Source organism: Moschus berezovskii, chromosome 22 (genome assembly GCF_049115385.1).
Source record: "Moschus berezovskii isolate FMDL1 chromosome 22, NW_MosBer_1.0, whole genome shotgun sequence".
NCBI lineage: Eukaryota > Metazoa > Chordata > Mammalia > Artiodactyla > Moschidae > Moschus > Moschus berezovskii.
The window spans coordinates 6,020,676-6,092,764 of record NC_142481.1 but is presented as its reverse complement, the minus strand read 5'-3'; the positions used below and the strand labels follow the sequence as shown (position 1 = coordinate 6,092,764).

The window sequence follows — 72,089 nt, the reverse complement described above, 5'->3', positions numbered from 1 at the left end:
GAAAGAGTACCCCCGCTGCTAGTCTTCAGCTGGATGTTATATAGTCACTCAGTTCAGTTCAGTTCACTTCAGTCGCTCAGTCGTGTCTGACTCTTTGCAACCCCATGAATCACAGCATGCCAGGCCTCCCTGTCCATCACCAACTCCCAGAGTTCACTCAAACTCACCTCTATCGAGTCGGTGATGACCTCCAGCCATCTCATTCTCTGTCGTCCCGTTCTCCTCCTGCCTCCAATCCTTTCCAGCGTCAGAGTCTTTTCCAGTGAGTCAGCTCGTCGCATGAGGTGGTCAAAGTATTGGAGCTTCAGCTTTAGCATCAGTCCTTCCAATGAACACCCAGGACTGATCTCCTTTAGAACGGACTGGTTGGATCTCCTTGCAGTCCAAGGGACTCTCAAGAGTATTCTCCAACACCACAGTTCAAAGGCATCAATTCTTCGGTGATCAGCTTTCTTCACAGTCCAACTCTCACATCCATACATGACCACGGGAAAAACCATAGCCTTGACTAGACGTACCTTGTTGACAAAGTAATATCTCTGCTTTTTAATATGCTATTGTCAGGCTAGTGTATGTTCCTCGGTTCTTTGTCTCATCACAACAAAGATTTGGAGTGACAGACATTAAAGCTCCCTTGGTGTGTCACAGCTCTCGGGTCTTGGACAGACCGTGTTATAGCTCTTAGGTCTCGAATGGACCATGTTATAGTCTTAGACAAATCAGTGTTACATCTCAGTGTTTCAGCTCTATTTTATTTACAAGATAGCAGGAAAATCCATCTTCAAGGCGTGAGGGCACGTCGACCCAAAGACGCAAAGAGAAGAGTGCCCCAGGACATGGGAGAGAGCGAGCGAGCTAGCTTTGGCTCCTCTTTTTTATATGCTTTTTCCCCCCTGGGCCTGCCCTATTCTAAAGGAGATCAATCCTGTATGTTCATTGGAAGGACTGATGCTAAAGTTGAAACTGCTATACTTTGGCCACCTCATGCGACGAGTTGACTCACTGGAAAAGACTCTGATGCTGGGAAAGGTTGGGGGCGGGAGGAGAAGGGGACGACAGAGAATGAGATGGCTGGATGGCATCACTGACTCTATGGACATGAGTTTGCGTGAACTCCGGGAGTTGGTGATGGACAGGGAGGCCTGGCGTGCTGTGATTCATGGGGCCGCAGAGAGTAGGACACGACTGAGCGACTGAACTCTACTGAACTGAACACTATCTCGGTTGGTCATAGCTTTCCTCCCAAGGAGTAAGCGTCTTAATTTCATGGCTGCAATCAGCATCCGCAGTGATTTTGGAGCCCCCCAAAATAAAGTCTGACACTCTTTTCACTGTTTCCCCATCTATTTCCCATGAAGTGATGGGACCAGATGCCATGATCTTAGTTTTCTGAATGTTGAGCTTCAAGCCAACTTTTTCACTCTCCTCTTTCACTTTTATCAAGTGGCTTTTTAGTTCCTCTTCACTTTCTTCCATAAGGGTGGTGTCATCTGCATATCTGAGGTTATTGATATTTCTCCTGGCAATCTTGATTCCAGCCTGTGCTTCTTCCAGCCCAGCGCTCCTCATGATGTACTCTGCATTTAAGTTAAATAAGCAGGGTGACAATATACAACCTTGATGTACTCCTTTTCCTATTTGGATCCAGTCTGTTTTTCCATGTCCAGTTCTGACTGTTGCTTCCTGACCTGCATACAGGTTTCTCAAGAGGCAGGTCAGGGGGTGTGGTAGTCCCATCTCTTTCAGAATTTCCCACGGTTTGTTGTGATCCATACAGTCCAAGGCTTTGGCATAGTCAATGAAGCAGACATAGATGTTTTTCTGGAACTCTCTTGCTTTTTCCATGATTCAGTCACTAGTCATCTGTTAATAAAAAAAGTAATGTCTTAAAACTTAGAATGGAACCAGGCCCCTCACCCATAAGATGCATTTTGGGATAATCCTGACTCCAGAAGATTCATCCTGGGTCATAAAATGATTAACTTGAATCTTGTAGAAGGGCAGATTGCCATACAAGTAGTTTTATTTTACATAGATTAAGGGAACAATGCATAATGTTTTGTCAAGTAGGTTCTCAGCCATTTGGTGGAACAGACTTGAAGATAGAGTCTGGGGTAGTACATTAACATAGCTTAAGGCCGGCATTTCCATAAGAAAAATGCATTGGTTAACTCAAGGTTTGAGAATAGTTAACTTCAGGTGAAACCAGGTGTCATTATGGCAACACAGTATTTTAAGAGAAACTTCCTTTTAGATTTGTATCGAGAAGAAAAAATATCGCTAGTTTGTTTCCTCCTGCCGCTTAACAGAGAGAAAAATGTCTGGCACTTGCTGGCGATTTCCTCCGTTTGGAGACCCCTGGCCTTCCTGCCTGTTACCCTCTCAATTGGAGGCTAATTACTTTATATTATTTTACTGGTTTTGCCATTCATTGACATGAATCTGCCCCGGGTGTACATGTGTTCCCCATCTTGAACCCACCTCCCTCCAGGAAACTGCAGCCTGTTCTTGATATGGCTGAACCAATTTACTTTCCCACCAACAATGAAGGATTCCCTTTTCTCCACACCCTCTCCAGCATTTATAATCTGTAGACATTTTGATGATGGCCATTCTGACCAGTGTAAGGTGATATCTCACTAGATTTGATTTGCATTTCTCTAAAAATTAGTGATATTGAGCATTTTTTCATGAGCCTGTTGGCCACATGTATATTTGGAAGAAATATGTCTTTGGATGTTTCCCCACTTTTTGATTGAGTTTTAAATTTCTGACATTGAGTTGTATGAGTTGTTTCTATATTTTGGAGATTAATCCTCTGTCAGTTGCATCATTTGCAAATATTTTTTCCCATTCTGTAGATTGCCTTTCTGATGAAACACCGCCCCCCCCCCCCCCCCCCCCCCGTGTAAACGTCAATCCAACATTTGCTCACACTTTCACAAGTTCCTGGGACTTGGGCAATCCAACATTTGCTCACACTTTCACAAGTTCCTTGGACTTGTGTAATCCAACATTTGCTCACACTTTCACAAGTTCCTGGGACTTGAGCAACCAAAAGGGCCTTGCGGAAGGAAAAAGAAAAAAAAAAAAAAAAACGGCCCCTCCCTGGAGGCTCACTTTTCGCAAGGAAAGTCCCTGAGCTGTATACCCGTGTGATGTGCTAATTATGTAGATTTTGGGCTTTAAAACCGGTCTGTAACTGTTGTTAGGGGTCCTCGGCTCGCTTTTGATGCAGAGGGCCCGTTTGTGCAAACGTTCAATAAAATCCTCTTGCTGATTGCATCTGTCGGCGTGGTGCTTGGGTCCCAGGGTCGCCCACCCAGACGTTGGTTTGGGCAAAGGCTGGCCCAACATTTTGGGGGCTGGTCCGGGATCGGACGACCCACGGGCTCAATCACAAGACCGGCAGGAGGTAAGCCTTGGCTCCTTTACGTTTTTTTGTCTGTGTCGTAAGTTGTGTGTTTAACTGAATCTGAATTGTGCCTGCAGGACCTTAATCTGTATTGTGCCTGCAGGACCTGAATCTGTATTGCGCCTGCAGGACCTGAATCTGTATTGCGCCTGCAGGACCTGAATCTGTATTGCGCCTGCAGGACCTGAATCTGAATTGTGTCTGCAGGACCTGAATCTGTATTGTGCCTGCAGGACCTGAATCTGTATTGCGCCTGCAGGACCTGAATCTGTATCTGTTCGGGCCGGTGGGGGAGGCAGACGTGCCCTGAGACCCGCGGTCCCACTCTGGAGGCTAACTCTCGAGTGATCTGGGAGAGGAAGGGAGACCAGGTCACCCTCCTCTCCAGGGACGGCCCGTGGCCGCTCCCATCTGATATTGCGTTCTCATTTTGGTACCAATTTTCCGGTGCGTGCCCGGTATTGTCATTTGTGTTTGTTTGTGTGATCTGTATTGTCTTCTTCGTTCTCCTTTTTCGGTGCACCAACCCCCTGCCCCCATGGGACAAACTATAACTACCTCTCTCAGCCTCACTTTAGGACACTGGAAAAGAGTCATCAGCCGAGCTCACAACCTCTGTCTTAATATGTCTTGGTATGTCTTTGTCTCTGAGTAATATTTTTAAATTTAATTTGTAAATGAGCTCTATTTAATTGGCTTAAAGGGTAAGCGCTTACGAATCAGATAATTCTAAATTAATAAATTCCAGGTTCAAGTAAAGTGGAAAATATTCAGTATTAAATACCTGATATTAACGTTTGTTGATCTATATAATATAGACATGTCTTAGAGTAATTAACATTAAGTAGAATATTTTCATTGTACCTAGGTTCAGTATAAATTAAATATATCTGTTACAAGTTTGTCGACAAAGAAATTACCTTGAGTGAAAAAAAAAAAGACACAAAAACTTCTAAAAAAAGTAAATAAGACATGAGCTTTTAGATAAACTCTATTAAGATTAAAAATATCTGTCTAAAACAGTTTCTCTAGATTTTGATAACCTGAATTTCTAAGGTTGTGCTAAATTAAGTAACAAAAGTTTATTGAATAGCTAGGTCATTTCCAAATAAAATAAGGTTCTGAAACATTCACTACTGAATACTAACTTACAGAAAAACTAAAGATTTTAGACTATTAACAAATAATGTTTGATGCCATCCTGAGATGTTTGCTAAAATTTTTTTTAAGTTATCACTGGTATATATGTTCACCAATCTATAGAATGCTAATATAAAGGTCAATTCTTGGTTGCTTAAGGGAAGTAAGATGTGTGTGTTCAGTAAAGAAGGTATGAAGAATGAAGTTGCATTTTATGAAGGAAAAAGGTAGTAGGTCTGACTTACAGTTGGCTGTTCCAGGATGGGAGAACAAATGGGTACAGAAAGTGATAAAATGGTTTTGTGGAAAGTGGACCACAAGGAAAGAGTTTTGTGTATAAACAAAGGTTTTTTTTTTGAGATGTTAAACCACATTTGACAATAGATTTAAGTTTATTTGTCTCTTAAGTGGTCTGTTCTATATTTGCCTCTAAAATCCTATATTGTTACTATGGCTGAGTGAATAGCTATTTTTTCACAGTGACCTATAATCCCATCTGACTGAGTGCTCTAAACCTTTCTGATATTTGTTGACAAAACTTCCTAAATCAATCTGATGAAGCACTTTTGGCTTCTAGCTGACTTTGGGATGCTTCAGAGGGCCCCTGAAACATCCCAAAGGGAGATATTACACTAATTGGGTTCAACTTCCATGTTAAATTACATGGGAAGTACTGTCAAGTGAATAATAAGTCTCGGGTATATTGTATGGTAAATGTTAATAATGCAGATATCCTAGAAACAATTTATATATAAATTCTGATATATTCAGGTAAAATGTTGCCATAATTCTGATTACTATCTTAAAGTGTTGTCACAGCACTAACCAAGTTTCTTGTGAAAATGCTTCCTCTTCCAGAAGATTTATAAAAAAGACTTTTGGATAAATACAAGTTTCTGAACTGGGTAAAAAATTTAAAGATTCTAGTGAGAAACCTGATGACTGTACAAAGGTTAACAAAAGGACCGAATGAACTGGCAAATATGCTTATAACTTTTATGATTTCTGAAAAATTACTGGTTTGAATCTGTGTTTTCCAGATTTTAGGAAACCTCCTCAAATCAATTATGACTTAACAGTAATTTGGTAAAATGGCATTTAATAGACAAACTGAAGCATTTAACATTTTTCTCTGTCTGACCCCTTCAGAGACTGGAAACTCTTAGGCTTCCAGTAACTTTATCAGATAAACTAAGAAGGTTATCTCACTAACAGGTACAGAAATCTCAGTTTGGGAGACCTTAAGAAAGGGAGGAATTCACTCACATCTGTTAGGCAAAATCTGTGATAAGCCTTTGAGATGACTTTCTCTAACTCTGAAAGGTCTTAAAGTTTCAGCAAAAAAAAAAAAAAAAAAAAAAAGATGTTTCAATGAGTGTTAAATCCCAGTTTGTTAATGGAAGTCTGTATCTACTAAGACTCATTTCTTGAATGGATCTTTGCTGTTATGTGATATTAATATAAGATTTGGTTGAGTTCTTGAAGAGCACCCTAGGTTTGTTTCTGAAGCTTGTCTCAGTGATCTATCTTTGGATGAAGATCAAATGCCTCATGACCTGCAACCAGGACTAAAAAAGGACATAATTTAAGGGACTGTCTCCAACCTGGATGGAAGGACTTTTTTCAGAAGAAACTACACTACACCAGGATGAGAAGATGATGACATCAGAGGTAGACAGCTTGCCCAAGATGCTGGATCTGATTCGTATGATTATTTATAATGTTTTCTTGACTTCTTAGACCTCTGCATATAAATCAAATGCTTTTCTACCATAGGCCTGATCCTATGCTAGTTTTAGAAATTAATCCAAGTGTCGGGTTTGTAGACATGTAAAAGCTCATTCTGCTTATACAAAAACTCTGTTAGACTTGTGCCATCCTAATGTCCTTAAACCATGGCAAAAGTCTGCTTCTAAATTAAAAAATGAAAAACAATAGCTGGAAATCAGAGTCAGGGCTATGGGAAATCCAAGATGGCTGCTTGGCTTTTCTCAGCTCCCTGACAAACCTCATTTTTTATTTGATGGGTTAAAGCCTTCCTGGCTACAGGGTTAATGCCTCCATAATGAAAAATCATAAAATATTAAGTTTGTAAATTGTTAAATTAAGTTTCTAGTTTTGTTAATGTCTAGTGTTTACTAAGACTCACTGCTGAAACTGTTACGTGATACTGCTAAAAGATTTCATTAAGTTATTAAAAAGGACACTCTAGGTTAGTTTCTAAGGCTTATCTCAGTAACCAATCTTCAGATAAAGGTCAGATGGTCCATAATGTACAATCAGGAGATTAACACCAGGCTATAGTCATTAAACAAATGAAGTCAGGTGACTTGGGGTATACCAGGTTTTATCTAAGAAAAGTTCTTGACTTATAATTCTTATTTTACTAATAACTGCTAGCTATGGCTATATTATTTTCTATGCCACTTGTTTCACTGAGCCTGTGATATAAAGCTGATATGCAGTTCCATATGAGATCAATAATTGTAATAATGTGACTCTGGGTATGAGAAAAATCAACAAGAGGAAATATTTTCCTGGACCAGGAGGCTAGTAAGTCAGTGGTCCAGAGACTTTTGCTACTTGCAAGGCCTGGTACAATTTTAGCACACTGAGTGGCCCATCGCTTCCCTAGACCTGGGAATGAGCCTTCCCAGCAACGCGAGACACAATGGCCATGAAATGGTGTCACATGGTCAGATATGTGGCTATGAAGGGACCCTGCTGACTGGAAGTTGGTACTTGCCAGCTGCCTCTACAAAGATTACGTCATGACCATTGCAAGCTGCTGCAACACCCCCTGAAAGAAGTTCAGGGTGAAAATCAGGAATAAGGCACTCTGTGCTCTGAAAAAAAAAAACTGGCAGAACAGGCCTTCAGATAGTCAGATCTTTTCAAAAAAAGGTTTTATGAGTTCCAATTCTTGCATCTTCTCATACCTAGAAAAACACTGACGTCATTAGTGGTGACATCTGCTTTGGCTATTTAAAAAAAATTTTTTTTTTTACTATTAAAAGTCAAAATAGAGTAGCTATGGTTCAGACATCCTGGGAAGTAACTATTTCCCAGATACCCTGAAAAATGATATTATGGGTGTGATTTCAGATTAGACGCTGTAACCTAATGTAAAACTTAATGCTTCTGTGGTGCATTTTTGCTTCTGTACTTTGCTTGCTGCTCGTAAAACCAGTTACTCCATTTTAGATAAGGTTGTTTTTAAGTAAAAATTCCTAAAATTGTTTTAAATAAGGCTGTATAAAGATCCCTGGATCAAACTCTACCCACGGAAAAAGATTCCTCCGTTTCAACAACAGAAAAGGGGGGAGATGTTAAAAGCCCTAGCTCGAGCTAGAAAAGGGTCCCATTCTTGCTTTTGCATGGCTGCGGGTGTCTTGTTCTACCAGTGTGGGGGGACCGGACTCAAGGCTAACCCAGCAATACCAAGCCTTAAAAGCCACAGAATCAGAAGTTCTCTGAGATTTTAGGGTTAAAATCTGTCCACACCAAGAGAAGGGAATGAACCCCCCCCCCCCCCCCGCCGTGTAAACGTCAATCCAACATTTGCTCACACTTTCACAAGTTCCTGGGACTTGGGCAATCGAACATTTGCTCACACTTTCACAAGTTCCTTGGACTTGGGCAATCCAACATTTGCTCACACTTTCACAAGTACCTGGGACTTGAGCAACCAAAAGGGCCTTGCGGAAGGAAAAAGAAAAAAAAAACGGCCCCTCCCTGGAGGTTCACTTTTCGCAAGGAAAGTCCCTGAGCTGTATACCCGTGTGATGTGCTAATTATGTAGATTTTGGGCTTTAAAACCGGTCTGTAACTGTTGTTAGGGGTCCTCGGCTCGCTTTTGATGCAGAGGGCCCTTTTGTGCAAACGTTCAATAAAATCCTCTTGCTGATTGCATCTGTCGGTGTGGTGCTTGGGTCTCAGGGTCGCCCACCCAGACTTTGGTTTGGGCAAAGGCTGGCCCAACACTGATAGTAGGAGTTTTTTTGTTTGTTTCATGGGGTGGGCACCAGCCTCTCTCACATTATAAGTCAGCTGGGGTTTTAGGCTGTGTAGTATCAGGCTTCCTCAGTGATCAATGCAAAGAAATAGAGGAAAACAACAGAATAGGAAAGACAAGAGATTTCTTCAAGAAAATTAGAGAAACCAAGGGAACATTTCATGCAAAGATGGGCTCAATAAAGTACATAAATGGTGTGGGCCTAACAGAAGCAGAAGATATTAGGAAGAGGTGGCAAGAATACACAGAAGAACTGTACAAAAAAGATCTTCACGACCAAGATAATCACGAAAGTGTGATCACTGACCTAGAGCCAGACATCTTGGAATGTGAAGTCAAGTGGGCCTTAGAAAGCATCACTATGAACAAAGCTAGTGGAGGTGATGGAATTCCAGTGGAGCTATTTCAAATCCTGAAAGATGATGCTGTGAAAGTGCTCCACTCAATATGCCAGCAAATTTGGAAAACTCAGCAGTGGCCACAGGACAGGAAAAGGTCAGTCTTCATTCCAATCCCAAAGAAAGGCAATGCCAAAGAATGCTCAAACTACCGCACAATTGCACTCATCTCACACACTACTAAAGTCATGCTCAAAATTCCCCAAGCCAGGCTTCAGCAATACATGAACCGTGAACTTCCAGATGTTCAAGCTGGTTTTAGAAAAGGAACCAGAGATCAAATTGCCAACATCCGCTGGATCATGGAGAAAGCAAGAGAGTTCCAGAAAAACATCTATTTCTGCTTCATTGACTATGCCAAGGCCTTTGTGTGGATCACAACAAACTGTGGAAAATTCTGAAAGAAATGGGAATACCAGACCACCTGACCTGCCTCTTGAGAAACCTGTATGCAGGTCAGGAAGCAACGGTTATAACTGGACATGGAACAACGGACTGGTTTCAAACAGGAAAAGGAGTACGTCAAGGTTATTTATTGTCACTCTACTTGATTAACTTATATGCAGAGTACATCATGAGGAACGCTGGGCTGGAAGAAGCACAGGCTGGAATCAAGATTGCCAGGAGAAATATCAGTAACCTCAGATATGCAGATGACACCACCCTTATGGCAGAAAGTGAAGAGGAACTCAAAAGCTTCTTCATGAAAGTGAAAGAGGAGAGTGAAAAAGTTGGCTTGAAGCTCAACAATCAGAAAACGAAGATCATGGCATCTGGTCCCATCACTTCATGGGAAATAGATGGAAAAATAGTGGAAACCGTGTAAGACTTTATTTTTTTGGGCTGCAAAATCACTGCAGATGCTGATTGCAGCCATAAAATTAAAACATGCTTACTCCTTGGAAGGAAAGTTATGACCAACCTTGATAGTATATTAAAAAGCAGAGACATTATTTTGCCAACCAAGGTCTGTCTAGTCAAGACTATGGTTTTTCCCGTGGTCATGTATGGATGTGAGAGTTGGACTGTGAAGTAAGCTGATTGCCGAAGAATTGATGCTCTTGAACTGTGGTGTTGGAGAAGACTCTTGAGAGTCCCTTGGACTGCAAGGAGATCCAACCAGTCCATTCTAAAAGAGATCAATCCTGGGTGTTCTTTGGAAGGACTGATGCTAAAGCTGAAGCTCCAATACTTTGACCACCTCATGCAAAGAGTTGACTCACTGGAAAAGACTCTGATGCTGGAAGGGATTGGAGGCAGGAAGAGAATGGGACGACAGAGAATGAGATGGCTGGATGGCATCACCGACTCGATAGAGGTGAGTTTGAGTGAACTCCGGGAGTTGGTGATGAACAGGGAGGCCTAGCATGCTGTGATTCAAGGGGTCGCAAAGAGTCAGACACGACTGAGCGACTAAACTGAACTGAACTGACTGAAAGAAGGAAAATCTCAAATAATATTCTAGCCATACCCCTAAAGAAACTAAAAAAAGAGGAACAAACAAAGCCCAAAGTCAGGAGAAAGAAGGAAATGATAAAATTAGTGTGGAAATAAATAAAACAGAGACTAAAAAGACAGTAGAAAAGATCAATCATGGACTTCCCTGGTGTTCCAGTAGCTAAGACTCCTTGCTCCCAATGCAGGTGCCTGGGTTTGATCCGTGATCGGGATCTCGATAGTTCATGCAACAACTAAGACTTCACTTGCTGAAACTAGATGCCAAGGGCCACAACTAAGACACGGTGCACCCAGATACAGAAATAGATATTTTTTAAAAGCCCAATCAAACTAAGAACTGGTTCTCTGAAAAGGTAAACAAAATTGAGAAGCCTTTAATTAGACTCACTTTAAAAAAATGAGAGAGAGAGAAGGCTCTGATCAATAAATTATGAAACAAGAAGAAGAAGAGCAATAATTACACAACAATACAAAGAATTATGACAATATTGTGAACATCTATCTATGTCAACACACTTGGACAGACCAGAGAAATGGGCCAATGTTTAGAATCATACAACCTTCCAAGACTGAGTCATGAAGTAGAAACCCTGACTAGACTGATCACTCGTCCAGTGCTTGAAACAGTAATAGGAAACTTCCCCAAACAAAAGTTCAGGACCAGATGGCTTCACAGGTGAATTCTACCGAACATTCAAAGAGTTAATACCTATGCTTCCCAAGCACTTTCCAAAAAAGTGGAGTAGAGAATGCTTCTTACCTCATTTTATGAGGCCAACATCACTCTGATACCAAAAGCACAAAATGGCAATATATATAAAGAAAATTATAGGCCAGAACCTCTCATAAACATAGGTGCAAAAACCCTCCACAAAATATGAGAAAATTGCATGCAACAATACATTGAAAGACTCCTATGGACCGAAATTCAGCTTGGTAACATCTACTTGTAGGAAGGAGGATTTGGAAATGAAGGACGTGGCAGAGGACCTATTCATTAATTCCACACTTTGTCATCTAATCATAGCTTCCCTGGTAGCTCAGCTGGTAAAGAATCCACCAGTTCAGTCAGTTCAGTTCAGTTCAGTCGCTCAGTCGTGTCCGACTCTCCGCGACCCCATGAATCACAGCACGCCAGGCCTCCCTGTCCATCACCAACCCCCGGAGTACACTCAAACTCATGTCCACAGAGTCGGTGATGCCATCCAGCCATCTCATTCTCCGTCGTCCCCGTCTCCTCCCGCCCCCAACCTTTCCCAGCATCACAGTCTTTTCCAGTGAGTCAACTCGTCGCATGAGGTGGCCAAAGTATTGCAGTTTCAGCTTTAGCATCAGTCCCTCCAATGAACATCCAGGGTTGATCTCCTTTAGAATGGACTGGTTGGATCTCCTTGCAGTATAAGGGACTCTCAAGAGTCTTCTCCAACACCACAGTTCAAAAGCATCGATTCTTCGGCGATCAGCCTTCTTCACAGTCCAACTCTCACATCCATACATGACCACGGGAAAAACCATTGCCTTGACTAGACGGACCTTGGTTGGCAAAGTAATGTCTCTGCTTTTTAATATACTATCAAGGTTGGTCATAACTTTCCTTCCAAGGAGCAAGCGTCTTTTAATTTCATGGCTGCAATCAGCATCTGCAGTGTTTGTGGAGCCCCAAAAAATAAAGTCTGACACTGTTTCCACTGTTTTTCCATCTATTTCCCATGAAGTGATGGGACCAGATGCCATGATCTTTGTTTTCTGAATGTTGAGCTTCAAGCCAACCTTTTCACTCTCCTCTTTCACTTTCATCAAGAGGCTTTTGAGTTCCTCTACACTTTCTGCCATAAGGGTAGTGTCATCTGCATATCTGAGGTTATTGATATTTCTCCCGGCAATCTTGATTCCAGTTTGTGCTTCTTCCAGCCCAGCGTTCCTCATGATGTACTCTGCATATAAGTTAAATAAGCAAGGTGACAATATACAACCTTGACGTACACCTTTTCCTATTTGGAACCAGTCTGTTGTTCCATGTACAGTTCTAACAGTTTCTTCCTGACCTGCATACAGGTTTCTCAAGAGGCAGGTGAGGTGGTCTGGGATTCCCATCTCTTTCAGAATGTTCCACAGTTTATTGTGATCGACACAGTCAAAGGCTTTTGCATAGTCAATGAAGCAGAAATAGATGTTTTTCTGAAACTCTCTTGCTTTCTCCATGATCCAGCGGATGTTGGCAATTTGATCTCTGGTGCCTCTGCCTTTTCTAAAACCTGCTTGAACATGTGGGAGTTCACGGCTCACATATTGCTGAAGCCTGGCTTGGAGAATTTTGAGCATGACTTTACTAGCGTGTGAGATGAGTGCAATTGTGCGGTACTTTGAGCATTCTTTGGCATTGCCTTTCTTAGGGATTGGAATGAAGACTGACCTCTTCCAGTCCTGTGGCCACTGCTGAGTTTTCCAAATCTGCTGGCATATTGAGTGCAGCACTTTCACAGCATCATCTTTCAAGACTTGAAATAGCTCAACTGGAATTCCATCACCTCCACTAGCTTTGTTAGTAGTGATGCTTTCTAAGGCACACCTGACTTCACATTCCAAGATGTCTGGCTCTAGGTCAGTGATCACATTATCGTGACTATCTTGGTCGTGAAGATCTTTTTTGTACAATTCTTCTGTGTATTCCTGCTACCTCTTCTTAATATCTTCTGCTTCTGTTAGGTCCATACCATTTCTGTCCTTTATCGAGCCCATCTTTGCATGAAATGTTCCCTTGGAATCTCTAATTTTCTTGAAGAGGTCTCTTGTTTTTCCTATTCTGTTGTTTTCCTCTATTTCTTTGCATTGATCACTGAGGAAGTCTTTCTTATCTCTCCTTGCTATTCTTTGGAACTCTGCATTCTGATGCTTATATCTTTCCTTTTCTCCTTTGCTTTTCGCCTCTCTTCTTTTCACAGCTATTTGTAAGGCCTCCTCAGACAGCCATTTCGCTCTTTTGCATTTCTTTTCCATGGGGATGGTCTTGGTCCCTGTCTCCTGTACAATGTCACGAACCTCCGTCCAGAGTTCATCAGGCACTCTATCAATCAGATCTAGTCCCTTAAATCTATTTCTCACTTCCACTGTATAATCATAAGGGATTTGATTGAGGTCATATCTGAATGGTCTAGTGGTTTTCCCTACTTTCTTCAATTGAAGTCTGAACTTCGCAATAAGGAGTTCAGGATCTGAGCCACAGTCAGCTCCTGGTCTTGTTTTCGCTAACTGTATACAGCTTCTCCATCTTTGGTTGCAAAGAATTTAATCAATCTGATTTCGGTGTTGACCATCTGGTGATGTCCATGTGTAGAGTCTTCTCTTGTGTTGTTGGAAGAGGGTGTTTGCTATGACCAGTGCGTTCTCTTGACAAAACTCTATTAACCTTTGCCCTGCTTCATTCCGTGCTCCAAGACCAAATTTGCCTGTTACTCCAGGTGTTTCTTGACTTCCTACTTTTGCATTCCAGTCCCCTATAATGAAAAGGACATCTTTTTTGGGTGTTAGTTCTAAAAGGTCTTGTAGGTCTTCATAGAACCGATTAACTTCGGCTTCTTCGGCATTACTGGTTGGGGCATAGGCCTGGATTACTGTAATATTGAATGGTTTGCCTTGGAAACGAACAGAAATCATCCTGTCATTTTTAAGATTGCATCCAAGTACTGCATTTCGGACTCTTTTGTTGACCATGATGGCTACTCCATTTCTTCTAAGGGATTCCTGCCCACAGTAGTAGATATAATGGTCATCCGAGTTAAATTCACCCATTCCAGTCCATTTTAATTCACTGATTCCTAGAATGTCTATGTTCACTCTTGCCATCTCCTGTTTGACCACTTCCAATTTGCCTTGATTCATGGACCTAACATTCCAGGTTCCTATGCAATACTGCTCTTTACAGCACCGGACCTTGCTTCTATCACTGGTCACATCCACAACTGGGTATTGGTTTTGCTTTTGCTCCATCCCTTTATTCCTTCTATAGTTATTTCTCCACTGAGCTCCAGTAGCATACTGGGCACCTACTGACCTGGGGAATTCCTCATTCAGTATCCTATCATTTTGCCCTTTGTTACTGTTCATGGGGTTCTCAAGGCAAGTATACTGAAGTGGTTTGCCATTCCCTTCTCCAGTGGACCACATTCGGCTGTGGTCCATGTGATCAGATCGGCTAGTTTCCTATGATTATGATTTCAGTTTGTCTGCCCTCTGATGCCCCCTAGCAATACCTACCGTCTTATTTGGGTTTCTCTTACCTTGGTCGTGGAAAATCTCTTCACAGCCGCTCCAGCAAAGTGCAGCCGCTGTACCTTACCTTGGACGAGGGGGTATCTCCTCAAGGCCGCCCCTCCTGACCTTGAACGCGGAGTAACTCCTCTCGGCCCTCCTGCGCCCGTGCAGCCACCGCCTGTTGGACGTGGGGTAGCTCCTCTCGGCCGCCGGCCCTGGCCTCAGGCGTGGGGTAGCTCCTCACGGCCGCACCTCTTTGCGTGGTTCGTTGCTCTGGGGCCTGCGTCTCTCGCATCGCGTGTGCGCCGCCGGGGCCGGCGTCTCTCGCGTCGCGTCTGCGCCGCCGGGGCCGGCGTCTCTCGCGTCGCGTCTGCATCTCCACCTGCAATGCAGGAAACCCCAGTATAATTCCTGGGTCAGGAAGATCAGCTGGACATACCGACTCCAGTATTCTTGGGCTTCCCTGGTGACTCAGAGGGTAAAGAATCTGCCTGCAATGCAAGAGTCCTGTATTCGATCCCTGGGTTGGGGAGATCCCCTGGAGAAGGGAACGCCTACCCAATCCAGTATTCTGGCCTGGAGAATTCCATGGAGAGAGGAGCCTGACAGTCTACATTCCTTGGGTCCCAAAGAGTTGGTTACCACTGGGCAACTTTCACTTCACTTCATATCTGACACATTCAGTTTTTTAAAATTTATTTTACTGATCTATAGTGTTGATTTACAGTATGGTATTTTTTTTTGTAATGGATTTTTTTTTAATTGGAGGCTAATTATTTTACAATACTATATTGGTTGGTTTTGCCATCCATTGACATGAATCCTCCCTGGGTGTACATGAGTTCCCCTTCCTGAACCCCCCTCCCACCTACCTCCTCCCTTTATCCTCCCTCTGGGTCATCCCCGCACACCAGTCCCGAGCATCCTGTCACATGCATCGTATGGTACTAATGTCTGCTGTACTGCATAGTGATTTAGTGACATTCTTTTTCATATTCTTTCCCATCATGGATTATCACAAGATATTAACTATAGTTCCATGTGCTATGCAGTAGGACATTGTTCTTGATACATTCTGTATTGAAAATTTTTCATCTACTCATCTCAAACTCCCAATCCATCCTTCCCCCACCTTCCCCCTTGGGAACCACAATTCTGTTTTCTATGTCTGTGAGTCTGTTTTTTTTTCATAGATAAGTTCATTTGTGTCATATTTTCGCTCACTCAGTTTCTTCAGTCATGTTCAACCCTTCAGACTGCAGCCTACCGGATTTCTCTGTCCATGAGGATTCTCCAGGCAAGAATACTGGAGTGGGTTGCCATGCACTACTCAGGGAATCTTCCTGACCCCAGTAGTGGCTCAAACTTGGATGGAACCCACGTGTCTTCCTGTCTCCTTCATTGGAAGGAGGGTTCTTTACCACTAGTACCACCTGGGAAGCCCCGATATTTTAGTTTCCATACATAAATGATATCACATGGCATTTGTTGTTCTCTTTCTGGCTTACTCACCTTAGTATGATCATCTCTAACTCTGTCCATGTTGCTGCAAAAGGTAATATTTCATTCTTTTTATGAGTGAGATGTATTTCATTGTATACATACACCACACAGTATTTAATTAGTCAGGGTACTTTCTACTTTCAGCTTACAGGAAAAATATCTTTCTTACTTAAAATACCCTCTAAGCTGTTTGAAAAGCACATACAGTAAAGGAGGAAAGCTAAAATTTTGAGGAAACAACACTCAACAGCATTCTCCCTCTTCCTTCACAATATCAGTCTTAGGATGGAACTCACAGGGTCAGGAAGGAGAGGCTGTTTACTGGTGTCCAGTGAAGCAGGTGTTGGGGAGTGATGTCAGCTCATCGTGATCAAAGTCCTCTGTGTTATTTAATATTTGCTATGCCTCACACATTGGAGAAGGAAATGGCAACCCACTCCAGTGTTCTTGCCTGGAGAATCCCAGGGAAGGGGGAGCCTGGTGGGCTTCCGTCTATGGGGTCACACAGAGTCAGACATGACTGAAGTGACTTAGCAGCAGCAGTAGCAGATACCTCAAAGAAATTCTATGCCTCTCTATTGATATGATGAAAACAGCTTTAAGTGTTCTGGTATTTCTGAAACATACCATTTTAAATGCAGATATATGAGTCTTTATACCCTTTAAGCTTTACTGTATCCAATTCAACAGTATGTGAACCGTGAACTTCTAGACGTTCAAACTGGATTTAGAAAAGACAGAGGAAGCAGAGATCAAATTGCCAGCATCCATTGGATCATCGAGAAAGCAAGAGAGTTCTAGAAAAACATCCACTTCTGCTTTATTGACTATGTCAAAACCTTTGACTGTGTGGATCACAGCAAACTGTGGCAAATTCTTAAAGAATGGGAATACCAGACCACCTGACCTGCCTCCTGAGAAATCTGTATGCAGGTCAAGAAGCAACAGTGAGAACTGGACATGGAACAACAGACTGGTTCCAAATCAAGAAAGGAGTATGTCAAGGTTGTTGACAGGAGGAGAAGGGGACGAAAGAGGATGGGATGGTTGGATGGCATCACCAACTCTATGGACATGAGTTTCAGTAAGTTCCAGGAGTTGGTGATGGACAGGAAAGTCTGCCATGGTGCAATCCATGGGGTCGCAAAGAGTCAGACAAAAGATAAGACCACTAAAAGTTGTGAGGGCATATCCCCTTATACTAGCTTCTTCCTCGTAAGAAACCATCACAGGAGGTAAAGACTGCTCATAGTGTTGAAAATATATTGATTATTATATAAATAATAATTCTCCTCCTATGTATGTGACATCATCTGGGTAGTCATGTTATATTACGTGGCAAGTGGATTTTTCAGGTCCATTAAGTTTTCTAATGAGTTGATTCAAGGTAGGGAATTTCCCCCAATTATCTGTGGGCCCAGTGTCATTAGTTCAGTTCAGTTGCTCAGTCACGTCCAAGTCTTTGTGACCCCACGGATTGCAGCATGCCAGGCTTCCCTGTCCAGCACCAACTGCTGGAGCTTGCTCAAACTCATGTCCGTCTAGTTGGTGATGCCATCCAAGCATCTCATCCTGTCGTCCCCTTCTCCTGCCTTCAATCCTTTGCAGCATCAGGGTTTTTTCCAATGAGTCCATTCTTTGCATCAGGTGGCCAAAGTATTGGTGCTTCAGCTTCAGCATCAGTCCTTCCAGTGAATATTCAGGACTGACTTCATTAGGACTGACTGGTCAGATCTCCGTGCAGTTCAAGGAATTCTCAAGAGTCTTCTCCAACACCCCAGTTCAAAAGCACCAATTCTTCTGTGCTCTGCTTTCTTTATGGTCCAACTCTCACATCCATACATCACTACAGGAAAAATCATAGCTTTGACTAGATTGACGTTTGTCAGCAAAGTAATGTTTCTGCTTTTTAATATGCTATCTAAGTGGATCATAACTTTTCTTCAAAGGAGCAAGCATCTTTTAATTTCATGGCTGCATGACCATCTGCAGCGATTTTGGAGTCCAAGGAAATAAATTCTGTCACTGTTTCTGTTGTTTCCCCGTCTATTTGACATGCAGTAGTGGGACCAGATGCCATGACCTTTGTGTTTTGAATCTTGAGTTTTAAGCCAGTTTTTTCACTCTCCTCTTTCACATTCATCCAGAGGTTCTATAGTTACTCTTCACTTTCTGGCATAAGGTGGGTGTCATCTGAGTATCTGAAGTGATTGGCATTTCTCCTGGCAATCTTGATACCAGCTGGTGCTTCATCCAGCCTGGCATTTCGCATGATGTACTCTGCATATAAGTTGAATAAGCAGGGTGACAATATACGACCTTGACGTACTCCTTTCCCAGTTTGGAACCAGTCCATGGTTCCATGTCAGATCTAACAGTTGGTTCTTGACCTGCATGCAGATTTCACAGAAGACAAGTCAGGTTGTCTGGTACTCTCATTTCTTGAAGAATTTTCTACAGTTTATTGTGATCCACACTGTCAAAGGCTTTGTTGTATCCAGTAAAGCGGAAGTGGATGTTTTTCTGGAACTCTCCTGCTTTTTCGATGATCCAGTGGATGTTTGTAATTTGATCTCTGGTTCCTCTGCTTTTTCTAAATCCAGCTTGTATATCTGGAATTTCTTGGTTTACATACAGTTGAAGTGTGGCTTGGAGAATTTTGATCATTAATTTGCTAGCGTGTGAGATATGTGCAATTGTGTGGCAGTTTTAACACTTTGGCATTGCCTTTCTTTGGGATTGGAATGAAAACAGACCTTTTCCAGTCCTGTGGCCACTGCTGAGTTTTCCGAATTTGCAGGTGTATTTAGTGCAGCACATTCACAGCTTCATCTTTCAGGACTTGAAATAGCTCATCTGGAATTCTATCACCTCCACTAGCTTTGTTTGTCATGATGCTTCCTAAGGCACATTGGACTTCAGAATCCAGGATGTCTGGCCCTAGGTGAGTGATCACAACATCGTGCTTTTCTGGGTCATTAAGGTCCTTTTTGTACAGTTCTTCTGTGTATTCTTGCCACCATTTCTTAATATCTTCTCCTTCTGTTAGGTCCATAGCATTTCTGTCCTTTATTGTGCCCATCTCTGCATGAAATGTTCCATTGATATCTTCCAATTTTCTTGAAGAGATCTCTAGTCTTTCTGTTTCTATTGGTTTCCTCTATTTCTTTGCATTGATCACTGAGGAAGGCTTTCTTATCTCTCCTTGTTTTTCCCTGAAAGTCTGCATTCAGATGGGTTTATCTTTCCTTTTTTCCTTTTCCTTTATCGTCTCTTTTTTTCTCAGTCTGACCTCCTCAGACTACTATTTTGCCTTTTTGCATTTCTTTTTCTTGGGGGTGGTCTTGAACACTGCCTCCTGTCCAATGTCACCAACCTCCGTCCAGAGTTCTTCAGGCACTCTATCATATCTAATCACTTGAATCTGTTCGTCACTTCCACTGTATAATTGTAAGGGATTTGATTTAGTTCATACCTGCATGGTCTGGTGGTTTTCCCTACTTTCTTCAATTTCAGTCTGAATTTGGCAAAAAGGCGTTCATGATCTGACCCACAGTCAGCTCCTGGTCTTGTTTCTGCTCACTGTATAGAGCTTATCCATCTTTGGCTGCAAAGAATATAATCAATCTGATTTTGCTGTTGACCTTCTGGTGATGTCCCTCTGGTGTAGAGTTGTCTCCTGTGTTGTTGAAAGAGGGTGTTTTCTATGACCAGTGTGTTGTCTTGGCAAAACTCTGTTAGCCTTAGCCCTGCTTCATTTTGTAGTCCAAGGCCAAACTTGCCTCTTACTCCAGCTATCTCTTGATTTCCTACTTTTGTATTCCAGTCCCCTATGATAAAAAGGACATCTTTTTTTGGTGTTAGTTCTAGAAGGTCATGTAGGTCTTCATAGAACAGTGCAGCTTCAGCTTCTTCAGCACTGCTGGTTGGGGCATGGATCTGGATTACTGTGATATTTAATGCTCTACCTTGGAAACGAACAGAGATCATTCTGTCATTTTTGCAATTACACCCAAATATTGCATTTTGGACTCTTTTGTTAGCTATGAGGGTTACTCCATTTCTTCTAAGGGATTCTTGCACATCAGTTCAGTTCAGTTCAGTTCATTTCGGTCGCTCAGTCGTGTCCGACTCTCCATGACCCCATGAATCACAGCACGCCAGGCCTCCCTATCCATCACCAACTCCCGGAGTACACTCAAACTCATGTCCACAGAGTCGGTGATGCCATCCAGCCATCTCATTCTCTGTCGTCCCCTTCTCCTCCCGCCCCCAACCTTTCCCAGCATCAGAGTCTTTTCCAGTGAGTCAACTCGTCGCATGAGGTGGCCAAAGTATTGCAGTTTCAGCTTTAGCATCAGTCCCTCCAATGAACATCCAGGATTGATCTCCTCTAGAATGGACTGGTTGGATCTCCTTGCAGTATAAGGGACTCTCAAGAGTCTTCTCCAGCACCACAGTTCAAAAGCATCGATTCTTCGGCGATCAGCCTTCTTCACAGTCCAACTCTCACATCCATACATGACCACGGGAAAAACCATTGCCTTGACTAGACGGACCTTGGTAGGAGTACATATAATGGTCATGTGAATTAAATTCTCCTGTTGCCGCCCATTTTAGTTCACTGAATCCTAAAATGCCGACGTTCACTCCTCCCATCTCCCATTTGACCACTTCCAATGTACCCTGATTTGTGGACCTAACATTCCAGGTTCCTGTGCAATATTGTTCTTTGCAGCATCGGACTATACTTCCATCACCAGTCACACTCAAAACTGGGCATTGTTTTCGATTTGGCTCCTTTTGTTCATTCTTTCTCGAGTTATTTCTCCACTCTTCTCTGGTAGCTGGACAGCCTCATGTAAATCAGTGAAGTCAAATCACACCCTCAAACCATACACAAAAATAAACTCAACATGGCTCCAAGAGTTAAATAGAAGACATGACACCATAAAACTGCTAGCAGAGAACATAGGCAAAACTTTCTCTGACATAAATTGCAGGCTCACCCTTGGATGCCCCAGGATCAAACAGACAGACTCTTGCAGTTTGTATGATATTTTAAGTCTGCCTTAATAAAATACAACAGCCTGGGAGGTTTAAACATAGATAGTTCTCTTTTCACAGTTCTGGAGGCTAGAAGTACATGATCAAGTTGTCAGCGTTCTTGCTTTTTGTGAAGCCTCCTACTTGCATTTCAGATTTTCTTTTAATTTTGCACGGATGCACTGGTTTTTACTGGCATATTTTTTCGTTGCCAGGATGCTCTTGTATTAAGTATTTGATAAAATCATCGAGGCATCAGATCTAGGTGCTTTTATTTTATAAGTATTTTCAAACCCTCTCTCTTTTTTCTATTTATTTGTTCTGCAACCAATTCTTATCACAGGGTTCAGTAATAATAAATTATATTTTCCTACAAAATTTCCATAATAATTGGCATTGGATTATGAAAATGAGTCTAAATTGATATAAGTTGTGCTGGTGGTTCCTATCGTGAGTTCTTGATGATGTTCCTCCTTTTCCTTTTGACTCTTTGAGTATACTTCCCAGGTATTTTGTCTCATTCCATTTCTTTACAAATACTTTCACTGACGGTTCCATTCAGTGGCTGAAGGAGAGGAAAGTCCTAGTATGAGGGCAGAGAGGCATCTCAGGGAAGTGAAGAATCCAGAGGGATGCACATGGTTTGTGTCAGTCCCCAATGTGTGTGATTTCAGCATTTCTTCCTCGTGAGACCATCACCTTCAGGGATCATGGAAAAGAAAATGCCTCTCAGGTACAGCCATTTGTCTCCAAAGGGTGCTAACTAGAAACTTGTCACTGTTTCCAGTAATTAACAACCGAGAGAAAAGTTCTCAGAAATGGTCTCAGATCCCAGGCCTGCACTCCCATCGCTGCTGCAGGTGAGATGATAATTGCAGCTCTGACAGGAGGGGAGGGGAGGACAGCATCTCACACCCATTTATCAGGATCTGGCTGCCTCCCTCGCACACACATACTGGGTATAATGACCATCCCACCGAGCCCTTGTCCTGCCAGCTGGAAGGTATGTTCATTGCACTTTCGTCTGAGCAGCAGAGTCTATGAGAGAAAGGCAGATCAAGATTCTGGGTAAGTGATCGCATCAGGAACAGAGACACCAACACCAATTTGTTGACATTCTAAGAAATCTAGTCTGTCAGTTTATGTAAGAGACAGGAATACCTGCTTCGTAAGTGCTAAATTTTGCCTCTGTGTTTTGTTTTTTAATGTCAATTGCAAATATTAATTCATTGCTAATATAGTCACTGGGCTCAGACAATAGCATACTGGTTCAGTGTATGGTTAGACAATAATAATTTTCTTTTGTCTTAAACTCTTTTATCACATGCTAGTGTTTTATGCCCTAAGGTTTATTGCCTACATACGATTGTTCAAACATTTCTATAATATACGTTATTTTAGTTGTGTTTCTGAAATAGGAACAAAAGAGTCTTTCTGTTGCCATGCTCACAGCGAAGCATTCTTGTCTTCATGACATTGCCTTGTCCTGAGGCAGGTTCCTGCTGTATTCTACTGCCAGCAGTGATGTTCATGTATTAAGATGCTAAGACTTTATTCCTAATACGTGGCACCATAGAATAAAGCTTTACAAATAAATGGAATCATGTTATATGAAAATGACAAAATACCACAGGTCTACAATCCAAAAAGTTGTGAAATCAAAATCAAATATAGATCTGGTTTATTATATGCTTGCAACTACCTAGCTGTTTGGCATGGCTGGTGATCAGTACACTCTCTTTACTTGTTTTTGGCCGTGCATCAAAGTTCCTGGGATCTTCGATCCTGGACCAGGGATTGAACCTGGACTCTCTGTGGTGGAAGGCAGAGTCTTAATCATTTAAGCACCTGGGAAGTTCCTCAAACCACTGTCTTGAGTAGCCCAATGGGATTCAGTCCTCACTCTGCATTAAGAAGCAGATTTGACAAATACTTAACCTGTCTGGGTGTAGGTTACATTCCTCTGTACACCTAAGGTCCCTTCAAATCCTGCCTAATAAATTTGTGAAGAATGAAGAAGTGATCACATGAGTATCTTCAGTGATTAATTTTACATGTTAGTTCTCTTTAAATGTTATACGTGCACCCCTTTAAACGCTGCTGGTAACAGAAACACAAGAAGCAAATATTTCCAAGTGGGAACTATTGTTAAGTGGACAATACTGGATTTCAGTTGACACGATGCATGTAGCCCATGCCTCATATTCCCCACAGGACATTCTAACTCACAAGTACCAGTGACTGTGAACTGAGAGGATGGCCAGCAGCTTTTTCATAATGGACATGATCATCTTAACACAGACGGTGGTTGGAACCCTGGGGAATTTCTCACTCCTTTGCCGTTATATCGTCCTTCACTTCATGGGTTACAGGATAAGGTCCACAGATTTGATCCTTAAGCACCTGATTGTGGCCAACTCCCTGGTCCTCCTTTGTAAAGGGGTCCCCCAGACAATGGCAGTCCTTGGGTGGAAGCATATCCGCAGTGATTTTGGCTGCAAACTTCTCTTCTTTCTGCACAGAGTGGGGAGGGGAGTGTCCATCGGTAGCATCTGCCTCTTGAGTGTCTTTCAGGTGATCACGATCAGTCCCTGGAACTCCAGGTGGGCAGCGCTGAAAGTCACAGCTCCTAAGTACATCGTTCCCTCTCTTTTCCTGTGTTGGATCCTGCAAATGCCGGTAAATGTCATTTTTCCTTTCCATATAACTGGCAAATGGAGTGACAAAAACATCACAGAGGAAAGAGATTTTGGCTACTGTTCTTCTACTCTTACTGACAAAACTGAAGATGCCTTGTATTCAGCATTGTTATTGTTCCCTGATGTTTTATGTTTGGGGCTCACGCTCTGGGCCGGCGGCTCCATGGTTCTCATCCTGTACAGACATAAGCAGCAGGTCCAGCACATTCGTAAGCCCGATGCCTCCTCCAGGTCCTCCCCCGAGTCCAGAGCTACCAAAACCATCCTTCTCCTGGGGAGCACCTTTGTCTACTTTTATATTCTCTCCTCCATCTTCCAAGTGCTCCTGGCTCTTTTGGATCAGCCCAGCCAGGTGCTTGTGGACGTCACTGTAGTCACTGCAGCGTGCTTCCCTACTGTCAGCCCCTTTCTGCTCATGAGCCGTAACTCCAGCGTGCACAGGCTCTACTTTGCCTGGATGAGAAATGCAAAGTCCTCGACTATTATGAGAAAACTGTGAATTTTATTTATTTCTATAAAGAGCCATTGCCAGTTCACTTATTCACTCTCAGAATCCTAATTTAAATTTTGAATCTCAATATTATACCAGACATGCCAAGCATCTTCTTCAACATAAAGACCAATTGAGATATATTGCCAGAAAGATGACTATATGCATGAAGTTTTCTTGTGGAAAAGGAGTTCAGATTTATGCAATAAACAGCAGGCCTTGAAATAATGTACACAATATAAAGTGTTCAAATGTGTTATTTCCAGTCTACCAAAACGAATTTCCCAGAAATGAAGTAGATATGGATTTATAGGTAAAAGTATACTTGATAATGGGTCAGTGTGTACAGTAGTCAGAAATAAAACTGAAGAAATTAATGTCCTCAGGGTGTAAGGAATACCCTGCTTAGCACTCGAAGGTAAAGTCAGGTAAGAATTTGGGAGCCAGTTACAAGTTTATAGTTAACATTGTTAAGAGTGATGGCAGTGTTTATTAGAAAGAGTCTTGCAGGGAGATTAGCACATTAAAATATTTTCATGTAGAAATGAGCAGTTTGAAGTGAAGTACAATAAAAAGCACACCGGAAAAAAATATATTTTAGCAGATTTTTTAGACTGAAATACACTTGGCATATAACATTGTATAAATTTAAAGTATAAGATTTGGTAGTTTGTTACAGATAAATATTGTAATGTGACTGCCATTACAACCACATATCGCAATGCATAAGTTTTCTTTTACGTTAAGTGTCTCATTGAATTATAGTTGATTTACAGTGTTATAGTAGTGGCAGAGGTACAACATTGTGATTCAATGTATAGGTTATACTTTGCTTAAAGTTATTATGAACTATTGGCTATATCCCCTGTGCTGTAAAGTATGTCCTTGTAGTTTCTTCATGTTATACATACTAGTGTGTACTTCTAAATCTTTGCTCTGTCTTGCCCCTTCCCACTTTCTCTCCCCACTGTAAACACTAGTTTCTTCTCTGTAGGCGAGTCTTTTTCTATATCATCATTTTCATTCATTTGTACTAGTTTTAGATGCTGTAAGTCAAGTGATAGTATACAGTGTTTTTCTTTCTCTGCCTTAATTCACTAAACCTAATGATTTCCAGGTCCATCTATGTTAGAGGCAGCAAAATTTTATTCTTAAGGGGTGAAGAATATTCCCCATTGTGTGTGTACTGAATTCATCAGTTAGTTTTCTGGTGGCGACATTATGGTTTTCTACACAAAGGATCATTTCTCTGCAGAAGTGGCAGGGTTGCCTCTTCTCTTATGAGTTCAATACCTGTTATTACTGTTTTGTCCAATTCTGTGGCTAGGACTCCCAACGCTGTGTTAAGCCAGAGTGGCTAGGGTGAGTGTTCTTCTCTTCTTCCTGATTTTAAAGGAAAAGGCATCCAGCTCTGACTGTGATGTTAGCTGTGGGTTTGTCATAAATGGGCTTTATTATGCGGAGATGTATTATCTCTACCTATATGTCTGAGAGTTTTTAGGGTGAAAGGATGTTAGACTTTGTCAGTGCTTTTTCTACATCTATTGACATAATCATGTGTTAATCGTTCCTTTTTGAAAATGTGATATATCCCATGGATTGATTTGTGGATTTTTAATCTTCCTTGCACCTCTGGAAAAATGCTACTTGATAATCATTTATGACAGTTTTTATAAATTGTTGAATTTTGTCTGCTAATATTTTGTTGAAAAATTTTCAACCATATTCAAAGAAAATGCACTGTAATTTTCTTTTCTGTAATTCTGTTTCCTTTTCTGTCTTTTTCTGGTACTGATATCAGTGTAAAGGTAACTTGATAGAACAAATTTAGGAGTGTCCCCTCCTTTTCAATTTTTTGGAATAGTTTAAGAACGATAGATGTTATTTTTTTAAATGTTTTACAGGATCCCATGTGACGCCATCAGGTCCTGGACATTGTTTGCTGGGAGGTTGTGATTACTGACTGGTTTCACAACTCGTTATCAGCCTGTTCAGACTGTCTATTTCTTCCTGATTCAGTCCTAGAGATTGTTTCTAGAAATTTGGTCAGTTAACTGGGTTTGGGTTTCTTCTTTAGATTTTTCTCAGATATTTGAAGTAGGCCTGCATTGATACAAAGTTTTCCCTTACAACTGTGTTCACTGTGTTCCATCGATTTTGGCATGTTGTGCTTTTATTCTCATTTGTCTTCTGGTAATTTCTGATTTACTCTTTGATATCTTTTTTGAATCTATCATTGTTTAGTAGTGTGTTTCATTTCTATGTGTTTGTTCTTTTCCTATTTTTCTTTCTGTACTTGATATCCAGTTTCAAGAAATGCTTCAGATGATTTCTGTTCAATAAAATTTGTTAAGACTTGTTTCGTGGCTTAGCACATGATGTATCCTGGAGGACATTTCACTTTAAAAGAAAGTGTATTCTATTGTTTTTTGATGTAAAATCCTAGAGATATCTACTAAATTCAGCTAGTCTGTTGCACCACATAGGATCTCTGTTGCCTTACCAATTTTCTGTCTGGATGATGTTTCCATTAATGAAACTGGGGTGTTAACATCCCCTACCATTTTTGTATTATTGTCAGTTTCTACCATGATGAGTGTGGGTATTTGCTGTATAGTTTTGGTTACTCCTTGTGTTGGGTTCAGCACGGCAAACAGTGGAAACAGTGGCTGGCTTTATTTTTCTGGGCTCCAAAATCACTGTAGATGGTGATTGCAGCTGTGAAATTAAAAGACGATTATTCCTTGGAAGGAAAGTTATGACCAAGTTAGACAGCGTATCGAAAAGCAGAGACATTTCTTTGTCCCTAAAGGTCTGTCTAGTCAAGGCTAGACATGTTCATGGGGTTGCAAAGAATCGGACACAACTGAGCAAATGAACTGAACTGAACTATATTGGGTTCAGATGTGAATGACCGTAACATTCTCTTCTTGTATTGATCCCTTTGTTATTGTAAGTATTCTTTGTCTTTTGGTATAGGCTTAGTTTTCAAATCTATTTGTCTGACATGAGTGTTGCTACCCCTGAGTTCTTATAATTTGTTTGCATGAAATATCTTTTCCATTCCTCCCACTTTCAGGCTCTTGCAGATTTAAAACTGAGGTAAGTCTCTTGCACACTGCCCTGGTGGTCAGATGGTAAAGAATCTGCCTGCAATGAGGGAGACCTGGGATCAGTCCCTGGATTGAGAAGATCCCCTGGAGAAGGATACAGCTACCCACTCCAGTATTCTGGCCTGGAGAACTCCATAGACAGAGGAGCCTGGGGGCTACAGTCCTTGGGGTCGCAAAGTTTTGGACACACTGAGCATTTCCCTTTCAAGTCTCTTGCAGACAGCATACTGAAAGAGTTTGGTTTTTGGTTTTAATCCAGTCAGCCCTGTGTCTCTTGGTTGGAGCGTTTTGTCCGCTTTCACTTAACGTCATTACTGACAGGTCTGGACTTAGGGCGTTTTATCACTTGTCTGTCAGCTGTGCTTGTAGCTCTTCAGTCACTGCTTTTTGTTTCCCCCCTTGCGGTTTGAGGGTTTTCTTCAGTGGCATGCTTGTATTGCTTTCTTTTAGTTTATCTGTGTCTGTTGTAGAGTGTTGAGTTTTGGTTTCCAGGGGGTTCAATATATATTGACCTATCGTTACAGCTCCTTGGTTTAACCTGATCATCATTTAAATTCAGATTCCTTCTAACACTTTTACACTCTCTCCTCCTTTTACCCACATTTCATGTTTTTGATGTCATAATTTACATCTTGCTTATCCGTTAACTGCTGTAGTTGTAGTTGCTTTTATCATTACTTTGTCTTTTCATCTATATATTGAATTAAGTGGTTGATCCTCAGTCCTTACTATATATTGGCCTTACTTTATGTCAGATTTTCTTTCCTATAGATTGAAACTTCTTTTCCACTTAAAAAAGACCTTTCAACATTTTTTTAGTGTAGGTGTAGGTGAAAGAATTCTCTTCATTTTTGCTTGTCTAAGAAATTCTTCCTCTCTTCTTCTGTTCTAAATAAGAGTCTTGCTGGAAAGAATATCTGTGATTGCAGATTTTCCTTTTCAGCACCTTGAATATATCATGCGGCTCCTTTCTGGCCTCCAGCGTGTCTGCAGAGTTATCAACTGATAGTCTTTTGGGGGTTCCCTCATAAATGACTCTTTGTTTTTCTGTTGCTGCCTTTTGAATTCTTGACTTTTAAAGTATGATATTTCTTGGATGATATGTGTAGGTCTGTTTCAGTTCATCTTTTCCAACTCTGTGTGCTTCCAGCATCTGAATATCTGTTTTCTTCCTCAAGTTTGGTAAATTTTAAGCCGTATTTCCTCAAATATATCTTCCATCCTCATCCCTATCTCTTTTCTTTCTGGAACTCTTATAGTTTGAATCCCTGGTGGCTCAGCCGGTAAAGAACCTGCCTGCAAAGTGGGAGACCTGGCTTCGATCCCTGGTGTGGGAAGATCCCCTGGAGATGGGAATGGCAACCCACTGCAATATTCCTGCCTGGAGAATTCCATGGACAGAGGCTACAGTCCATGGGGTCACAAAGAGTCGGACATGACTGAGCAACTAACACTTTCGCTGTCATTGTTGATGTTATCTCAAGGTCTCTTTTCTATAACTTATTTTTTAATTGGAGTCTAATTGCTTTATCCTGTTGTGTTGGATTCTGCCATACATCAACATGAGTCAGCCATAGGTATACACATGTGCCCTCCCTCTTGGAACTTCCTCCCATCTCCCACCCCACCCCACCCCTCTAGGTTGTTAAAGAGCTCCAGGCTGGAGTCCCTGCACTGTACAGTGACTTCCCACTTGCTATCTGTGTTACACATGGCGGTGTATATACGTTAGTGCCACCCCCTGAGTTGTTTCCACCTGCTCCTTTTCGTGCTGAGTCCATAAGATCTGTTCTCAGAGATCTCTTGAGTGGCTATCGTTTTGAAAATTGTCCTTCTTTCTAGTCTTCTTATTGGGTAATTTTCATTATTGTACCTTCCAGATCATGTGTGCATTCTTCTGTATCACCTAGTCTGCTCTCTCTTCCTTCTATGTATATTTTCTTTCAGCTATTTTTCATTTCTAAAATTTAAAAAAATATATTTTCCAGTTCCTAGTTAAAATATTCAGTATTTGCATCACTTTTCCCCTTTCATTCGGTTCATATTTTTATTAAATTTTTATCTGATAACTTGTTGATTTTTTTTTCAGGAGTTGTTCTACTGGTCTTTCATTTGCGAGTAGTTCTTTTGCATTTTGATTTTGCTAATTATGTCTGCCTCAATGAGTTTAGGTAAAACAGTTGCCTCAGAATGACCCTGAGGAGATGTTCTTAGGTGGTGGGCCCATATGTACCTGGTGTGTGTCTGTTGCCTTTGGTGGTCGAGCTGGATTTGAGGTGGATGCAAGTCTCCGCTTTTCTCAGGAGTGTGCTGGCAGTCATTACCTTGGTAGGGGGTGTGGTTGGAGATGGCAGAGCTGGAATTGTTGCCGGTTTGAGACATTACTTCCTCTCTGCTCCGTGAACGTCACCATTCTATTGGCAGTGGTGTCTGATCCTAAGGTGCTGGAACCCTGTGCGTCTTACCCAGGATGAATCTCTTCCTTCTAAGTATGTGTTTTTCCTCTCCACACAGTAGGTCCATTTCCCCAGATGAAGCAGAGCGCTGAATCAGTTTGGGCCCATGGTCAAATCCATTAAGTTTACTAATCAGTTGATGTCAAGAGAGGGAATTTTCCTGGATTATTTGGTGACCCCCATGTAATTACATGAACCCTTAAAGGAAAAGGAAACCGGTGAACTGTGTTAGAAAATGAAATCAGAGATTTCAAATGTGTGTGTGTATCCTCTCAGCCTTAGAGATCCTATGGACTGTAGCTCGCCAGGCTCCTCTGTCCGTGGGGATTCTCCAGGCAAGAATACTGGAGTGGATTGCCATGCCCTCCTCCTGGGGATCTTCCCAACCTAGGAATCAAACCCAGGTCTCCCTGATTGCAGGCAGATTCTTTGCCATCTAAGCCACCAGGGAAGCCCAAGAATACTGGAGTGGGTATCCTGTCCATTCTCCAGGGGAACTTCCCAACCTAGGAATCAAACTGGTGTCTCATGCATTTCAGGAGATGGCAGTATTTGTTGGAAATACAGTTTTGTATGGCGATTAGTACACTCAAGTATTTTCACGTAGAAATGACCAGATTTAAGTGAAGTGCAACAAAAGGAGAACAAAAAGAACATTATACTCCCATAAAAATTAGAAACAAAAAGTATGCTTCAGCTGATTTTTAGAATTAAATGTATTTGACATATAGCATTGTATAAATGTATAAGTGTCCAAGATGGTAATATATTTAGGTATTGTTTTATGATTGCAGTTTTAGCCATAGTTAGCACCTCTATTAAAACCATTAGTCCTTTTAAATTTAAGTTTTTTCTATATAATTGTATTTGATTTACAGTTTTAGTTTTATGAATGCAGCATAGTGATTCAGTGTTATATATAGATTCTAACTTCTAAATCCTTACAGTACCTTGTTCCACCCTCTTTTTCTCTCCCAACAGTTAGCAACAGTTAGCTTCTTCTCTGTATCTGAGTCTCTTTCTGTTTAGTTGTATTCATTCATTTCTGTTTTATATTTTAGGTTTCACATATAAGTCATAGCACACAGTATTTGACTTATTTCACTAAGCTTACTGGCTTCCATGTCTGTCCTTCCTGTTGCAATGGCAAAAAGTAATTCTTCTCTGACTGACTGATATACCAGTGTGTGTCTGTGTGTGTGTGTACAACATCTTTATCCACTCACTGCTCACTGAGTTAGTATGTTCATTTTCTTTGGATGTATATTATTGCTCTTCAGTCGCTCAGTCATGTCTGACTCTTTGTGACCCCTTGGACTGCAGCACACCAGGCATCCCTATCCTTCACCAACTCCTGGAGCTTGCTCAAACCCATGTCCATCGTGTCGGTGATGCCATCCAACCATCTCATCCTCTGTTATCCCCTTGTCCTCCTGCCTTCAATCTTTCCCAGCATCAGGGTCTTTTTTAATGTGTCAGCTCTTTGCATCAGGCGGCCAAAGTATACTTACAGGTGTATGGTTATCTGCTTGACTTGGTAGTTCTTTTTAGGTTTTTGAGGACGCTCCATACTGCTTTCCATAAGTGGCTGCACAAATTTCCATCCCTTCCACGGTGTACTAAAGTTCTCCTTTCTCCACATCCTCACCACCATTTGCTACGTGTGATCTTTTTGATGATATCCGTTCTGATGGATGTGAGGTGATGTATAACTGTGATATTGACTGCATTTCTCTAATGGATAATGATGTTGAGCATCTTTTCATGTGCCTGTGGGCCATTTGCACGTCTTCTTTGGAATAATGTTTATTGAGGTTTTCCACCCATTTTCTCCCACATTGTTTTTGTTTTTAGTATTGAGTTGTATGAACTGCGCGTACATTTGACTATTAACTCCCTTCCTGTCATGTTCTTGGAAACCATTTTATCTGATTCAGGATGTTATCTTTTCCTTTTGTCAATGGCTTCCTTTGCGGTGCAAAATATTTTAAATTTAGTTAGGTCTCAGTTTTGAACTGTGGTGTTGGAGAAGACTCTTGAGAGTCACTTGGACTGCAAGGAGATCAAATCAGTCAATCCTAAAGGAAATCAGTTATGAATATTCATTGGAAGGACTGATGCTGAAGCTGACACTTTGGCCACCTGACATGAAGAACTCACTCATTGGAAAAGACCTTGATGCTGGGAAAGATTGAAGGCAAGAGCAGAAGGGGATGACAGGGGATGAGATGGTTCGATGGCATCCCTGACTCAATGGACATGAGTTTGAGCAAGCTCCAGGAAATGGTGATGGACAGGGAAGCCTGGCATGTTGTAGTACATGGGGTCCCAAAGATTCGGACACGACTGAGCTACTGAACTGAACTGAACTGAGGTCTCATTTGTTTATTTTTGCTTTTGTTTCCTTTGCTTTAGAAGACAGACTCCCAAAACCATTGCTACCTTTAATGACAGAAAGTATTCTGGATATATTTCCTTCTAGGGAATTTATGGTTTCCAGTTTCTTATTCGAAATTCAGGCTTCCCTGGTGGCTCAGAGGTTAATGCGTCTGCCTCCAATGCGGGAGACCCGGGTTCGATCCCTGAGTCGGGTAGATCCCCTGGAGAAGGAAATGGTAACCCACTCCAGTATTCTTGCCTGGAGAATCCCATGGAAGGAGAAGCCTGGTAGGCTAGAGTCCACGGGGTCGCAAAGAGTTGGACACGACTGAGCGACAGAACAGAACAGTTTCGTATTGGTATCTATCTATTTTGTGTTTATTCTTGGATACACTTTGAGAAAATATTCAGATAATTTCATTCTTTTACACATAGCAGTCCAGTATCACTTTTTTAAAATTTATTTTTGATTGGAGGTTCATTGCTTTCCATTGTTGTGTTAGTTAGTGCTGTGTGCTGCACAACAGCGTGAATCAGCCATAAGTATATGCGTAACCCCTCCCTGTTAACCTGTCTCATGCCCACCATTCCACCCCACATTACACTTCTGGAAGAGACTGTCTTTTCTCCATTATATAGTTCTGTCTTCTTTGTCATAGGTTAAATGGCCACTAGGGTGTGGATTTATCTCTGGGCTCTCTGTTCTATTCCACTGTGCTATGTGTCTGTGTTTGTGCCAGGTGGATACTGTTTTGGTGACTGTAGCACAGCAGTGTAGTCTGAAATCAAAGAGCTTGTTTCCTCCATTGTCTTCTTTTTTTTGAAAGCAGATACTTAATATGCTTACCAAATTCCAATGGTGTGACCAAATAGGATGGCTATTCTCTTTTCAAAAACAGGAAATCAGAAAGAAGAAGCAACTCACCTGTCCAAGGCAGGTACAATCCAAGGAGGGTAAATTCTGTCAGACTTTAAAGTTTGAGAAATATCATGCTTGGCTGGATATTCTGTCCCCTGGGCTACCTGCATACAACGCCACCTTTCAGACACCAGTGGCCATGACCACATGTATGGTGCATACTGTGGCTCATCACACCATTCACTAATAAGAGTACTTGTTGCTTTGTGAAGTAATGGCTGAAGCTGGGGCTAGGACAGAATATTTGAGAATCCTATATAAAAGAGTAGAAAACAGGAAATGTTTTATCTTTGTGTGTGTGAAATTTTATTTTATTTTTTAAATTTATTTATTTTAATTGGAAGCTAACTACTTTACATTATTGTATTGGTTTTGGCACACATTGACATGAATCTGCCCCGGGTGTACATATAAGAAGTAAGAAGAACCATAATGATGGGCTACATCAGAGACACACAAAAGTCACCTAAAATCACCAAGTTGGACAACTTGATTTTTTAAGAAAGTGGTTTTAGATTATAACTCAAAGTACAAAAATTAATGTGTACCAGTGAAAACTGAAATGAAATACAATTGAAGAAATAAAGTATTTGAGGAAACAGAATTCCTTTTCAGAAAGATTCTACATAATTGTGTTAAAAGTTTATCATGAAAAAGTGGAAAATAACATCCCATGCTTAAGTGTGGCCTACCTCATGCGACAAGTTGACTCACTGGAAAAGACTCTGATGCTGGGAAAGGTTGGGGGCGGGAGGAGAAGGGGACGACGGAGAATGAGATGGCTGGATGGCATCACCGACTCTGTGGACATGAGTTTGAGTGTACTCCGGGAGTTGGTGATGGACAGGGAGGCCTGGCGTGCTGTGATTCATGGGGTCGCGGAGAGTCGGACACGACTGAGCGACTGAACTGAACTGAACTGAACTGAACACAGAGTGTCTTACTTTCAATGAGCTCACCACGAAAAGGGATAAAAATAACATTTGATGAGCAAATCACAGGCCCTTACTCATCCTGGAGACCTAGGTTAACATCAACGGTGATAAGTCATGTTGGTTGCATGGACCCTTGACATGATGAAATGAAAATGGCTCTTATACCTCTGCTGGCTTCCTCCCCAAAACACAGAACCCAAGTATAACCATGAAAGAAATGTCACATTAACCTCAGTTAAGGGTCATTCCAGAAAATACCGGACTAGTGCTCCTCAAATCTGTCACCATCATTAAACCTGAGGAATGTCTGATTAATTGTCACAGCAAAGAGGAGACTAGGGAGTGATGGGTACAACATGACAATTGGTATCTGGATCAATTCTTAGAAAAGAAAATGGATATAAAAGAGAAACTGAGAAAATATGAATAAAGTATTGACTTTAGTTAGCACAAATGAATTACTATTAGTTCATTAATTAAACAACGCAGCACATATAAGAGTTCAGAGTCACCAAGTGAATGTGGAATATAAAGAGACTCTGTATAGTCTTGCCAGTTTTGAAAATCTAAAACTATTCTAAAATAAAATCTTCCTTAAAAAACCCAACTTGACTTATAATTCTTGATACATAATTGTGTGAACCCCACAATTTTTCTCCTGAGTTATCCTTTGTAATACATACCAAGAGGGTGAGAGTCTCTGCTTGATTTTTAGCAACCTCAGCTAAGGGGTGGGAGAGGGTAAGGGTCTCCTTCAGGGCACACATAGAAGCCTTGGTGTTCTACATATGGTGCTGGAATGGGGCATTCCAATCACTGAGCTCAACCTTTGCACTCACCTTTAGTCCAGCAACATTAGGAACTGCTGCTGCTGCTAAGTCACTTCAGTCGTGTCTGACTCTGTGTGACCCCATAGACGGCAGCCCATCAGGCTCCCCCGTCCCTGGGATTCTCTAGGCAAGAACACTGGAGTGGGTTGCCATTTCCTTCTCCAATGTGTGAAAGTGAAAAGGGAAAATGAAGTCGCTCAGTCATGTCTGACTCGTAGCGACCCCATGGACTGCAGCCTACCAGGCTCCTCTGTCCATGGGATTTTCTAGGCAAGAGTACTGGAGTGGCTTGCCATTGCCTTCTCCGATACAAAACAGTACATGTACCTATTTTCTTTTTCTTTTTTTTTCAAAGATTTAGAAAATCGCATGGACAGAGAAGCCTGGTGGGCTGCAGTCCATGGGGTCGTTACGAGTCGGACACGACTGAGCGACTTCACTTTCACTTTTCACTTTCACACTTTGGAGAAGGAAGTGGCAACCCACTCCAGTGTTCTTGCCTGGAGAATCCCAGGGACGGCGGAGCCTGGTGGGCTCCCGTCTATGGGGTCGCACGGAGTCGGATACGACTGATGCCTCTTAGCAGCAGCAAAGATTTTTTATGTGAACCATTTTTTAAGTATTTATTGATTCTATTACAATATTGCTTCAGTTTCACATTTTGCTTTTTGTCCACAAGGGATGTGGGATCTTGGCTCCCTTTCCAGATATCAAACCTTTACCCCTTGCACTAGGCGGTGAAGCCTAACTGCAGCACCACCAGGGAAGTCCTAGGTTCTCTCTCCCTTTTTTTTTTTTTGATGAACCCCAGCTAAAGGCTTATCAGTTGTGTGTATCTTTTCAAAAAAGCACCTCTTGGTTTCATTGACTTCTTCTGTTGGTGTTTTGATCTCTGATTTTTAAAATACTCTCTGTGATTTATATTATTTCCTCTGTCTCCTATCTTTGACATTTTATGTGATCCCTTAGATAATTTCTTTAGATGGTGGGTTAGGTTGTTTATGTGAAATTTTTCTTGTTTCTTCAGGTATGCTTTTATCTTTCTCAGTTTCTCTTAGAATTGCCTATTCTATTTCTTGATTTTTGAACTTTCTGTTTTATTTTTATTTGCTTCAAGGTAGTTTCTGATTTTTTTGATTTCCCGTTGATCCACTGGTTTTTAGTAGTATTTAATTTAGTGTCTAGGTTTGATCCTCCTGAATTAAGTAATTGCTCCGACCATTGAGCCATCAGATCTAGATGATTTTATTTAAGAGATATCTTCTCGAAACCTCTCTTTGTTTCTATGCATTTGTTCTGCATCCCATTCTTATCACCAACAGGATTAAACAGGAATAAAGTGAATTTCCTGACAAGATTTCCTTCATAATTGTCATGGAATTATGAAAATGAGTCTCAATCAATTGATTTATTTGTGCTAATGATTCATAGAATGGGCTCTCCCATGTTCCTCCTTTCCCTTTTATCTCTTTGAATGTACCTCCCGGGTAACTGGACACATTGCATTTCTCCACCAATACTTTAGTTGATGGTTCTGATTACAGACTGCCAGTCGGGAGGGTACTAGAGAAACATCTCATGGAAGTGAAGACTCCAGAGAGACCCACGTAGTTACCCCAGTCATGTGCGTATTTCAGTATTTCTTACACTCGTCCATGTGAGACCCTGTCTGCCATTAGTGGGCACGGAAAATAAGAAGGCTCTTGGAAACATTCCTTTAGTCTCCTAAGGGTGCTAACTAGAAACTTGTCATTGTTTCCAGTAATTAACAACCGAGAGAAAAGTTTCCAGAAATGGTCTGAGATCCCAGGCCTGCACTCCCATCGCTGCTGCAGGTGAAACGATAATTGCAGCTCTGATGGGAGTGCGGGGAAGACACAGCATCTCAAACCCATATTTCAGGGTCCGGCTGCCTCCCTCCCACACACATACTGGGTACAACGACCATCAGGGAGCCCACTCTCCTGGGAGCAGGAAGGTGCCAGGTAAGGATGTTCTATTTCAGTCTGAGAGGCAGAGTCTGTACAAGAGAGGCAGGTCAGGATGCTGAGTAAGCGATTATACCAGAAAGGGGCAGTCTTCTGAGCAGTCACTGGATTCAGTGCCAACTCCAGGTGGGAACATGGGAAGATTGTGAAGTACGAGCTGAGCTGATAGAGAGAGATGGGGTCCTCACCCTACACCAGTCCCTGCTGGCTCCTCGGGCAGTTTCATTGAATCCTCACTGCCAGTGACTATCGTGGCTTGGTCCAAGTGAAAACGAAACCTGCTTAGTTAAGGTGCTTAAAACTGTAGATGTAAAATCATTTCACTCTTGAATCTACCGTAGGGGAAACATAGACTCAATGTTCAGGGTGAGTAGAGGTATAGCAATAATACCTCCAGGGTGGCAATAAAGAGGATGACGTGTCTGCAAGAAATGTTATCCTGTGCGGAAAGTGTATCCACATGGAAACGGCTTGAAGGAAAATGTTTTCTCAGACTCTGGATGTTAATGGAGACAGTAATTGTGTCCTCACTGAAAACATCCTGAGTCCGTTGATTATGGTGAGGCTGTCTTCACTCTTCATATTATGGAATGTTAAGGAAAGTTCACATAACAATGCTGAGTTTCAGGGAGCAACTCTCAGTCATATATCATATCGTTTCTGCCCATTTAAAAAGTCTCTTAATACCAATCTAAATATGTGATATTTTCATTTATAAAATGCAAAAAAATACATGCCTTGGAGGTTTTGATTTGTATATATCTCTGCTGTGTTAATATCATTTGCAAATCCTAATTCATTGCCATATTGTCTATTACAAATAGATAATTGTATCACCTGAAAATAATAATTTAGTAACTCCTTACACTAATTAATCATGCATGAGTGTTTTATGTCCCAAAGTTTATGGCATTACATGTGACTGTTTAACAATTTCTGGGATACATGCTATTATCACTGCTTTTCTGAAATAAAAGCAAAGGATCTTCCTGTCTGCATCTTAATTCTGAGCCATCCTCATCTTCATGACATTACCTTGTCTTGGGCAGGTTCCTGCCAGATTCTCCCGGCAGCAGTGCATGTACATATAGCAAGACAACTAAAGCCTCAGTCACACTACACAGTGCCCTCCAGAATAAAACTTGACAAAACTGGAATCTTCTTATAATGGAAGTTATAAAATAGTACCAGTCTAAAGTGAAAGAACAAGTTGTGAAAAAAAGCAAAATATAAATCTGGATTGATATGAACACAGGTAGTTAACTTTTTGGCAGAAAGAAGGGATCGATGCACTTTTTTTTTTAACCAGTCCGGTGGGTTTCAAGTCCTCACTCTGTCCTAAAAGCAGATTTTGACAAATACTCAACCGCTCTGTGGTTATCTTACCCTTCTCTGTATCATTAAGGTCAAACAAGGGTCTGGCTCATAGATTTTGAAGAATGAAGAAGTGATCACGTGTAGAGCCTGCAGGGATTACTTTTACGTATTCACTTCAGTTCAGTTCAGTTGCTCAGTCGTGTCCGACTCTCCGCGACCCCATGAATCACAGCCCGCCAGGCCTCCCTGTCCATCACCAACTCCCGGAGTTCACTCAAACTCATGTCCATCGAGTCGGTGATGACATCCAGCCATCTCATTCTCTGTCGTCCCCGTCTCCTCCCACCCCCAATCCCTCCCAGCATCAGACTCTTTTCCAGTGAGTCAACTCATCGCATGAGGTGGCCAAAGTATTGGAGTTTCAGCTTTAGCATCAGTCCTTCCAATGAACACCCAGAATTGGTCTCCTTTATAATGGACTGGTTGGATTTACATATTAATGCTCTTTAAATATCATACATGCAACTGTTTATAAACTGCTAGTTTCCGAGTGGGAACTCATGTTAAGTGGAGAATACGAGATACCAGCTGATACCATGCATGTAACCCACACCTCATGTTCCCAGGCAGGATATTCTAACTCACAAGACAAGCATCAGTGACTGTGAACTGAGAGGACAGCCAGCAGCGATTGGACAATGGACATGATCATCTCAACACAGACTGTGGCTGGAATCCTGGGGAATTTCTCACTCCTTTGCAGTTATAGCGTCCTTCACTTCACTGGCTCCAGGATAAGGTCCACAGATTTGATCCTTAAGCACCTGATTGTGGCCAACTCCTTGGTCCTCCTCTGTAAAGGGGTCCCCCAGACAATGGCAGTCTCTGGGTGGAAGCAGATCCACAGTGATTTTGGTTGCAAACTTCTCTTCTTTCTGCACAGAGTGGGGAGGGGAGTGTCCATCGGTAGCATCTGCCTCTTGAGTGTCTTTCAGTTGATCACGATCAGTCCCGGAACTCCAGGTGGGCAGCGCTGAAAATAACAACTCCCAAGTGTGTGGTTCTCTCTCTTTTCCTGTGTTGGGTCCTGCAAATGCTGGTAAAGGTCATTTTTCCTATATATATATAACTGGAAAATGGAGTGACAAAAACATCACCAAGAAAATAGATTTTGGATACTGTTCTGCTGTTCATCATGACGGAACCAGAGAGGCATTGTGTGCAATGTTGCTATTATTTCCTGATGTTTTATGTTTGGGGCTCATGCTCTGGGCTGGCAGCTCCATGGTTCTCATCCTGTACAGACATAAGCAGCAGGTCCAGCACATTCAGGGGACTGACCCCTTCCCCAAGTCCTTCCCTGAGTCCAGAGCTTCCAAAACTCTCTTTCTCCTGGGGAGCACTTTTGTCTATTTTTATACTCTTTCCTCCATCTTTCAACTTGTTGTGGCTCTTTTTGATCATCTGAGCTGTTTCCTTGTGAACAAGACTGTAATCATAGCAGTGTGCTTCCCTACTGTCAGCCCCTTTCTGCTCTTGAGCCGTGACTCCAGTGTACACAGGCTCAACTTTGCCTGGATAAGAAATAAGAAAATCCCCTACTATTATGCGACGCGAGAGACGCGGTCCCCGGCGCAACGAACCACGCAAAGAGGCGCGGCCCTGAGGAGCTACCCCACGCCTGAGGCCAGGGCCGGTGGCCGAGAGGAGCTACCCCACGTCCAATAGGCGGTGGCAGCGCGGGCGCAGGAGGGCCGAGAGAAGCTACTCCGCGTTCAAGGTCAGGAGGGGCGGCCTTGAGGAGATACCCCTCGTCCAAGGTAAGGTACAGCGGCTGCACTTTGCTGGAGCGTCTGTGAAGAGATTTTCCACGACCAAGGTAAGAGAAACCCCAATAAGACGGTAGGTATTGCTAGGGGGCATCAGAGGGCAGACAAACTGAAATCATAATCACAGGAAACTAGCCGATCTGATCACATGGACCACAGCGGAATGTGGTCCACTGCAGAAGGGAATGGCAAAGCACTTCAGTATACTTGCCTTGAGAACCCCATGAACAGTTCAGTTCAGTTCAGTTCAGTCGCTCAGTCGTGTCTGACTCTCCGCGACCCCATGAATCACAGCACGCCAGGCCTCCCTGTCCATCACCAACCCCCGGAGTACACTCAAACTCATGTCCACAGAGTCGGTGATGCCATCCAGCCATCTCATTCTCCGTCGTCCCCTTCTCCTCCTGCCCCCTACCTTTCCCAGCATCACAGTCTTTTCCAGTGAGTCAACTCTTCGCATGAGGTGGCCAAAGTATTGCAGTTCAGTTCAGTTCAGTTCAGTCGCTCAGTCGTGTCCGACTCTCCGCGACCCCATGAATCACAGCACGCCAGGCCTCCCTGTCCATCACCAACTCCCGGAGTTCACTCAAACTCATGTCCATCGAGTCGGTGATGCCATCCAGCCATCTCATTCTCCGTCGTCCCCTTCTCCTCCCGCCCCCAACCTTTCCCAGCATCAGAGTCTTTTCCAGTGAGTCAACTCGTCTCATGAGGTGGCCAAAGTATTGCAGTTTCAGCTTTAGCATCAGTCCCTCCAATGAACATCCAGGATTGATCTCCTCTAGAATGGACTGGTTGGATCTCCTTGCAGTATAAGGGACTCTCAAGAGTCTTCTCCAACACCACAGTTCAAAAGCATCGATTCTTCGGCGATCAGCCTTCTTCACAGTCCAACTCTCACATCCATACATGACCACGGGAAAAACCATTGCCTTGACTAGACGGACCTTGGTTGGCAAAGTAATGTCTCTGCTTTTTAATATACTATCAAGGTTGGTCATAACTTTCCTTCCAAGGAGCAAGCGTCTTTTAATTTCATGGCTGCAATCAGCATCTGCAGTGATTTTGGAGCCCAAAAAAACGAAGTCTGACACTGTTTCCACTGTTTTTCCATCTATTTCCCATGAAGTGACGGGACCAGATGCCATGATCTTTGTTTTCTGAATGTTGAGCTTCAAGCCAACCTTTTCACTCTCCTCTTTCACTTTCATCAAGAGGCTTTTGAGTTCCTCTTCACTTCTGCCATAAGGGTAGTGTCATCTGCATATCTGAGGTTATTGATATTTCTCCCGGCAATCTTGCAGTAACAAAGGGCAAAATGACAGGATACTGAATGAGGAATTCCCCAGGTCGGTAGGTGCCCAGTATGCTACTGGAGATCAGTGGAGAAATAACTATAGAAGGAATAAAGGGATGGAGCAAAAGCAAAACCAATACTCAGTTGTGGATGTGAACAGCGATAGAAGCAAGGTCCGGTGCTGTAAAGAGCAATATTGCATAGGAACCTGGAATGTTAGGTCCATGAATCAAGGCAAATTGGAAGTGGTCAAACAGGAGATGGCAAGAGTGAACGTCGACATTCTAGGAATCAGTGAATTAAAATGGACTGGAATGGGTGAATTTAACTCGGATGACCATTATATCTACTACTGTGGGCAGGAATCCCTTAGAAGAAATGGAGTAGCCATCATGGTCAACAAAAGAGTCCGAAATGCAGTACTTGGATGCAATCTTAAAAATGACAGAATGATTTCTGTTTGTTTCCGAAGCAAACCATTCAATATTACAGTAATCCAGGCCTATGCCCCAACCAGTAATGCCGAAGAAGCCGAAGTTAATCGGTTCTATGAAGACTTACAAGACCTCTTAGAACTAACACCCAAAAAAGATGTCCTTTTCATTATAGGGGACTGGAATGCAAAAGTAGGAAGTCAAGAAACACCTGGAGTAACAGGCAAATTTGGCCTTGGAGCACGGAATGAAGCAGGGCAAAGGCTAATAGAGTTTTGTCAAGAGAACGCACTGGTCATAGCAAACACCCTCTTCCAACAACACAAGAGAAGACTCTACACATGGACATCACCAGATGGTCAACACCGAAATCAGATTGATTAAATTCTTTGCAACCAAAGATGGAGAAGCTGTATACAGTTAGCGAAAACAAGACCAGGAGCTGACTGTGGCTCAGATCCTGAACTCCTTATTGCGAAGTTCAGACTTCAATTGAAGAAAGTAGGGAAAACCACTAGACCATTCAGATATGACCTCAGTCAAATCCCTTATGATTATACAGTGGAAGTGAGAAATAGATTTAAGGGACTAGATCTGATAGATAGAGTGCCTGATGAACTCTGGACGGAGGTTCGTGACATTGTACAGGAGACAGGGACCAAGACCATCCCCATGGAAAAGAAATGCAGAAGAGCGAAATGGCTGTCTGAGGAGGCCTTACAAATAGCTGTTGAAAGAAGAGAGGTGAAAAGCAAAGGAGAAAAGGAAAGATATAAGCATCAGAATGCAGAGTTCCAAAGAATAGCAAGGAGAGATAAGAAAGACTTCTTCAGTTATCAATGCAAAGAAATAGAGAAAAACAACAGAATAGGAAAAACAAGAGACCTCTTCAAGAAAATTAGAGATTCCAAGGGAACATTTCATGCAAAGATGGGCTCGATAAAGGACAGAAATGGTATGGACCTAACAGAAGCAGAAGATATTAAGAAGAGGTGGCAGGAATACACAAAAGAACTGTACAAAAAAGATCTTCACGACCAAGATAGTCACGATAACGTGATCACTGACCTAGAGCCAGACATCTTTGAATGTGAAGTCTAGTGGGCCTTAGAAAACATCACTACTAACAAAGCTAGTGGAGGTGATGGAATTCCGGTTGAGCTATCTCAAGTCTTGAAAGATGATGCTATGAAAGTGCTGCACTCAATATGCCAGCAGATTTGGAACACTCAGCAGTGGCCACAGGACTGGAAGAGGTCAGTCTTCATTCCAATTCCAAAGAAAGGCAATGCCAAAGAATGCTCAAACTACCGCACAATTGCACTCATCTCACACACAGGTAAAGTCATGCTCAAAATTCTCCAAGCCAGGCTTCAGCAGTATGTAAACTGTGAACTCTCAGATGTTCAAGCAGGTTTTAGAAAAGGCAGAGGCACCAGAGATCAAATTGCCAACATCGCTGGATCATGGAGAAAGCAAGAGAGTTTCAGAAAAACATCTATTTCTGCTTCATTGACTATGCAAAAGCCTTTGACTGTGTGGATCACAATAAACTGTGGAACATTCTGAAAGAGATGGGAATACCAGACCACGTGACCTGCCTCTTGAGAAACCTGTATGCAGGTCAGGAAGCAACAGTTGGAACTGGACATGGAACAACAGACTGGTTCCAAATAGGAAAAGGTGTACATCAAGGTTGTATATTGTCACCTTGCTTATTTAACTTATATGCAGAGTACATCATGAGGAACGCTGGGCTGGAAGAAGCACAAGCTGGAATCAAGCTTGCTGGGAGAAATATCAATAACCTCAGATATGCAGATGACACTACCCTTATGGCAGAAAGTGAAGAGGAACTCAAAAGCCTCTTGATGAAAGTGAAAGAGGAGAGTGAAAAGGTTGGCTTGAAGCTCAACATTCAGAAAACAAAGATCATGGCATCTGGTCCCATCACTTCATGGGAAATAGATGGGGAAACAGTGGAAACATTGTCAGACTTTATTTTTTTGGGCTCCAAAATCACTGCAGATGCTGATTGCGGCCATGAAATTAAAAGACGCTTACTCCTTGGAAGGAAAGTTATGACCAACCTTGATAGTATATTAAAAAGTAGAGACATTACTTTGCCAACCAAGGTCCATCTAGTCAAGGCAATGGTTTTTCCCATGGTCATGTATGGATGTGAGCGTTGGACTGTGAAGAAGGCTGATCGCCGAAGAATCAATGCTTTTGAACTGTGGTGTTGGAGAAGACTCTTGAGAGTCCCTTATACTGCAAGGAGAGCCAACCAGTCCATTTTAAAGGAGATCAATCCTGGATGTTCATTGGAGGGACTGATGCTAAAGCTGAAACTGCAATACTTTGGCCACCTCATGAGACGAGTTGACTCACTGGAAAAGACTCTGATGCTGGGAAAGGTTGGGGGCGGGAGGAGAAGGGGACGACGGAGAATGAGATGGCTGGATGGCATCACCGACTCTGTGGACATGAGTTTGAGTGAACTCCGAGAGTTGGTGATGGACAGGGAGGCTTGGTGTGCTGTGATTCATGGGGTCGCGGAGAGTCGGACACGACTGAGCGACTGAACTGAACTGAACTGATTATGTGATATACATGAATTGGATATATTTCCACAGTGCACAGTTGCCAATTCATTCATTCCTTCCCTTGCAGTGTCCAAAGAGAATTTTTGAAGTGGAACCTGAATAAGAATGGCTTCCAGTCTGATTCGTGTTGTTGGTAGAATGTGTTTCCTTTGACAGACTTACATTTGAATTCTCTCCATCTACCATGCCTGCATTGGCAAATTGAGTCCCTCTCCTGTTTTCAGTCTCTTGTCTTTCAATTATCTCTATTTGACTCCTAAAGTTCAGGTGAGTCTAATCAACCCACCTTCCTTAACCAGAACAATCTCTTTTAGTCAGCTGGGGGCTGCTATACCAAGAATACCCCCAGGCGACTGCTCCAAAATGGTGGAGCAGGAAAACTGTGAGCTCTTCACTTCTCATGGACACACCAAATTTACAACTGAATACAGAGAAAATATTAATGAGGAAGACTGGAAGCTACCAGAAAAGGTCTGCTACAACACAAGAAACGCAGAAGGGCCCACAACGAGACAGAGGAGGGTTGGAATCTCTGTATAGTCAAGAGCCATAGCGCTGGGCGTGTGACCTACATTCAGGAGAACAATAAAACTACAGAGATTCTCCTCAAGGGGTGAGGGTTCTGAGCCCTACTTGCAGCTCTAACATGGAGAAGATGAGCACCCAGAACATTTAGCTTTAAAATTCAGGAGAGCCAGAAGGCTGTGGGAAATAGACTCCACTCTCTCTTTCTTTTTAGAGGTATAGTTGATTTATAGTGGTTTGTTAGCCTCAGTGTACAGCAAAGTGACTTGAGTTTTTTCTTCAGATTATATGCCACTTCAGGTTATTACAAGATACTGAATATATTTCCCTGTGCTATAAAGTAACTCTTTAAAAATAAAGAATATCAAAAGCAGCAAGAGAAAAGGAACAAGTTACCTACAAAGGGACACCTGTAAGGCTATCATTTGACTTTCCAGCAGAAACTCTACAGGCCAAGAGGTGTGGAACAGTATTACTTAAATGATGAAAGGAAAATACTGGATTGGCCAAAAAGTTCTTTTGAGTTTTTCTGTAAGATCTTATGGAAAAACCCAAATGAATTTTGTGACCCAACCTATATCTGTAACCAAGAGTACTCAGCAAGGCTTTCGTTTAGATTTGATGGAGAGGTAACGGGGATGACATGGAGGGAGGATATGGGGAAGAGGGAGGTGGGAGGGGCGTTCCAGAAAGAGAACACATGTACACCCGGGGCGGATTCATGTCAATGTATGGCAAAAGCAACCAATATATTAATGTAAGGTAATTTGCCTCCAATAAAATAAATTAAAAAAAAAAAGTTTTAGAGACAAGCAAAAGTTAAGAATTCAGCAGTGTGAAACCAGCTGTAAAAGAAATGTTAGCGGGACTTCCTCTAAGCAGAAAAAAGGCCACACTAGAAGCATGAACATTACAAAAGGAGAAATCTCATTGGTAAAGGTAGTAAGTCAACCATGTTCAAAGCTAGTAAAATGCTTGAAAAATATAGTAAAAGCATCCATTTCCTCAGAAAGTAGGAAAGGAAGTAAAAGACATGTGCTTGGAAGCCTGTAAGACACTGAGGAAAGAAATGACAACACAAACAGGTGGAAAGCTATACCAGATTCGTGGTTTGGAGGAGTTAGCATCGTAAAAATGAACACACTACCCAATATAACCTGAATATTCAGTGGAATCTCTTTTATGTTCCCATGCCTCCTGTAACCCTTATTCCCCATAGTGCAAAGATGTGATGTGCCCTTAACGCTTTTGCTTAACCTCCGAGTTCCCTTAAATCCCGCAGTGGACTTGAAACCCGCTGCAGCTTTCAAATCCTTGTGCCGTTTACTCCTGCAGCCTCTTTCCTCCTGTACTGTGCACCCCAGAACCCCTTTCCCTCACCTTACCCTCTGACCTGCCCCCATGTCCTCTTGCTTATCTCTCTCTCCATCACACCTGCTCTCAGTCATACCCGCAGGCATTCCAGCGTTTATACCTTACTCCCCACCTGGCAAACCACTCCGGTTCTGTTGCCTAGAAAATCCCATGGACAGAGGAGCCTGATGGGCTACAGTCCATGGGGTCGCTACTAGTCGGACAAGACTGAGCGACTTCACTTTCAGTTTTCACTTTCACACATTGGAGAAGGAAATGGCAACCCACTCCAGTGTTCTTGCCTGGGAAATCCCAGGGATGGCGGAGCCTGGTGGGCTGCCGTCTATGGGGTCTCACAGAGTCGGACACGACTGTAGCGACTTAGCAGCAGCAGCAACAGCAGCTTCCCCACCTCAACTGGCAAAGCTCTCAGAAATTTTTAAAAGACGCATGTCTATTATATTATCCTTGAGTGCTCTGACAGGATGGACGGAGGGTAAAGTGCATACGTTTCCGCCCTTTTGCTGGCCTGTACTCCCCAGAAAAGATTCAGACTTTCCTTATACAAACACATGACGGACATAATAACCCTCTTGATGACCGAATAAATGATTCTGTGAAAGTGAGTGGGGTTGTGTTTTATGTTGGCGTGTGAGGGAAGAGTGTGCAATAATGTGAGTGTGGTTCCATGTGTCATGAGCGTTTGTGAGTGCAGGAGGAGTGTGGAGTATGGGGTGATTAAGTATATAACTGAGTGTGCAAACGTGTGTGTCAGACTGTCTATGTATGTGTATGTGTGTGTTTAGAGTATGTGTGGCCAGATATGATTGCATTCACTGACTTGGAAACAGTGTGGTGAAGAATAAGCCTTACCCAAAGTGAGGTCAGCAGAACAAAGGGGAAAAAAACTTGAACTCATAGAAATCTGTGAAAATGTTTATAATAGCTTTGTCCATTCTAAGGAAGATCGATCCTGGGTGTTCATTGGAAGGACTGGTGCTAAAGCTGAAACTCCAATACTTTGGCCACCTCATGTGAAGAGTTGACTCACTGGAAAAGACTCTGATGCTGGGAAAGGTTGGGGGCGGGAGGAGAAGGGGACAACCGAGAATGAGATGGCTGGATGGCATCACCGACTCTGTAGACATGAGTTTGAGTGAACCCCGGGAGTTGGTGATGGACAGGGAGGCCTGGCGTGCTGTGATTCATGGGGTCGCGGAGAGTCGGACACGAGTGAGCGACTGAACTGAACTGAACTGAACTGAAGATGGAGTCACTGTCTCATGAAATCTCTATCGACCTCATACTGGCTCTGGAAATGTTAGGCACATTCAGAGATACTATTGCCATCTGTCTTGTGAAGCCTATAGTAAATACACTAAATACAGATGCTCAGGCAATTATGTGCATTTTGCTGAGAGTTGGGGCCAGAGACCAGGAGATGCCCTGTGCAGAGAACAATGAGCGGTCTGGCGTTGTCCTGGGCTGCTGTACCTCTTGCATCTCTTCCTTATCTGATGCTAGTCTGTATCTTTCCATGTAATACACCATAACTGTGAGGAGAACAGCACCAGTTCGTGCTGAGTCCTTCAAGAGAATTACCGGAATGGGCATGGATTTGGGAAAGCCCACACTTGCAGTTGGAGTCAGAAGTGGATGTGCTTTTGTGTGAACTGTGCTCCCTTTAACTTCTCAGCGGGACCAAAAACACCCATGGGAACTAGAGAGTAGACCTTGTTCAGACTGTGGGCGTGTCTGTTGGAAATCTGAAGGAGTGATGGAGGCTTTTGTGTTGTGTGTCTTCATCAATTGTGTAACCAATGAGTGCTCCTTAATGAAATTTCAGCACAAGTGTAAAGACCTCTGGTAACAATCCTATGCTGTTGAGTTGAGAAAGAAGCACTGGCTGTCTGATGTTTAAAAGAATTGTAAAAACAATTTGTTATAACACCTGATCCTTGCACCTTTGTTCATAAAGGAGGCTTTTCAAAATGCTCTGTTTTCTGTGCTTATATCCCTATTTGCACTTCAGGTCATGGTTAGCATCAGTCAGTCAGTCATCTCAGCTGCTCAGTCGTGTCCGACTCTTTGCGACCCCACAGACTGTAGCAGGCCAGGCTTCCCTGTCCATCACCAAATCCCGAAGCTTTCTCAAAGTCATACCCATCAAGTTGGTGATGCCATCCAACCATCTCATCCTGTGTCGTTCCCTTCTCCTCCTGCCTTCAATCTTTCCCAGCATCAGGGTCTTTTCAAATGAGTCAGTTCTTTGCATCAGGTGAGCAAAGTATTGGAGTGTCAGCTTCAGCATCAGTCCTTCCAATGAATATTCAGGACTGATTTCCTTTAGGATTGACATGTTGGATCTCCTTGCAGTCCAAGGGACTCTCAAGAGTCTTCTCCAACACCACAGTTCAAAAGCATCAATTCTTTGGTACTCAGTTTTCTTTATAGTCCAACTCTCACATCCATACATGACCACTGGAAAAACCATAGCTTTGACTAGATGGACCTTTGTAAGCAAAGTAATGTTGCTGCTTTTTATTTTATTTTATTATTATTATTTTTTAATATGCTGTCTAGGTTGGTCATAGATTTTCTTCCAAAGAGCAAGTGCCTTTGAATTTCATGGCTGCAGTCACCATCTGCAGTGATTTTGGAGTCCAGAAAAATAAAGTCTGACACTGTCACTGTCCATTGTTTCCCCATCGATGTGCCATGAAGTGATGGGACCGGATGCCATGATCTTCATTTTTTGAACGCTGAGTTTTAAGCCAACTTTTTCACTCTCCTCCTTTCACTTTAATTAAGAGGCTCTTCAGTTCTTCTTCTCTTTCTGCCATAAGGGTGGTGTCATCTGTGTATCTGAGGTTATTGATATTTCTCCTGGCAATCTTGATTCCAGCTCGTGCTTCATCCAGCCTGGCCTTTTGCATGATGTACTCTGCATATAAATTAAATGAGCAGGGTGATTATATACAGCCTTGACATACTCCTTTCCCGATTTAGAACCAGTCTGTTTTTCCATGTCCACTTCTAACTGTTGTTTCTTGATCTGCATAGAAATTTCTCCGGAGGCAGGTCAGGTGGTCTGGTACTGCCCTCTCTGAAGGATTTCCCACAGTTTGTTGTGATTTCCACAGTCAAAGACTTTGGTGTAGTCAATAAAACAGAAGTAGATGTTTTTCTGGAACTCTCTTGCTTTTTCGATGATCCAGTTGACGTTGGCAATTTGATCTCTGGTTCCTTTGCCTTTTCTAAATTCAGCTTGAATATCTGGAAGTTCACGGTTCACGTCCTGCTGAAGCCTGGCTTGGAAAATTTTGAGCATGACTTTACTAGTGTGTGAGATGAGTGCAATTGTGTGGTGGTTTGAGCATTCTTTGCCATTGCCTTTCTTTGGGATTGGAATGAAAACTGACCTTTTCCAGTCCTGTGGCCACTGCTGAGTTTTCCAAATTTGCTGGCATATTGAATGCAGCACTTTCACAGGATCATCTTTCAGGATTTGAAAGAGCTCAACTGGAATTCCATCACCTCCACTAGCTTTGTTTGTAGTCATGCTTCCTAAGTCCCACTTGACTTCACATTCCAGGATGTCTGACTCTAGGTGAGTGCTCACACCAGTGTGGTTATCTGGGTCATGAAGATCTTTTGTGTATAGCTCTTCTGTGTATTCTTGCCACCTCTTCTTAATATCTCCTGCTTCAGTTCAGTTCAGTTCAGTTCAGTCGCTCAGTCGTGTTCGATCCATGCTATTTCTGTCCTTTATTGAGCCCATCTTTGCACGAAATGTTCCCTTCAGTTCAGTCGCTCAGTTGTGTCCAAATATTCCCTTGGTATCTCTAATTTTCTTGAAGAGCTCTCTAGTCTTTCCAATTCTACTGTTTTCCTCTATTTCTTTCCACTGATCACTGACGAAAGCTTTCTTATCTCTCCTCGCTCTTCTTTGGAACTCTGCATTCAAATGGGTATATCTTTCCTTTTCTCCTTTGCCTTTTGCTTCTCTGCTCTTCTCAGCTATTTGTAAGGCCTCCTCAGACAAGCGTTTTGTCTTTTTGCCTTTCTTTTTCTTGGAGATGGTCTTGAACACTGCCTCCTGTACAGTGTCATGAACCTCTGTCCTTAGTTCTTCAGGCATTCTATCAGATCGAATCCCTTGAATCTATTTGTCACTTCCACTGCATGATCATTTGGGATTTGATTTAGGTCATACTTGAATGGTCTAGTAGTTTTCCCTACTTTCTTCAATTTAAGTCTGAATTTTTCAATAAGGAGTTCATGATCTGAGCCACAGTCAGCTCCCAGTCCTGTTTTGTGCTTGGGGGCATTACTATAAAACATCCTTAACATTCACTTCTTCAGATCCAGTACCATTAAGGAAAATGCTTTACTGGCATTTCCCTTTGAACTTCTGATTTTTAAGAAGCGGTTTTAAAAACAAAATCATGAAAAGCAGATTATATGGATTGCATATGACCAACTTCGACAGAAAAGTACCGTATCTGTAAAGTACCATCTCTTAGAAACGTTTCCATAGTTCCTATACCAAATTAAATTATTTTGTTTGGTTGTTGTGCTGGGTCTTTGTTGGAGTTCATGGCCTTCTCGTTGTGGTGGCTTCTCTGGTTGGGGCTCCCAGGTTCTAGTGCACAGGCTGGTAGTTGCGTCGCCCCCGCTTATTTGCCCCACACCAAGTAGGATCTTCCCGGACCAGGCCTTGAACCTATATCCCCTGCACTGGCAGGCGGATCCTTATCCGCTGTACCACCGGGAAAGTCTCAAACTAACCTGTTTCTAATCATACAGATGAAAAAGTAACATCTTGCATGTTCTTCCTTTTATTCCTATCCCAGATCTTCTTCCTGTGCTATGTCTGAATCCAAGTCTAATAGTAGTGCAGCTTAGAAGTCCAGAGAAGAAGCATGAACTAGATGTTTAGTGGAAGAGCTTCTAGGGGAATCAGGAATCCTGAGACACGCATAACTCACGACCAGTCACTCAGACATCAGCATGACCCTCCTTCCGCAGTTGATCGCCTGTGCCATCAGGGATCATGAATTACAAGCCTCTTCCCAAACACATCAGTGGTCTCTTTGGAGATACTCACCGGAAAGTCATAATTGGCTGCGAAATTAGCAACTCAAAAAGATTTTCAGAAAGATCATTAGCTCCTCAAGCCTCCCCTGTCATTACCACTTCAAATGAAATGATAATTGCATTCCAGGGAAGATGAGGTCACAGAACAGAAACCTATATCTCAGGGTCTGACCGCCTCCCTTGCACTCACGTCCTGGCTGTCGTGACCTTCACCCTGAACCCACCGTCCTGGCAGTGGGAAGGAGTCAGGCGAGTATTTTCTATTTCAGCCCAAGAGACAGAGTTTATGGAAGGAAGTCTGCAAGTGTTCATGTCTGGAGAAGGGATTTGGGGGGTAAGAACGGATTCAGTGGCAAAGCTAGACAGGGAAGCAGAATAAGACTGTAGGTATGAGCTGAGCTTGTAAAGAGATAGGAGGATCCTAAACCCTACCTAATGCCTCCTGGTGTCATTGAATGAAATCTTCACTGTGGGTGATCAATGTTGAATCGTCGCAGTGAGGATGAAGAATCATTTTATTAAGGTCTTAAGGCTTTTTGTCTTGAAATCATTCTGATGTTACCTTGCATGCATGCCTGCGGGCTCAGTTGTGTCCAACTCTTGGTGACCCCCTGGACTGTAGCCCACCAGGTTCCTCTGTCTGTGAATTTTCCAGGCAGGAATACTGGAATGAGTTGCCATTTCCTCCTCCAGGGGATCTTCCCAGCCCAGGGATCGAACCTGCGTCTCCTGCATTACAGGTGGATTCATTGCCACTGAGCCACCTTTCCATTCCTTTCCAGATTTAAAGATTGAATTTTCATTATAATTAGAGGTAGGTTTATAACGCCTTTTTGCCTACAATACAGAGGAGAATAGCACTGTGCATGCATGCTCAGTCACTTCAGTCATGTCTGGCTCTTTAAGACTATGAAACATAGCCTGCCAGCCTCCTCTGTCCACGGAATTTTCCAGGCAAGAATACTGGAGTGAGTTGCCATTTCCTCCTCCAGGAGATTTCCCAACCCAGGGACCGAACCCACATCTCTTTCATTGCAGGCATATTCTTTCCTGCTGAGCCACTGGTGAAGCCAGGATAGCACAGTAACACTTTTCTAATCCTCTGCATACATTTGGAATATGAGTTTGTTTTTGGGTAAATATGGGTTTTTTCATTAAGCTCTGGGAATGTGATACATTTACTAGATACAGTGATTATCTCCACGGTAAACATTCAGGTCTAACAACTGTGGCGAGATGCTTTCCCTACTCGAGTTAGAGAAGTAACATTTAAGGAGAAAATATGTTTTTAATTATGAGTGTTAAGATATCGTCAGGACCAAGTGTATCTTGTCTTTTGTTGTAGGTAAAAGAGCTACACTCGTTTTATCACATAGCAGTATTTCATGCATTACAGTTTAGTGAAGAAGGACTTATCGTCCAATAATTTGATAGATACCATTGTGCTTCGCTCCTGGAATGATAGCAAATGAGACTTTCTGTGGCCAATTAACACTAAACAAATCTTGCGTTGTTAAATCCAATTTGGACATTTACTGTAACAGTAGTCTGTGAAACTGTATCTGTACTTTATTATGACCTCAAAAAATCATTTATATTTGATATTGACCATGTGGTAAATTCTTAGATTAAAGAAAAGTTCCTAATAGCATTGAAACTTGTATATTATCATATGTGAAATAGATCGCCAGTCCAGGTTCAATGCATGAGACCCGGTGCTCAGGGCTGGTGCACTGGGATGACCCTGAGGGGAGGGAGTTGGGAGGGGGGTTCAGGACGGGGAACACATGTACACCCATGGCTGATTCATGTGAATGTATGGCAAAAACCACTACAATATTGTAAAGTAATTAGCCTCCATTTAAATAAATTATTTTTTTTTAAGTTGCTAAAAATAGGAACTGTTTATAACCATGATTATATAATAAAACTTAAAAATGATGTGAATTAAGTGGAAAAGTATGAAAACAAAATGAAACTCAGCTCTGGATGATTTGAAAACAGAGAAAGATGGTTTATTAGTGTAACACAGTGGTAGGGCCCTGTCTTGGCCACTAGCCTACCAGGTTCCTATTACTCAGACCCACAGCAGCGTGTGAATTTACACAGGTCATTCAACTCTCTGCACCTCAGGTATCCTTTTTGAAATAATGCTGAAAATACTGAAAATAATGCCCTCAGGAAAATAATGTCCCTCTGGCAGGTACAAAAATCAAAGAAAGCACCTCATGTGGTGTAGTACGATAGTGAGGCATCCATCGGAAGCGCTATTTAAAGGTTACATATTCAACTCTGTGAAGCCTCCTAATATGTACTTGAGACCATGAACCTCTCAAGTGAATATTTATCAAAGCAAATATGGGATTTTCACTGATCTGATGACTGTAGCCCACAGCACATGTTCCAAAACAGGATCTTCTCATTCTGAAGACAAAACACCAGTCACCAGCAACTGGCAGAATGGCGTCCAGGGATTTGCAAAGAAGGGTCTGCTCATTTCAGACTACAGGAGGAATCCTAGCATTTTCTTCCTTTACCATTATCTCTTCCTAAAGGTTGAGATCCACACATTTGATCCTCAAGCACGCGTATACAGTCGCTTCTTGGTCATTCTCTTTAAGGCATCCCCGTGACACTGGCAGTTGTTAGTTAAGGCATGTCCTCGGTGACATATCCAATTTTCTATCCTCACAGACCTGGCAGGGTGTGTCCGTGGGCACCTCCTTCCTCTTATATGTCTTCAGCCATCACGATCCTCCCCAGGAACTAGAGTTGGGTAGAACTGAAAAGCTCCAAAGGAGTGGAAGTTTCTTATCCCTCTGCTGGACCTTGTATAAGCTGTTGCTGCTGCAGCTAAGTCGCTTCAGTCGTGTCTGACTCTGTGCGACCCCATAGATGGCAGCCCACCAGGCTCCCCCGTCCCTGGGACTCTCCAGGCAAGAACACTGGAGTGGGTTGCCATTTCCTTCTCCAATGCATGAAAGTGAAAAGTGAAAGTGAAGTCGCTCAGTCATGTCCGACTCTTAGCGACCCCATGGACTGTAGCCTACCAGGTGTAAGCTGGTGTATATCCGTTCCCAGTGCATAGACTTGCCAAATGAAGCAATAGATGACCACAGAGAGCAAAGCTCTGGGAACCACTCTTCTGAATTAAATCAGTGACTCACTATATGCAGCCATGTTGTTACTGTCTGATGTTTACTGTTGGGCTCATGATCAGGACCTGTGGCTCTCGAAGGCTCATCCTCTACAGACACAATCAGCAGATCCAACATTCAAAGAAAGAGCTCTTCCCAGTTTCTTTAAAATCTGGTTTTTGTAATAGATTTTTTTAAAGTTGAAAACATATGCAGAGGTTATAAGTACACAGCCTAGTGAAGTTTCAGGAATGACCACATCTCTGCAGGCAATGACTGGATCAAAAACCAGACTGTTGAGCCTGGTGGCTCAGTGGTAAGGAGTCAGCCTGCCAATGCAGGAGACGTGGGTTCAATCCCTGATCTGGGAAGATTCCACACGCTGCAGAGCGATTGAGCTCGTGCACCAACTGTTGAGCCCATGCTGTAGAGCCCGGGAGCTGCAAATACTGAGCTCACATGCTGCAACAAATGAAGCCTGAACACCCTGGAGCTTGAGCTCCACGACAAGAGAAGCCACTGCAATGAGCAGCCTGAGCACCGCAACTAGAGAGCAGACCCTGCTCTCTGCAACGAGAGAAATGCCCGTGCGATAGTGAAGACCCAACACAGCCAAAGTCAGTAAAGAAAACTATATATATATTCATATGTATGTATGTGAATGAGACCGAATGTTGTGGGCCACCTAGAAACCCTTTATACTCCAAGTCTCTATTCCCAAGGCTATAGTTTTCTTGAATCCATTGTAGGTCAGGACTTTTGGTAAGAGCTTTACAACTATTCTAACATTTAAGAGATTAGATCACTTTTGCCTGCTTTATACTTAAATGGAATCATAGGGTCTGAAAACCTTCATATCGGCCTTTTCTCCCAGTTGCATATGATTTTGGGGAATCTATTTGTATGTTGTTCTTCTAGTCATTAACTTGTGTCCGACTGTTTGCAATCCCGTGAACTGTAGCACTCTAGGCTTCCCTGCCCTTCCTATGTCCCGGAGTTTGCTCAAGCTCATGTCCATTGAGTTGGTGATGCTACCTACCCATCTCATGCTCTGTTCCCCCTTCTCCTCCTGCCCTCAGTCTTTCCCAGCATCAGGGTCTTCTCCAGTGAGTCATCTCTTCACATCAGGTGGCCAAAGTGTTGGAGTTTCAGCATCAGTCCTTCCAATGAATATTCAGTGTTGATTTCCTATAGGAGTGACTGGTTTGATCTCCTTTCAGGCCAAGGGACTCTCAAGAGACTTCTCTAGCACCAAAATTTGAAAGCATCTATTCTTCAGCACTCAGCTTTCTTTCTGGTTCAACTCTCACATCCACATATGACTACTCTTTGTATTATTGCATTTAAATATTTGTATACATTAGCATTGCTATATAGGTCTTCACTGTGATTATCAAAGGATTAATTCTACTAATTTTTTCTACTGTTCATGGACAACTGGGTAGTTTTGATGTTAGGGCTATTATGAGTAATATGTGGGCTTCCCAGTGGGCAAATATCTGCCAGCAATTCAGAAGAGACAGGTTTGATTCCTGCATTAGGAAGATCCCCCAGAAGAGGGCATGCCAACCCACTCCAATATTGTTGCCTGGAGAATCCCTGGCGGGCTACAGTCCATAGGGTCTCAAGTAGTCAGACACGACGGAAGCGACTGAGCATGCACACACACATGAGTAATGGGTAAGTGCTAGCATGTAAATTCTGCTAGACTTGATGATGCGCACAGGAGAGGAATCGTTGAAGCAGAAGATGACATCTAGTCTCCAAAATCTTTGTTCCAACTTTAATATCTGATTGAGATTCTTGCTTGAGCCACATCTTTGCCAAAACGTTGTATTTCTGTCATTTCCATTCTAGTTTTCTGGATGGTGCTTGATGTGTAGGTAGTGGTTATATTTTCCTTTTCCTGATTCCTAAGGACATTGTATATTTTTTGCATATGTATTATCCATTGCCTAACTATTGAAGTTTCTGTTGAAACAGTTTGGTCATGTTTTATTCTACTGTATGGCCTTTAGGAGTTCTTTCTGCTGGTGACAAATCTTGTGTGTGTGTGTGTGTTGATGTGAGTCAGTCTTAACAGAAGCTTAAGATAAGAGAAAGTCATTTTGTCAGATGGTTTATATGTTTTGTGGTGTTTCAGATATATTTTTAATTTAAAATTTTGAAGTTGTTTTTCTAAAAATTTCATGATTTTTAAAATTAGAAATGGAATCTATCCAGAATAGATTTATCCGATGATATGGGCAGTGATTGAAGTGTTACTTTTCTCCAATCTGGCTAGCAAATTTCAGCTTATTCTTGAAATGTTGTAATAAGCTCTCTTCCCAATTACTCTCCCTTGTCATTGCTTCTTCCAGGTTAACTCTGCTTCATCCTTACTGCTGACTTTTTCATGAAATACACCAGCTATCTCTCCATCTCTTCCTGTCTCATGAAACCTTGGCCAACCAATAGGAGCACAAAAGTAACACTACACTTGCTGTCAAAACACATCAATGAGACATTTTACTCAGAAGAATGACTGTCACTATTTAAAGGAAAATATTTGGGGACATCTGTGGTGTTCCAGGAGCTAAGACTTAGTGCTCCCAACGCAGGGGGCCTGGGTTCAATCCCTGATCAGGGTACTAGATCCCACATGCCACAATGAAGATCGAAGATCTGGTGCAGCCTCATAAATAATAAAGATAAAAACCCTTTAAAAGAAGGAGAACACTTTCATTTAAAAATATTGAATGAAAAAAAAACATAACCCCCAGAGATTTGGCCCTAGGAGTAATATTCATATCACAGATTATGATTGGAATTCTGGGCAATTTCTCCCTTCTTTACCGTTACCTATTTCTTTACCACACTCAAAGCAGGATGAGAGCCACGGTTATGATTCTAAAACACCTGACTATAGCCAACTCCTTGGTCATTCTCTCGAAAGGAGTCCCTCAGACAATTACAGCTTTGGGGTGGAAACATGTTTTTACTGATTTTGCCTGCAAACTTATTTTGTATGTTGACAGAGTGGGCAGGAGTATGTCCATTGGCACCACCTGCCTCTTGAGTGTGTTTCAGACCATCACGATCAGCCCCATGAACTCCTGTTGGAAGAATCTTAAAGCCCCAAAGCACATTGCCTTCTCCATTGCCTTCTGCTGGATCCAGTGCCTGTTTGTACATCTCATTTTTCCTCTGTATGCATTATATGTTTCTGACAAAAGGCACAGCACAAACATGACAAATACAAGAGATTCAGGGTACTGTGTTGTCACAGATCTTGAGAACATCTCAGGCTCACTATATGTAGCTTTGATAGCGTTCCCTGAAATGTCATTTTCTGTGCTCATCTTCTGGGCCAGTGGCTCCATGATTCTCACCCTGTACAGACACAGTCAGCGAGTCCAGTATATTCACAAGGCTACTGTGTCTCCCAGACCCTCCGCTGAGTCCAGAGCCACCCAAAGCATCCTGCTCTTGGCGAGCACCTTCATGTGTTTCCACACCCTGTCCTGCATCTTTAACGTTACTCTTGCTCTTAATCATAATCCCAGTTGGTGGTTGGTGAATGCAGCCAGCCTGATTTCTGTGTGTTTTCCCTTTATCAGCCCCTTTCTGCTCATGAGCCGTGACTCCCCTGTATCTAGTCTCTGCATTCATTGATGAGGAACTCAGTACACTATCCACTAATCTTAACAGAAAAATGGAAATTGTATGTCTGTAAATATTTTTGGGGGTATAGTTGATCTACAGCATTGTGATAGTTTCAGGTGTAGAGCAAGGTGATTCAGTTATACATATATTCTTTCATTTTCAGATCATTTTCCCATTAATTTATTACAGGATATTGAGTAAAATTCCCTATGCTATACAGTAGGTCCTTGTTGGTTATTTATTTTATATATAGTACTGGGGGTGTTCATTGGAAGGACTGATGCTAAAGCTGAAACTCCAATACTTTGGCCACCTCATGCGGCGAGTTGACACACTGGAAAAGACTCTGATGCTAGGAGGGATTGGGGGCAGGAGGAGATGGGGACGACAGAGAATGAGATGGCTGGATGGCATCACCGACTCGATGGACATGAGTTTGAGTGAACTCCGGGAGTTGGTGATGGACAGGGAGGCCTGGCGTGCTGTGATTCATGGGATCACTAAGAGTCGGACAGGACTGAGCGACTGAACTGACTGACTGACTGACTGTGTATCTGTTAATCCCAAACTCCTAGTTTCTCTCTCCCTCCCACGTTTCCCCTTTGGTAACCATAAATTTGTTTGTGAAATCTGAGTCTCTTCCTGTTTTCTATAAGTTCGTTTGTATCATTCTTTAATTAGATTCCAAAAAGTAATAATAAATTCTATTCCACGTATGAGTGATATCATGTATTTGTCTTTCTCTGTCTGACTGACTTCACGTACTATGACAATCTCCAGGTCCATGGTGTTATTTGTGCACAGTTGTCGGGTGTTCATTCACTCATGAGCATAAGGTCAGTGGACAGTACATAAGGAAGCCACATGTCTTTCAAAGTAATGAGTGTGGGTATTTCATCGTTGGTGAATACAGAACCTACACGGGCAGAGTGGAGAGGAGTAAAGAGCTCTGCCTCTTTCTGATGCCTAGTAACCTGAGTGTCATAGTCCTTTTTTTAAAAAAGATGTAATTCTATATTGGAGTATCATTGATTAACAGTGTTGTGATAGCTTTAAGGAGATAGCAAAGGGACTCAATCATACATATATGTCTATCCATTTTCCCTCAAACTGCCCTCCCATCCATGCTGCTACATAACATTGAGCAGAGTTCCCTGTACTAAATAGTAGGTCCATGTTGGTTATCCATTTTTAATATAGCAGTGTGTACATGTCCATCCCAAATTCTCTATCCCCTCCCCTTAATCTTCCCCCCCACTTAGACAACCATTTTGTTATCTAAATCTGTGAGTGTCTTTCTGTTTTGCGAATAAGTTCATGTGTATCATTCTTAAATTAGATTCTAAAAAAATAATAATTCATTCGATCCCACATATGAGTGATGTCATAAATTTGCCTTTCTCTGTCTGACTTACTTCACTTAGTATGGAGGTATAAGAACTTATTCCACATTTTTGTTGATATATTTGTGTTAAAAAAAAAGAATCTCATAAGATGGGTGTAGGATCATATTTGGGACAGAGGGCACTTTTTAAATATTTTCATTTATTTATTTAGCTATGCCAGGTTGTAGGTGCAGCATGCGGATTCACTAGTTGCTACAGGCCTACACGTAGCTGCACCTTGTAGGGACGAGTTCCCCAACTAGGGGATCGAACCTAGAACCCTGCATTCGAAGTGCAGAACCTTAACCACTGGACCACCAGGGAAGTCCCCAGAGGGCTGTTTCTTTGGTATACGGGAAAATTAGGGGCTCCAGCAAAGAGTAGTTGGTTATAGAAAATTCAGGTTCAGGACGAAAGTTAAGACTGAGAAGTTCTCTGGCCCTCAACAATATTAGGAGAAGTGTCCTGAGACATAGCAGAAAACAGTCCAAAATTTACACAAGGAGAAGTCAACTGAGGGCTCCAGTAAGCATGCCAAGCTCTCCTCTACCCTGCATGCTGGTGTCATTCCTTAAAACCCATCTTGCTAGTGAGCGGAGTGTAAAACTGAAGGTAGGGCTCCAGAGCCAACTTCATAGCTGCTGTCACAGCATCCCTGTATCAGAACACTTGGCTTTTAATGACTCTCTCATTGTCCTATCCCCAGACTGTCCTTGGGAGAATATGGTAGCTTCCCAGGGGTTCTTAAAACCATGTGGAGGGCAGAAGGGACAGCCAGGTGTCCTTGGATCCCTAGAGCCCAAAGCTTCATCTCTGAAAGAAGCAATGACCCTAGAAGATTGAAATCAAGAAAACATTAAGGACAGAATGAAGAACTGGGATCTCCCATTCCAGTGGGTAATTTTCCTGCCCAATTCAGACAATAAAAATTGTGAGCAGGATCATCCATTTCTGCCAGCTAAATGGCAAGCTCCTCCAAAAGGGTCAGGCATTTATTTCAGTGGTTTAACCCCAGTAAAGAAATGGGTAGAAATTCCTTTGCAAAAAGGTATGACACAGTCTGCCTCTGACTAATTCCAAATCCTTTAAAACCAGAGATTTCTTCATGCACGGCAGAGACACTGAAACTCAGAACTCAGGAGCAAAAGCCTTTGACTGTGTGGATCACAACAAAGCGTGGGAAATTCCTCAAGAGATGGGAATGCCACATCACCTTACCTGCCTCCTGGGAAATCTGTATGCAGGTCAAGAAGCAACAGTGAGAACCAGACATGGAAAAACGGACTGGTTCCAAATTGGGAAAGGAGTATGTCAAGGCTGTCTATTGTCACCCTGCTTATTGAACTTATATGCAGAGTCTATTATGCGAAATGTTGGACTGGATGAAGCACAAGCTGGAATCAAGATTGCTGGGAGAGATATCAATAACCTCAGATACGCAGATGACACCACCCTTATGGCAGAAAGTGAAGGGGAACTGAAGAGCCTCTTGATGAATGTGAAAGAGCAGAGTGAAAAGCTGGCTTAAAACTAAACATTCAAGAAACGAAGATCGTGGCATCCAGTCCCATCACTTCATGGCAAATAGAAGGGGAAACAATGGAAACCGTGAGAGACTTTATTTTCTTGGGCTCCAAAATCACTGCAGATGGTGACTGCAGCCATGAAATTCAAAGACACTTGCTCCTTGGAAGTAAAGCTATAACCAACCAGGACCGCATATTAAAAAGCAGAAACATTACTTTGCTGCCAAAGGTCGATCTACTCAAAGCTATGGTGTTTCCAGTAGTCATGTATGGATGTGAGACTTGGACCATCAAGAAAGCTGAGTGCCAAAGAATTGATGCTTTTGAATTGTGGTGTTGGAGAAGACTCTTGAGGGTCCCTTGGACTACAAGGAGATCAAAGCAGTCCATCCTAAAGGAAATCAGTCCTGTATATTCATTTGAAGGACTGATGGTGACGCTGAAGCTCCCATACTTTGGCCACCTGATGCTAAGACCTGACTCATTGGAAAAGACCTTGATGTTGGTAAAGATTGAAGGTGGGCGGAGAAGGGGACGACAGAGGATGAGATGGTTGGATGGCATCACCAACTTGATGGACATGAGTTTCACCAAGCTCTGGAAGTTGGTAATGGACAGGGAAGCCTGGTTTGCAGAAGTCCATGGGTCGCAAAGAGTCAGACATGACTGAGCGACTGAACTGAAGGCAATCATCAGCCTATTTCCAGGGGAGAAAATGGAGTTGAGGCGTGAACCCTAAATTATGGAGAAAGGTCAACTCAAGGATTTTGCTCCGGGCCCAAAGGGAGCCATGGTGGATGTCTCAGTGACTAGAAGCCTTCGTGTACCAAGAGCAAAGGCCATGAGAGTGCTGCAAAGACAGGTGAGTGCTCCAGCCAACACTGAAAAGCCACCTCCAAGACCCAAAGATATTCCTTCACTATCCTTTCTGTTCCTGTAGCTCTAAGGACAACCTAAGTCTTCACCCAGGATCTACAAGTGCCTTGTTCAGTGTAGGATCAGAGACGCAGGAAAGATAAAAGGTAGAGCTGTTTTGAGTACAAGAAAGAAGGTCCTGTACAGGACTTCCCTGGTGGTCTGGTGGCTAAGACTCCAAGCCCCTATTGCAGGGGGTGTGCAAGTTTGATCCCTGATCAGGGAACTAGATCCCACATGCTGCAAATAATCGTGCCCATGCCACAACTAAGCCCCAGCACAGCCAAGTCAATGAATAAATGAACACACACACACACACACAAATTTCTTACATCATGCTCAAGTTCAATTGAGTGTTTTTTGTTTGTTTCCAGAACAAACCCTGATAGACTCACAATTGACTTTGTAAGTGGGTTGGGTATGGTTGTGGAGAAATCCCTAAGATGAAACAAAGTGTTTACAAAGGCAACAGATTTCAGAGTTGTGTAGAAATCCTAAACATTTCAAAATAACCTTCATCATGAAAAATTATGAGCTTCTCTCAAACACATCAGTAGTCTCTTTGGAGATATTCGCAGGAGAGTAATTAGCAACTCAAAAAAAGTTTTTCAGAAAGATCATTAGCGTCTCAAGCTGGCCTTATCATTGCCCCTTCAAGTGACATGGTAATTGCAGATCTGAAGGAGGATGAGATCACAGCTCCTAAACTTATATCTCAGGGTCTGACTGCCTCCCTCCCACTCACGTGCTGGCTGCCATGACCTTCACCCTGAGCCCAGCATCCTTCTCATGAGGAGGAGTGAGAAGGGGTCGAGTACTTTGTATTTCAGTCTGAGAGGCAGAGTCTGTAAGGAAGGAGGTCTGAGTAAGTGTTCGTGTTTGGAAAAGGGATCGTTCCGGGGGGCGGCGGGTAGAGTGGGAACAGATCCAGTGGCAAGCAAGATCAAGGTCTTTGTTGTTCAGTCGCTCATTGTGTCCGACTCTTTGCAACCCCATGGACTGGAGCCCGCCAGGCTTTCCTTTCCTTCACTGTCTCCCAGAGTTTGCTCAGACTCACGTCCATCGAGTCGCTGATGCCATCCACCCATCTCATCCTCTGTCCTCCCCTTTTTCTCCTGCCTTCCATCTTTCCCAGCATCAGGTAACACCAAACTTGACGGTTCCTAAGGCTATTTTGTGAAACTCTTACTGTGGAGGAGTCACAGCAACAATCCCTGTGATAATGATGAGGAATCTTTTTTTTTTTTTTTCAGTGAAAATCTTCCTATTTAACTTAAAAAAAATTTATTTTTTAAATTTTAATTGGAGGCTAATTACTTTACAATATTGTATTGGTTTTGCCATACTTTGACATGAATCACCCCGGGTGTACATGAGTTCCCCATCTTGAACCCCGTTCCCACCTCTCTCTGGGATGAGGAACCATTTTTAAAAGTATGTATCTTAGTTGCAGCATGTGAACTGTTTGTTGCCGCATTTGGGATTTATTTTCCTAACCAGGAATCACACCCAGGCTCCCTGCATTGGGAGGACAGAGTATTAGCCACTGGACCACCAGGGAAGTGCCCAAAGATCATCTTCAAGGAGCTTAAGGGTTGTCTTTTTAACATCAATCTGTTGTAATGTTACCTTTCAGAAATTGGAGATTAATTTTAAATTTGTATTAGAAGTGTTACCACGCTGCCTCTATGCTTTCCATAAAGACTGGGATAGAAAAGTAACGATTTTCTAATCCTCTACAGAAAGCATGAATATGAATTTGTTTGAAGAACAGAAATGATTTTTTATAGATATATCGATCGCTAGGCATATAACGTGCTTACTGGACATAGCAATGGTGTCTTTTCTCAAACATTTGGGGTCTGATGACGATGGTGAGTTTGCTATCCCTCTTCAAGATAGAAAAGCAGCTTTTAAGGAAAAGGCAGCTTTATAATGGTGAGGTTTGGAATAGAGTTGTTGGGACCAAATGTATCTTCTCCTATGTTGTCTAATCTCATAATATTCTAACACCAATTCCAAGCACCCATTCATTTCTTTATGGTTTCACTTTTGCAACACACAAGAGTCAATATTCTCCAGCTTGTACTTTACATCAAATCCCTTATGATTATGCAGTGGAAGTGAGAAATAGATTTAAGGGACTAGATCTGATTGATAGAGTGCCTGATGAACTCTGGACGGAGGTTCGTGACATTGTACAGGAGACAGGGACCAAGACCATCCCCATGGAAAAGAAATGCAAAAGAGCGAAATGGCTGTCTGAGGAGGCCTTACAAATAGCTGTAAAAAGAAGAGAGGCGAAAAGCAAAGGAGAAAAGGAAAGATATAAGCATCTGAATGCAGAGTTCCAAAGAATAGCAAGGAGAGATAAGAAAGCCTTCCTCAGTGATCAATGCAAAGAAATAGAGGAAAACAACAGAATAGGAAAAACAAGAGACCTCTTCAAGAAAATTAGAGATTCCAAGGGAACTTTTCATGCAAAGATGGGCTCGATAAAGGACAGAAATGGTATGGACCTAACAGAAGCAGAAGATATTAAGAAGAGGTGGCAGGAATACACAGAAGAACTGTACAAAAAAGATCTTCACGACCAAGATAGTCACGATAATGTGATCACTGACCTAGAGCCAGACATCTTGGAATGTGAAGTCAAGTGGGCCTTAGAAAGCATTACTACGAACAAAGCTAGTGGAGGTGATGGAATTCCAGTTGAGCTATTTCAAGTCTTGAAAGATGATGCTGTGAAAGTGCTGCACTCAATATGCCAGCAGATTTGGAAAACTCAGCAGTGGCCACAGGACTGGAAGAGGTCAGTCTTCATTCCAATCCCAAAGAAAGGCAATGCCAAAGAATGCTCAAACTACCGCACAATTGCACTCATCTCACACGCTAGTAAAGTCATGCTCAAAATTCTCCAAGCCAGGCTTCAGCAGTATGTAAACCGTGAACTCCCAGATGTTCAAGCAGGTTTTAGAAAAGGCAGAGGCACCAGAGATCAAATTGCCAACATCCGCTGGATCATGGAGAAAGCAAGAGAGTTTCAGAAAAACATCTATTTCTGCTTCATTGACTATGCCAAAGCCTTTGACTGTGTGGATCACAATAAACTGTGGAACATTCTGAAAGAGATGGGAATCCCAGACCACCTGACCTGCCTCTTGAGAAACCTGTATGCAGGTCAGGAAGCAACAGTTAGAACCGGTCATGGAACAACAGACTGGTTCCAAATAGGAAAAGGAGTGCGTCAAGGTTGTATATTGTCACCTTGCTTATTTAACTTACATGCAGAGTGCATCATGAGGAACGCTGGGCTGGAAGAAGCACAAGCTGGAATCAAGATTGCTGGGAGAAATATCAATAACCTCAGATATGCAGATGACACTACCCTTATGGCAGAAAGTGAAGAGGAACTCAAAAGCCTCTTGATGAAAGTGAAAGAGGAGAGTGAAAAGGTTGGCTTGAAGCTCAACATTCAGAAAACAAAGATCATGGCATCTGGTCCCATCACTTCATGGGAAATAGATGGAAAAACAGTGGAAACAGTGTCAGACTTTGTTTTTTTGGGCTCCAAAATCACTGCAGATGCTGATTGCAGCCATGAAATTAAAAGACGCTTGCTCCTTGGAAGGAAAGTTATGACCAACCTTGATAGTATATTAAAAAGCAGAGACATTACTTTGCCGACCAAGGTCCGTCTAGTCAAGGCAATGGTTTTTCCCGTGGTCATGTATGGATGTGAGAGTTGGACTGTGAAGAAAGCTGATCGCCGAAGAATCGATGCTTTTGAACTGTGGTGTTGGAGAAGACTCTTGAGAGTCCCTTATACTGCAAGGAGATCCAACCAGTCCATTCTAAAGGAGATCAATCCTGGATGTTCATTGGAGGGACTGATGCTAAAGCTGAAACTGCAATACTTTGGCCACCTCATGAGACGAGTTGACTCACTGGAAAAGACTCTGATGCTGGGAAAGGTTGGGGGCGGGAGGAGAAGGGGACGACGGAGAATGAGATGGCTGGATGGCATCACCGACTCTGTGGACATGAGTTTGAGTGTACTCCGGGAGTTGGTGATGGACAGGGAGGCCTGGCGTGCTGTGATTCATGGGGTCGCGGAGAGTCGGACACGACTGAGCGACTGAACTGAACTGAACTGAACTGTACTTTACATGTGTCAAGTATGTTAATATTCTTCACAAATCTTGTTATATTGTAGTCTCACTTAACCTCGATTTTAAAAAGATCACTACAAACAAAGCTAGTGGAGGTGATGAAATTCCAGTGGAGCTATTTCAAATCCAGAAAAATGATGCTGTGAAAGTGCTGCACTCAAGATGCCAGCAAAATTGGAAAACTCAGCAGTGGCCACAGGACTGGAAAAGGTCAGTCTTCCTTCCAATCCCAAAGAAAGACTATGCCAAAGGATGCTCAAACTACCGCACAATTGCATTCATCTCACACGCTAGGAAAGTCATGCTCAAAATTCTCCAAGCCAGGTTTCAGCAATATGTGAACTTCCAGATGTTCAAGCAGGTTTTAGAAAAGGTAGAGGCACCAGAGATCAAATTGCCAACATCCGCTGGATCATGGAGAAAACAAGAGAGTTCCAGAAAAATATCTCTTTCTGCTTCATTGACTATGCCAAAGCCTTTGACTGTGTGGATCATAATAAACTGTGGAAAATTCTGAAAGAGATGGGAATTACCAGACCACCTGACCTGCCTCTTGAGAAACCTGTATGCAGGTAGGAAGCAACAGTTAGAACTGGACATGGAGCAACAGACTGGTTCCAAATAGGAAAAGGAGTGCGTCAAGGTTGTATATTGTCACCCTGCTTATTTAACTTATATGCAGAGTACATCATGAGGAATGCTGGGCTGGAAGAAGCACAAGCTGGAGTCAAGATTGCTGGGAGAAATACCAATAACCTCCGATATGCAGATGATACCACCCTTATGGCAGAAAGTGAAGAGGAACTCAAAAGCCTCTTGTGAAAGTGAAAGAGGACAGTGAAAAGGTTGGCTTGAAGCTCAACATTCAGAAAACAAAGATCATGGCATCAGGTCCCATCACTTCATGGGAAATAGATGGGGAAACAGTGGAAACAGTGTCAGACTTTATTTTTTTGGGCTCCAAAATCACTGCAGATGCTGATTGCAGCCAGGAAATTAAAAGACGCTTACTCCTTGGAAGGAAAGTTATGATCTACCTAGATAGCATATTAAAAAGCAGAGACATTACTTTGCCAACCAAGGTCCGTCTAGTCAAGGCTATGGTTTTTCCAGTGGTCATGTATGGATGTGAGAGTTGGACTGTGAAGAACGTTGATTTCCGAAGAATTGATGCTTTTGAACTGTGGTGCTAGAGAAGACACTTGAGAGTCCCTTGGACTGCAGGGAGATCCAACCAGTCCATTCTAGAGATCAATCCTGGGTGTTCATTGGAAGGACTGATACTGAAGCTGAGACTCCAATACTTTGGCCACATCATGCGATGAGTTGACTCACTGGAAAAGACTCTGATGCTGGGAGTGATTGGGGGCAGGAGGAGACGGGGACGACAGAGAATGAGATGGCTGGATGGCATCACCAGCTCGATGGACATAAATTTGTGTGAACTCAGGGAGTTGGTGATGGACAGGGAGGCCTGGCATGCTGTGATTCATGGGGTCGCAAGGAGTCGGACACTACTGAGAGACTGAACTGAAATGAACTGAAGGATTTAAATTGAAAAATTTATTTCATTTCTATCCTACACTCATTTATCATATAGCAGTATTTCATGGTTCATAGTTTATTAAACAAAGTAATATTGTCCAATAATTTTTTTGATAGATTCCATAGCTAATTTGTGCCTGGCATGGTAGGAATGCATCTTTTGGTTGCAAACCTTATAGTGAGGAAATCTTGCGTTCATTAAATCCAATATGGAGAGGAGGTACTTTCCTGTAGGATTCTGTGTGTGTGTGTGTGTGTGAGTGCCTCAGTTTGTGACCCCGTGGACTATAGCTCATCAGGCTCCTCTGTTCATAGGATTTCCCAGGCAAGAATATTGGAGTGGGTTTCCATTTCTGAATCCAGGGAATCTTTTTGATATGTTATTGACCTACAGAATAAATACTTATGCAGATATGGAAACTTTCTACAAAAAATTGAATATATAAACAGTATGGAATAAACTCCAATGCTCTGGCCACCTGATAGGAAGAACTGACTCACTGGAAAAGACCCTGATGCTGGGAAAGATTGAAGGCAGGAGTAGAAGAGGACGACAGAGGATGAGATGGTGGGATGGCATCACCAACTCAATGGACATGAGTTTGAGGAAGATCCAGGAGCTGGTGATGGACAGGGAGGCCTGGTGTGCTGCCGTCCCGAGGGTCACAAACAGTTGGACACAACTGGATGACTAAACTGAACTGATAAATTATAAGATATAAAACAAAACTAAATTTCACAATGGATTATTCAAAAGCACAGCTGATGTGTTTGCTTGGTGAGTCACAGTGGTTAGGACACTGTCTTGGACTCAGCCTACCAGCTTCTTACCACCACTCAGCCTGTAATCAGCATGTGAATTGAGACAGATCCCTTGACCTCTCTGAACCTAGAATCTCCTTATCTTTGCCATAAATTAGTGCCAGTACCTACCCCTTGCAGTATGAACATCAAACACCTGGCAGAATGGCCTCCAGGGAGTTGGCAACAAGAATGTTGTGCTCCTCTTAGACTTTAGCTGGAATCCTGGATGCTTCCTCTCTCACCTTCATCTCTTCTGCTACGACAGCAAATCTGGGTTGAAGTTCACAGATTTGGCCTTCAGGCACGGACTGCACTTGCTTTATGGTCATTTCCTTTAAAGGCATCTCCGTGACAATGGCAGGCTTTAACTGAATCTTGCCTTCAGTGATTTAGCCATGCAAATGTGTTCTCTCTGCCCCCAGAACTGGCAGTGTGGGTCCATTGGCACCCCTTGCCCCTTCAGTGTCTCCAGCCATCAAGATCAGTCCCAAGAAATCCAGATGGGGGGAACTTAAAGAAAAAGCTCCCAAGGAGGGGACTTCCCTGTGGTCGAGAGGTTAAGACTGTGCTCTCAATGCAAGGGGTCCAGGTTAAATCCCTGGTCAGGGAACTAGAAGCCAAATGCCATATCTGAGAATGTACATGCCATAACTAAGAGTTGCATGCCATTAACTAAGGCCTGGTGCAGGCAAATAAATAATAAGATGAAATATATAAAATCATTTAACAAAAAGAAAAAACTCCCAAGCATATCAGGGTCTTCACTTTGCACTACTGGAGACTAAGTGACTTCTTTCTCAAAGTTTCTGTATGAAAGCTATGTCTACTGTTCATTATTTTCCTGGTCTTAGGAGACGATTGTGTGGTCACAAGTTATATCTCTGTGTAAACGTTATTTTCCCCGTGGATACGTTGCCAAATGGAGCAACAAATCAACACAAAGCATAGAGACTGAGGATACTGCTGTGCAGAATTTTATGACAAAATCAGCGATTCAGTGTATGCAGCAGGGTTACTCTTTTCTGATGTTTCATTGTTGGAGTTATGATCGGGTCTTAAAGCTCCCCTTCTTGGAAGACGCTGGCAGCAGATGTGACACTCTCACTGAAACAGCTTTTCCCAAGCCCCTTCCACATTTATTGAAAATACATGTTTGCTTGTTTGTTTTTTAATTAGAGACATGTTCCCTGGTTATAAGTGCATAACATCTCAGTGAAATTTCAGGAGTGATTGCACCTCTGTAGACCACAACTAGATCGAGAAACAGAATGTTCTCAGTTTTCATGAAACTATTTTGCCCCTTCTAACTCACTGTTTCCAGGACTATAGCTTTGTTGGGTGTATTTGTGGGCCTAGATTATTGGGCACACATTTACAAGTATTATGACATTTAATATTAGATCACTTTGCCTGTCTTGGCCTTCACATGAAAGCTATCATACAGCATCATTCATTTGGACTTCTGTTCTCCATTCCTTTACATCTTTGTGAATTTATCTTAATGTTTTATATTATTGTTGATTTTTCATTATCATTGCTGTCTAGGACTTCATTGTGTGCCTATCAAAGAATTAACTGCTCATTCAGCTGTTAATGGGTAGGTGGGTATTAAGAGTTAGGGGCTATTACAAGCAAAGATTAGGGTTCTCATATAAATTCTGTTGATATAATTAATCTTTGGGTGATTTTTGTACAAAATGTTGTTGAATATCTTCATAGAAGTGGATTTCTTGAAACAGAATTACGTCTGATCTGCTAAGGAGATCCCACAGTTTTCCAAAATGTGTGTACCAATTTGAACACGCACCCATCAGTGTATGACATTCTTGGTTCATCCACAGCTATGCCAAAACTTGGCATTTTTGTCATTTCTGTTTCAGATTTCTTGATGGTATTCAATGACATACAGGCAGTGGTTATATTTTAATTGACCTGATTGCCAAGAATGTGGAATATTTTTCCACATGTCTTATCTGTTGAATAAATTCTTTCTTGAGGATTCTCTTTGAGGACTCTGTCCACTGTTTATTCTACCTTGTGGTTTTTAGGACATGCTTGTGTGACTTTAAGTTGTACCTGTGTCTGTGTGTGTATATTGATGAGAACCAGACTTCATTTTCATGTGTGCAAAAGTTACTTCACCGTATGTTTCATATATTCTGTTTAGCATACATATACATTTCAAATATTTACATATTTAGCTGCATTGGGTCTTGATTGCATCATGTGGTAACTTTGTTGTATCACGCAGGATCTTTTGTTGTGGTGCACAGACTCTCTAGTCACAAATCCCAGGCTTAGAAACCCCGTGGCATATAGGGTCTTAGTTGCCCACCCAGGGATCAAACCTTCATCTCCTATATTGCAAGGCAGTTTCTTAACTGTAAGACAACCAAGGAAGTACCTTTAACGTATATTTTAAATTGTAAGACCCTAGAGTAACTCCTGTCTTTTTTCTAAAATAATACATTATCTTCTTTAAATACCAGCTGAGCCACACGAGAAGCCCAAGAATTCTGAAGTGGGTGTTCTAAGACTATCCCTTCTCTAGCGCATCTTCCTGACCCACGAATGGAACTGGAGTCTCCTGGATTGCATGCAGATTCTTTACCAACTGAGCCATCAGGGAAGTCCCTACAATAATACATTATCTTCTTTAAAATTTAGAAGAGAATGCATTTAGAGTTGACCTGTTTGCTGATGAGGGCAGTCATGGAGGTTTTTTCCCTCCAGTAAGCTTCTCCTTAAAAGCTGGTTTTATTCTATCTTTCCATTTACTCTCAGTTGTCATTGCTTCTTCAGATCACCACCGCTTCATCCTTCCTGCTGACTTCTTCGTAAAATAGACTGATTCTCTCATCATCATTTCCCCTCTCATGAAGCCTTGGCAAGTTCACAAAAGCTCACAAGGAAAATCGTCTCTCGATGTCACAAATTTCTCTGAACCACTCTGCTGTGAGTAGTCACTGTTACCATCATGTAAAGTGGAGTCTCTTGAATGACACAACAGCCTCCAGCCAACTGGCCATTGGAATAACCTTCTTGTTACAGACTGTGCTTGGACTCTGGGGCAATTTCTCCCTTCTGTACCGTTACCTTTATCTTTACCACGCTCACTGTAGGTTGAGGGTCCCAGATTTGATTTGCAAGCACCTGACTATAGCCAACATTTTTGTCATTCTCTCGAAAGGTGTCCCTGAGACAATTACAACTTTGAGGTTGAAATATTTTTCCAGTGATTCTGCCTGCAGACTTATCTTGTATGTTGAGAAAGTGGGCAGGACTATGTCCATCAGCACCACCTGCCTCTTGAGTGTGTTTCAGACTGTCATGATCAGCCCCATGAACTCCTGTTGGAAGACTCTTAAAGTCAAATCCCCAAAGTACATTGCCTTCTCCATTGCCTTCTGCTGGATCCAGTGCATGCTGGTACATCTCGTTTTTCCTCTATATGCAATATATGT

At 42.4% G+C, this 72,089-nt stretch overlaps 2 protein-coding genes, 1 non-coding gene and 2 pseudogenes across 3 annotated transcripts; 4 read left to right on the top strand and 1 right to left on the bottom strand.

Annotated features, from left to right (window-relative positions):
- Positions 1–23,482: 23,482 nt before the first annotated feature.
- On the top strand, positions 23,483–24,424 carry LOC129548311 (vomeronasal type-1 receptor 4-like). The gene has a single exon (XM_055414856.2). The coding sequence runs from the start codon at positions 23,483–23,485 to the stop codon at positions 24,422–24,424; it is 942 nt and encodes a 313-aa protein (XP_055270831.2).
- Positions 24,425–39,050: 14,626 nt separating this feature from the next.
- Positions 39,051–57,021, top strand: LOC129548310 (vomeronasal type-1 receptor 4-like; annotated as a pseudogene).
- A 110-nt stretch (positions 57,022–57,131) lies between these two features.
- On the top strand, positions 57,132–58,287 carry LOC148774312 (vomeronasal type-1 receptor 4-like). The gene is made up of 2 exons (XM_088830672.1): positions 57,132–57,193; positions 57,387–58,287. The coding sequence occupies exons 1-2, from the start codon at positions 57,132–57,134 to the stop codon at positions 58,285–58,287; spliced, it is 963 nt and encodes a 320-aa protein (XP_088686798.1).
- Positions 58,288–59,914: 1,627 nt separating this feature from the next.
- TRNAR-UCG (transfer RNA arginine (anticodon UCG)) lies at positions 59,915–59,987 on the bottom strand. Its single transcript has one exon. It is a non-coding gene; the product is annotated as a tRNA-Arg (tRNA).
- Positions 59,988–71,550: 11,563 nt separating this feature from the next.
- Positions 71,551–72,089, top strand: part of LOC148774310 (vomeronasal type-1 receptor 4-like) — a 1,032-nt pseudogene continuing 493 nt past the window's right edge.

Excerpts from the sequence above, each read along its gene's own strand:
- LOC129548311 (XM_055414856.2), top strand. The coding sequence starts at position 23,483 with ATGGCCAGCAGCTTTTTCATAATGGACATGATCATCTTAACACAGACG.
- LOC148774312 (XM_088830672.1), top strand. The coding sequence starts at position 57,132 with ATGAGACATTTTACTCAGAAGAATGACTGTCACTATTTAAAGGAAAAT. Across the intron at positions 57,194-57,386 it reads GAAAATATTTGGGGACATCT|AACCCCCAGAGATTTGGCCC; the intron begins GTGGTGTTCCAG and ends AAAAAAAAACAT.